Source organism: Conger conger, chromosome 12, assembly GCF_963514075.1.
Source record: "Conger conger chromosome 12, fConCon1.1, whole genome shotgun sequence".
Lineage (NCBI taxonomy): Eukaryota > Metazoa > Chordata > Actinopteri > Anguilliformes > Congridae > Conger > Conger conger.
In genome coordinates, this window is record NC_083771.1 from 33,117,190 (window position 1) to 33,189,278 (window position 72,089).

Sequence of the window (72,089 nt, forward strand, 5' to 3'; positions counted from 1 at the left end):
AGACAGGTAGCGTGAAGGTGAATTTTGAGCAGTGATGTGTTCTATAAGGTAGACTGGGTACTTCAAGTAGATACACTTATAACCCACGATAAACTGGTAGCAATTCCCACTTAGAGTGCATGCTTAATGGAACTGCTGTACAGTGTTTCACAATCAAACCAGTCCAGCCTGATAAACAATCAGTCTTGAGCATAGCTCACCAGGAGCAAACGGTTTCAATGGGATTTTCAGACATGAACTAATGCACATAATGTGAAACCACTTCACAGCGGTATATAGCCTACAGCAGTTGGATACACGTCAGAAGGTTGAAAATCCTGCGTTCTGCCGCATTAAAATGCTGGAAAGTTTACACCATGGGAGCCTCTGCATATATCCCTTGCAAGAAATCATCAAACCAAAAATCCCAGGCCCAAAAGATAACACAGTTGAAAATATTTCCTTGGTTCACCCTTGACGTAATAAATTATAATTATGCATAATATTTTTTTTCTAATATTGATGCTTCCAGAAATAGATACCTTCAAACCACTATAAATGACACAAAACAAAAACGGTTCAGATTCACTGTGGAAAACTAGCCACATAATCCACATGCATAGAATCACCGGCGGGGGGAAAAACCATGTCTATTCTGGCAGGTGTGTCAACATCTGTCTCTTTGTTTCAGCCTTCACAACTGGCTCAGCTCCACATCTGCTATTAATCAAGCCCAGGTGTTCACTAACTGTACAGCACAACTGCCTCACTCGGAACTGTTAGTTCTTTCGCATGTAACCGTGACTACTGATATTTCATAGATTAAGTTGCTTTCATTCAAAATGAATGATTAATGTCTGAGCATTTTATATTTTAAATACCTGTACAACACATTATGCTTCTGCTAAATTATATATAGATAGGGAATTTCTGCGTCTGGCATTACTCGAGAGACATATTTGAAAGCAATTTTGTGTTAAAATGTTACTAAAGTGTATTATTATTATTATTATTATTATTATTATTATTATTATTACTATTTAATGGACATTGACAGAATTATTGACACCCTTGATAAAATTTAAAAGAAAGGGCTGTACATGGATCTTTACAGTTGTCTGGTGACTTTTTAGTACAGTAAAAAACAGTTTAGTATAAATTTTCGTGTTTTGATTCTTCAGAATATTTTCTGAAACTTTCTAGAAAACATATTGGGCAAGCAGGCACACTGTTCAGACATGGACTGTGAGAATATCCCGCCCTGTTAGGGACATATACAGCGCTGTACACAAAGTGTTCCCCAAACAATGGTGAATAAACATTTAAAACTGATGTGTGCAGTTAATCACTTCTCTGCAAATTAGCATGCATAACATTTTATATCAACCCAATTACATGCCATGAGCTTCAATGCATGCTAAAGCTTTTTTTGTGTGTCTATTTTACAATATGAATTGCTTGCTTCCTAGCATCTGAACAGTAGCCAACCAGCTGTAAGTATAGTGTTATATTAAATACCGATAAAGACAGGGAAAGCAACCAACTGTATGAACAGAAAGTCTACTCTACCACAGACGGCACAAAATAGGAAATAACAAATAACAGCTAAAGCTAGGTTTTGAAACAGCCTTGGTAGCTGGTTGACCAGTTAGACCAGCTCCATACTCAACAAGCAGATGTGAACTAGTCCAGGACTGGGTAAGAATAGAGAAGCTAAGCCCACATAAGGGGTATGTGGTTGAGAAGGCACTGGGTAAATTCATAAGTTCTCTGCCTTTCCATTAGCTTTTCCAGTGGGATGTTTTTCCACTGGTATGCATGTGTTGACATTGTCTGCGCAGTGAACGGTGTGAAGCTCAGTGACACAGGGAAGGCAGAAACGTCTTGTGCCTGTCTTGCCTACCCTGACAGCAAATTCCCGCAAAACAGCCCAGAGGCTACCGCACACTACAGGCAGCTGCCTTTAGCTGAGAACGGTGGAAAATGAAAAATGTGATGCCTGGATGCATGTTTTTGTCCCCAGTAATAACACTTTATCTCAGCTCACCTGGCTTCTCATGTCTAACTGCTTTCTCACACTGTTGGTGTAAGGGAAACCAAGCACACAGAGTTAGTTGCAAATTACTTTGCTAACTGAGCAGATTGGATTGAAACCTTGGTGGTTGAACGTGCGCTTGCAGAACAGGAATGCTTCACAAATGTGTGTAAGTGTGTACTCCCCTTCAGCACAAGCAGGTTTGGAGCATGGAGGACCTTCACAAGACGGGGGCAGAAATGTGAGATCATTCTCAAACATATACGGGCGCTGCGGAACCCTGTGGTGTTTTGCTCTCTGTTAAAGCTGATAACGCCCGCTAACTCTCAATCAGACACTGACAGCTGTGAGGAAAGGAGTGAAGAGACAAGGACAGCTAAATAAAGCAGTCGGAGAGATAGGGGAGAGCCCAGCAGCAGACACAAACTGAACTGCGAGCAGGCACAGACCAGGTCAGATTACCAGTGCATTTCTACTGGTGATCATGGAACAGCTAGCATCCTCTCACTTGCTACTATCCCATTCCCTAACCCAGATGGTGGCTGTCAACTAGCAGACGGTATGAAGACAGCCTTTGTGTTATCAGTGATGCTGATGAAGTCTACCTCTTTCTGGCCTGCATTGGACTATGAATTCTGTCCGTTGAATCTGGATCAAAATCACATCAAAATCAACAGTTGTAATGAGTCCATTAAATGAACTTACTTACCCGGGTAGATTCTGTTGTATTCTGTAATTTTAACTTCTAGAACTGTAAAATATATCAAACCAAGAGGTTCCTAAAATATCTAGCAGGAAGTTATTTCTTGAAAAATGTATTTTGTCTGATGGTGGTCTCTCTTCGGGTGAATATCTGTCTATTCTCAGTGTCCATTCTCCTCCCTTGAGAAAGCCTGGGTTTATGTCTCCCTCTGGTGGCTATTCTCAATAAATCAATCTCATCCTTTGTTTTCATTTTGTGACTAATGTCCATATTGCTAGCAGCAGTAATCAGAATGATTTCATATTAAAGCATTTGTCTTGCATTAGTCAAAAGGAGGCATTTCAGGCATTAAGAATGAGGAGTATTTGATAAATCCTCATATGTGTGTATTGTCAGCTTCACAGACACTTGCATTGTTTATTTTCTCACCTCAGTGATGCACATTTATTTAGAGAACCGTAAGATCCAGCTATGACCAGCTTGAAATATCAGCTACCAGCTGTTTCAAAACATTGCTTAAAATGGTCAAACCATGTTGAGTATGGAGCTTGTCTAATTGGTCAACCAGCTACCAGCTGTTTCAAAACCTAGCTTTAGCTGTTATTTTAAGCAGGGAAGTCTTTTTTATTTCTTATTTTGCGCTGCCTTTGGTCGAGTAGATGTTATTCAACATAAAACTATACTTACTGCTAATTGGCTACTCTTCAGATGCTAGGCATCAAGCAATTCATATTGAAAAAAAGACCGAAAAAGCAGTAGCATACATTGAGGCTCATGGCATGTCATTGGCTTGATATCCACACTGCCATTTGTCTGCCGGATTGCTGTTCCTGGTGATTAACTGTCATGTAGGGGTTCGTTTCAACCCGAATTTGGCACGCCTAATTCTACTAATTAACAGCTCAATTAGATCTCTAGCTGTTGAATGACGTGTGCTTAAAGTTAGAGCAAAAACCTACTGGAAGGTAGACCACCAAGAAGAGGGCCATGTTGTGTTTAAACAGAAACGGTGTGGCACGTAGTACGGTTTGCTCCTCTGGCATCTGAGAAATCCTTATCTAGGCTTTATAACATATGTCTACGTCATTATTGTGTGGAATCTTATTTGAGTCAGTGTAACAAAGAGCCCCAAAACAAATAATTGCTTTTGATAAATGAGCACACAAGTCTTTGCATATAAACTATCCAAAAACACCATTGAAAAACCTTCATCCACCCCCAAAAGCCTGGAATCTTAAGTGAATGAGCAACGGACTTTATTTTGTTTGCTTGAGACACTGCTCCTTCTGCCAATTCTAACTTTCTCTAATGCTAATGCTTGTAGAGGTCACTGTCTATCTCCTCCTCAAAAACATCTCCCAAGTGAATTGGAAGTGGGCTCGCATCTGCTAAATTCTTAATGTGCATGTTAGTGCTTTCAGATAGTCATTCATGCCGAGGATGAATGGCATATACGTAAGCATGAATACCAGACTTTTTTCCTTCTCATTCTTCTGTTATTTTGGCTTTTTGGGTGATTAGCTTGTCTGTGTGTCTGTACACATTCTGTAATCTTCACTACTCATTTAAGTCCCCCCGGCTGTGTGAGGGGGAGAGTAAATATTCCCTTCTGAAAATTCCTACCTGGATTCTATCTCCCTGTCCATGGCTTCCCAGGTACAACATTCCTCTTCCCAGGCACAGCGGTAGGAAGTCCAGCATTCCCGTTCATGCCTTGCCCCACCCAGCAAATACTTCCTGTTCAGTATTCCCTCCCACATGGCCCTACCCAGCCATAAGCCCAGCTTCCCTGCCCCCACCCAACCCAAGTATAGTACACTTAGTGCATTATTAGGTACACGTCACAAAGAGGATTTCTGGAAAGAAATCCAGGCATGCTAAGCTTTCTATCAGTGGAATCCCCATGTATTGCTTTTGACTGCAGGGCCCAGATCAAGTGCTCTCCCCAGCAATGTGAACATCTCCTGATCATGGCCCAGGAGGACATTTTAATGTGGCTGCATTGGTGGACTACATTAGGAGAGATTCCTTTCACATTTATTCCGATGTGTCGATTGTCTATGGGTTACTACTCAAAGTACTGCCACATGTCTAGAGCTGAGCTACGGTAGTACCTTGCCAAACAAAATCACTCAATTCCCTACAGCATACTCAAATATTGCTGGGAAAATAAAAACTGAAATCTGACACGTTGGGCACATACTGTTCTGAAAATGGTACAAATACAGTTATATCATTATAATTCAGCTAAACTCACAGGATGCCAGCCACTCTCAGGGAGCCTGTTTCACTGGCATTGTCAAATCTTCATAAATATAGAGAACTTCATTTCTAAATGCATACTGAAAATAGTATTTTCAGATATACAAAATTCAGTGGGGACTCAGCTGTCAAAGAATGTAAAAAGCCTCCAAGCCTTTCTCATGAGGGATATTGGTAGGGAAGTTATGTCTAAATTGGTTATAAATGTCATTGCCTATATCACAACCATTTTGCAGACAGCTAAAAAATCCCATGTGTCTTTCTGTTAACTGGGTAAATCTTTTTTTGTTTGATTAACCAATGGCCATAGTTGTTTATTACAGTTTGTTAGTGCTAATAACATCAAGGTCAGAAATATGTGCATACTTTATTGAGTAGAAGGTGCCAGAAGTCCAATGGTTTATTTTGCCAACAGAAGAAAAAAGTGGTGGTAATCCAAGTTGACAAAATTCGGACAGCAACATCCTTCGCACCATTTAATTACAGCTAACACCTTTTCCACACAGAAACTCGGGCTAGCTGTGATTAAATGGTGCAAAAGGAGTTGCTGTCTGAGTGTTTATTTTTCACCTGCATACTTTGTCAAGTTTTGCACACTTTTTATTTAATTTATTTTGTCATTTTGTGAGCGCAAACATTTTTGCAGAGGACAGTGGACTTTGAAACTTAGCAGTGCCCCACCTGGGGACTGAGCCTACAATCTTGGAATCACCAGCCCAGTTCCCTTATTGGTTATACCACACTGCAGTTCACAAAGCGGGCAGGACTCCAAATGTTCAGTACTGTTTATTGAGTTTTGCACATGTAAGACCCTCAGTTGTGCCCTGAACGGGCTCACTTCTTAAACTGGGGGATGGGGTCAGGGATCTTGATATCCTGGCCTTTCTCCAGCTTCTTCTCACACTCAATCAGATGGTTGACTCCATCGATCAACAGCTGGACCAGCTCCACCTTAACAAAAGGAACACATGGCATGTGTGGAATTGTGGGAATGGTCACACTGTCTCCTCTATTTCTGCCAGGTGCCCCTTGGCTGTTGAATGCATATGACCATTAACCTGACCATCAATCAATATTAAGTAATGGGTGGTACAATATAAGTGGCAGTGCAATTGACTGTCTAGCAATGGCTTCCTTGTCCAATCTTATATTTATTTTTAAACTAAAGGCCCACGCCGTGCTGTGCATTGCAGGCTAAGGATGAGTCCACACAATGATTGCTTATCAGACTGTTATTCTCTCTATTGCTCTGTTTGAGACCCGTCTGAGATTTTTGGAAGGGCATATTTTCATTCCCCGTATTTGGAAGGTCTCCCTGACCCATGTGAGGAAACTTGTTCTGGGGTGTGACAGTACCTCGGATTTGCCCAGACGGTCGTTGTTTGAGATGTCGAAGGTGTCGCCTGTGGCTGCCGTGTCCACACCCCCGGTGCCTCTCTTCTGCAGGCGCAGGTTATCCAGGATCTTGGAGAAACGCGGGTCCTGTGAGCAAAAAGGTTCAGGATTCATAACCCTAAAATGCCCCACTCCATGGGGATGTCCGCGGGCTTAGTGCATGCTGCTCTGGGACAGGTGTTGGGGCCTACCTTGCTGAGTTTGGGCAGGCGCACATGAACCCCTGCCCGTAGGCCGGTGCCCAGGTTAGAGGGGCAGGTCAGGATGTAGCCCAGATTCTCATTCCACATGAACTCCCAGCCCCGCTCCTGTATCAGTCTCTCCACCTGCAGAGTGAGAGACAAACTGTGTTACTCTCCACACACTCATCAACTCTGACATCCAGGAAAAACCCACCCAGACAAATAAGACTTGAAGCAAATAAACAGTACAGTACATGACCAACAAATGGGGAAAAGATCTAACAAATTTTCAGGAAGCAGCAGCAAAGGCATTAAGAAGAAATTCATCCTCCATGGCCTCATGCCTTTTATTTGTGTCTAGTGAAATCAAATTGTCAAGTCTGAATTTGTTTTGAAGAGTTTTGTGACCATGGCAACGGTGGATACAGAATGCCTTGCAGTGGATATGCATTCAAATCTCAAAAAGTCTACAACATATTAGTCCAGGTCCCTGTCCTGCATACAAAATCTCTACTTACAATGCCTTCAGTTTGTGTTAATTAAATTCATATTCATCAGTGCTCACGTTACTGTTAGAACTTTGTTAGCATAAATGCTAAAACTAACCCCAGGGGTGTTAGATGTGGTGGACAGGGTGAGAATACGGTACCTCTTTGAGGCCCCGGCAGAACCTGTCAAACACCCTTTTCATATTGCCCCCTTTCTCCATGGAGATGACCCGAGTGTGATCCTCCTCATTGATCCATATCAAGAAAGTCTTCTCATTGTTGTGCCTGTAGATTGGGAATTACCGAAAGTTACCGAAGTAGAGACTCAAATTTCTGAAGGCACTCTGGCCCAGGTAATGGTTGTCAAATACATGCCGATGGTCTTTAGTTTGTATTATTGGTATTGAACCTATGGTACATTAGTTAAAATTGGTTAATCATTGTAGGCGCTGTGCACAGTATAACAATAGAGCTGTTCCAGTGTGTGTGGCTCAGGAGATATGAAAAATATAACCATTCAATGACAGCTTAAAAGCTCAGTGGTTACCAACAATAGCAAACACAGGCGTTTCTCTGGACCAGTGCTACAAAGGGTGACAGCAATCTATCATGCATTAATAAAATACATATATTTTTTCCTGATGAAACAAGCCTCATGCAGCATACCAGATTCCCCTGGCATCCGGCCAATCACGGCCCATCCCTGCGCATGTCAACAAGGGGGACACGGGCTTGTCAAACAGGAAATGGTCCTACAGTGGGTGGGGCCAACAGAGGATTTCAGAGAGGTGGTTGAAATGGAAGAGGGTCAAGGACAGGTCAGGAGGGTGAGCAGCTTAATGGTTTGCTGGTCTTGTATGGGGGAGCAGGTACAACCTGCTGCCATTTCCTGATCAACCTCAAGCTTCAACTAGCTAGCAGGAAACTGTGCACAAAATCCAAAGGTAAATAAATATGACATTATTTTCATGTTCCTATGTATTTCTATGGGGCAGGGCTCATAGTAAAAATAGCTCCAGGATATCTCATACAGAGTTAGTGCCAGTCCCTTATCTGATATCACATCGCTTGTGTTTACTTCCAGTGTTGGCAAATCATCATGTGTTACGTTTCACTGGTCCCCGCAATAAGGATAATGAGGTTCGATTTATTTTGTCTCTGAGAGGGAGCTTGAGCAGAATGGGCCACCTCCCATCTAACCTACAGTGTTAATCAGTAACTATGAACTAACACTGATTAGTTATGTTAGTTTTATTCATATAATATGATATAATATAATATAATATAAAATAATTTACTGATAACTGATCTGTATAGATATTAATCTATCCAGTATCACTGGAAGGGAAAGTGACAAAGCAGCTGGCCAAAATAGGGGGGTGGCGGACAGACACATCCCTCACTGACAACAAGACGGAGTGAAATCAGAGTTAGAGTTTTCATCTTGTCTGAACGTGGTGTAACAGCTGCAGGAGCAGGAAAGGGGACAGGAGAGATGGGAGGGACGGGTGCGACAGGGTGGGGTTGGGCTCTGTAGACCAGGGCTTCTACCAGGGCAACTAGGCACTTGGCTTACCAAATGCCCCGGGCATCAGGCCAGTCTCTGGCCATCCCTGCTGCAGTGAGCAGAGGAGAGACGGGCTTATCAAAGAGGAAGTGCTCCTGAGGATGGGCCAGTGTAAGAGGAACACAGAGTCAGACCGAGGCGAACCACTCCAACAGACAAACCACAGCACATGTGACAATGATCCTCCCCTATTATAATCATCATCTCATTCTGATAACTCCAGAACAATAGAAAGAACTGGCAGCTTTGCACTAAGAACGTTCTATTCTGTGAAATTTATGGCTCAAGAAACTAGGTGCTAATGAATTGCCTAATGAATTGCTGAGAAAATTGGTCCACCCTGGAGAGCAGGGTGAGTGAAATAGCCCCCTGTGCTATGTAACCTGAGTGCGGGGTGGGCGTCTGTGCTATGCAGCCTGAGTACGGGATGGCCTTCTGTGCTATGTAACCTGAGTGCGGGGTGGGCTTCTGTGCTATGCAGCCTGAGTACGGGGTGGGCTTCTGTGCTATGCAGCCTGAGTACGGGGTGGGCTTCTGTGTTATGCAGCCTGAGTACGGGGTGGGCTTCTGTGCTATGCAGCCTGAGTACGGGGTGGGCTTCTGTGCTATGTAACCTGAGTGCGGGGTGGGCTTCTGTGCTATGCAGCCTGAGTACGGGGTGGGCTTCTGTGCTATGCAGCCTGAGTACGGGGTGGGCTTCTGTGCTATGTAGCCTGAGTATGGGGTGGGCTTCTGTGTTATGCAGCCTGAGTACGGGGTGGGCTTCTGTGTTGTGCAGCCTGAGTACGGGGTGGGCTTCTGTGCTATGCAGCCTGAGTACGAGGTGGGCTCTGGAGTGTGGAATAGGTGGTGTTGGGGGGCTCACGTCGATGAGCAGCTGCTGCTCCTCCTCGGTCATCTCCCCCAGGCTGTAGTAGCGGCCGGCGAGGTCGTCCTTGAGGCCGGACAGGGCCTGCACGGCCACGCGCTCCACCTCGCGGCGCTCCGCGCGGCTGCAGGCCGGCGGCAGGCTCAGGCCTCGGATGCTGCGGCCCGTGCGCACGCGGGACGACAGCACGTAGTTCTCATCGAACATCCCTGAGGTTACCTGCAAGGGGGCGCGAATGGGGCCAGGGGGGTATTCCACAAGGCAGGATTACTGAGTTAGCTGGATAACTGCACTGAATAAAACCCGGAACCCTACCAAATCTGGAACTCGCACTCTGGAACAACTAAAAAGAGCTATTTACTCAGCACTGTTATCGAGTTAACATGCTTCCTGAAATCCTCCCTGGTCCATTTAACAACCCAAATCATTTGCCCTCAACATTTAGCCACTTTACATTTAGCTAATTACATGAATGTATGCAGTCACTTATACAGCGTACTTTCTTTTTAACACATACTATCACATAACACATACTATCAGTCTGTACAGCTGGATTTATTACTGAGGAGTGCCTTTGCTCAGGGGTGAAATGGTAGCCCCACGTGGAGAAGGGAAAGCAACAGGGGGAATAGTGGAGGGGAGACCACACCTTAGAGCTGTCCAGGTCAGTGGGGTGCTTCATGACCCGGGGGTCATAGCCGTTGTGTCTGTCTGCGATGACTGGGTTGAAGATGTCAGCAAACACCTGCAGGTTGCAGTGACAGGGTGTTCATTAACAGAACAAACTCTACATTTGAGTGATTTACTAAGTGCAAGCGTAATTTGTTTCTGTACATTACTAAGCATAATTTTACTAACATTACTAACCATAATATTATAAACATCTCATTGCACTTGATACTCTTACTGGATTGTTCGATTTTCTCCCAACAAATATTTGCTCTCATCTCTTACTTTCTCTATAGCATGCTCAATTTGCCATGGCAATCTGTGCAATTAAACTATCTTTGTGTTCTGTTACAGCGGATTTCACCAATCAGGAGATGTTTTTTATTTCATTGTGGTCATTTTTGGGGATTTGACAAAAAGCACAATTCCCCAAAGCATTGCTACCTCATAGCTCTCCTCATCTCCAGCGACCATGCCCACGGTCTTGATGAAGGGGTGCCCAGGGTTGTCCACCCCAGTCTGAATGCACTGGTCCAGGCTCCAGTTGTTGGGAGTGAGCTTGTCACGCAGTTTGGCATAAATTGCTGGGGTCAAAGCAGACGCCATGCAGTTGTTGTGCTTGCGCAGATCAGGGAAGTCAGAGCTGCCAGGGAATGGAGATAACACAAGTGTTATCAGAAAATAAGATTTCAGTCTCACGTTTTTTATTTAGATTTGGGAATATATTATGGGACCTCATGAAGGTCGTCCAGTTAGAACTCTAGTCCAGTCTAGTGTCCAGTATGGCCATGCAAGAGGTGAATGGAGTCTTGGTGAGGTATAACCTTGTCCAAGGAGGACCAGGGTTTAGATTGTCTTGAATGATTGCTTGACTCATGATTTTAGGGCTGATTTTAGGACTTTGAGGAGCCATGGATGGAGATACGCAATTGTTTTTGACAAATTAGTATCAATGGTCAATATTTCAGCATCCCTAAAATAAAATAGAAACTCAGTCCTTAACCTCCTTTTTGAATAAAATTTCATATACAGTTACTTATTTTAATCCGTATGAACATTGTCAAGAGCAGCTCATGGTCTTAGACAGCCTTGTTCCACAGTGGGACAGCAGTTTGTCTGTGCTGTTTGTATCAGAGGAATGAAAGTGCACTGGAGATGACTGGTGATCTTATGTTACCAGCTCCACCTCCTCACCTTTGACTCAATTTCTCTGAGGCTCAGCTTATCCACTGGCCTTTCCACACAAATAGTATCCATCTCAAATGAGTCAATATTTCCACTGCGCTGGTACAGGCCATATATAAGCACCGAGGTTTCACAGCCATGTGGCATACTGTACACATGTTGACGCATTTTAAGAAACCTGCTCTCAATTATATCATTTCACGATCAGTAATATGAATAAGAAGCAGAAAACTTCTTAGATAAAGGTCCATGCTCATGTAATTGGTCAGAAACAATGCTACGCAGATCAAATGGATGCAAATACAAGTATTGGAATGTGTAGGACTGTGTATCACTTATACTTCCTTACAGTCGAAGACAGAGAAACCACTTTTCACATGGAATAGAATGGTGTTGCCCAGAAAGGGGTTCAGGGTTAGTTTAGAAGTCAAATATATTTTGATTGTACTTATATTCAGTACAATTCTCAATACAAATATACTGTATATTACAAATAAAACTTTTTCACAGATAAGATTATATTACTGGAATTACTGGTGCACGTATCATCACAAGCTGTCTATTGTCCCAAAAACTCTGATCGACTGGATCTCCATATATGAGGGGTGACTGCATAAGGGTACAGGGGGGTAATGGAGTGAGCCTGACCTGGGGGTGATTGCCTAAGGGGACAGGGGGTGATGGTGTGAGCCTGACCTGGGGGTGACTGCATAAGGTCACAGGGGGTGATGGTGTGAGTCTGACCTGGGGGTGACTGCATAAGGGCACAGGGGGTGATGGTGTGAGTCTGACCTGGGGGGTGATGGTGTGAGCCTGACTTGGGGGGTGACTGCATAAGGGCACAGGGGGTGATGGTGTGAGTCTGACCTGGGGGGTAATGGAGTGAGCCTGACCTGGGGGTGACTGCATAAGGGGACAGGGGGTGATGGTGTGAGTCTGACCTGGGGGTGACTGCATAAGGGCACAGGGGGTGATGGTGTGAGCCTGACCTGGGGGGGTAGATCTTCCTCTTCTCATCAGCAGCTGCGCTGTCGGTCATGGCGTAGCCGGCGGCCAGGGTCCCGGCCCCCAGGCTGGCCAGCAGCACCGCCCTGCTGCGGCCCGACATGATTCGGCTGAAGGAGCTTGCCATCTTCCGCTGATCGCTGCTTCCTCAATCAGGCCAACTGTGGAGAGAGGCAGGCAGAATAGCTTGTAAATAGCTCTCAGCTTACACATTTAAGCTCAGCTCAGGAAATTACATTCAATCATGAACATTTCCCATGTTTTTTTGGGGGGTTTTTTTCTGTTGATTGATCTAAATTGTAATTGATCCATCCACTCCTCTATATGCACTGCCACAGTGGAGAAAGCATTCGTGGTAAAAGTATGACCATACATTTTCTGTCTTCTCAAACTCTCAGATGACTAAAATCTATCAGACTATGCAATTTTCTTTGAAACAAAAATCTTTATGTGCAGGGGCTTATACATACAAAGTTATGCAGTGCTGCGCTGATATGGTAACTAGAAATGAGCAGCAGGTCTTACAGTTTATGTTGAGCTTATAAGAATATATTTTTTTATACTACAGCTCCATGCTTGAACTATTGCGTTGGGAAAGATCACTACCTCTCTGATACAGTAATGCAGTATTAACTATTTCCATTCAGTTTATGAAAAAATATACATATGTATGGCATAGTCCCATGTATTTTTGGCTGGTGCTTCCTTCTAGATGAGCAGAGGTAGAACTTCCCTGGTCATGATACTGCTACACTTGATCCAGTCTTTATTGCATTACATTTTAAAAGTAACAGGCTTATGTAGCAGCCTTCCCAGATGGGAGCATAAGCTCTATGACCTTCCCTCTAGATCACCTCCTTGCCATATTAAAACAGCTACTGAAAAAGACAGTAGTAAAGACAGTGAAATAGCACCAGAGGAGCAGTCCTACAGTCCTAACCAATAGCTTATGACTCATTCAGCCCATGTCTGCTTTCCGTTTAACAATGGCCTAGAGAGCCTTTGCTGAGCCTGGCCTTGAAGAGTCTAACAATCTGCTGAGAATTCTGAGCTGTTCTATCACTCAATGGGTACATGGGTTTCAGATGTACCGTAAATTCACTACTTAATCTTGCACCCAATGAGTCAACTTAATAACAGTAGACTGAGATACAAGAGTGTGGGTGCAATCCGTGTTTCACCAGACCTCCTTCTCATTTCCTTGGCTTTGTCAGATGATCAGAATGACTAGTTCTTGGCCACTGACATGATTTCAATAAGGGTTGGGGTCAATTCTATTTCAGTTCAGGAAATGAATTATAGCTCAATGAATGAAATTTCCCCTACCCCTGTTTTCTGTGGTATAACCAGGACCATCACTTACCCTTCAGCATGACTGAGAGGGCAGTGTGGCATAGGGTAGGGGGAGGGGGAGGGGGAGGGAAGGGGAGTATGCTCTGAAAATTGAGCCCAATGTCAATGTGAGAGCTCCAGGGTGTCACAAATCCTGTTCCAAAAGCAGGAGGAACACACAAGGAGAGATTCACCTAGCAACTGTCGTAAACTGCCAAATCCTCACATTTCAACACTGTCTTCATGAAGCAAAGAAAGGCCACTTTACCATCACTGCCTGTTCCTTGGTCCAGAGCTGAGCTGAATCTGGGAGCTTTCACAGAGTTTTAACAATAGAAGTAGGACCAAATTAAGCATCCGCTCCAAGCCCCCTGGCATCGGACCTGTGACCCATGTGATCTGGCAGGACATTCAAGGCCGGTCACACCACGTACACTGAGGTCAATGCCAAGTCTGAGACCAATGGGAAGTTTATCACACTCTAAATATGCTCTCTGCTGCTAGCTCACGGGTACTGAGCACAGAACAGGTGGTCTGCTAATGCTTACAGCGATTTAAATTGTGCTGGATGGAAAAACCAAAGGCTAAGCAGTCTTGAGCATTTAGACGGTAGTCTAAAGTCAATGTTTCTGTTCTATTTTTACGTCGCAGTGTGTAGTTCAACGCATGCATAGTTGCTCTTGAAACAAAAGAGAAGTAAAACGAGCACATTTCTATTAGTTTAAGAAACCACCGTAACCCAAATTCCATGAGGTAACAGACATGTAGTACATAGATGAAAGGTACGTACAAGAGGCATTCTTGCAATTAACAAAGGATCCCATTCCAAACAAATCCTCTTGGCTTCACCTCTGACTGCTAACCTAATTCTTCCGGTGAGGAAATGAGAAAATGAATCCCACAATTTTTTTGCACATACCTAATGGCTCTGAAAGCACCAGCAAAGGCACGAGTAACCTGAAAGCCTGAAAGTTAGCAACCAGAACATCAAAGTCGGTAAGTAAATAAAACTAGAGCTCAGACTCACGAACGGACAGGAGGTTTGCAGCTGGTCCTGTTTGAGCTTGGCTCCTCAGGTGGCGGGGCAGACCAGGAGAGCAGGGACCGGGGTGCAGTCTTACCTGTAGAGGAGCTGGAGTGGATCCCTGGCCTGCAGACGCTCAGTGGACAGTAAGCCGCAGGATTAGAGGTCACCCCTCTGGCCAATCCTCTTTCCACTGGCAGCGCAGAGCCACGGTGTGAAGCACAGTGCAGCCCATGCACGCCGACCACTCTGCCCTTGAGTTCTCCCTCACCGCCCGCAGGGCATGGTCCTCCCTTCCCACCCCTCACCCCCCCCCCCCCCCCGCCACGCAGACACACACGCCTTGACCATGCCCCCACTACCCCTCATACTCGCCCGAATGTGGGCTTTTAACCAGGCAAGGGAGAGCACCACAGGGGCTTCTTTACCTGTGTTTCATCCAACAACAATTACGGTTTTATTTAATAAAGTTCCATTTGTTTTTATATTTTTTATATTTTATATTTTTTGTTCCATATTTTTATTTTTTAAGAAAATAGTTGATTATTGTGATTAGACACAGAATTCAGTGGAGAACTAGGGATGAGCTTCCTTGCATTACTAGGCCATAAGTATAAATGAGTTTAACAATTCTGAAATACAAGGATTTTCTTCAGGCCAACAAAAATAAATAAAATAAAAATGCAATAAGCAAACACTCAAGTAATAAATAAGCACATGGACACAGAAAATAGACTTGGGCAATATTTTATTTTACAGGCATTGGATTAAAGTGGCTGCGTATAATCTGAAAGAGTCCATGGGTGAGAAAAAAGAAATAGTATTTTACAATAATGTATAAAAGCAGATGCCCAGTCAGCAAGTCTCATTTGGGAACATGCATGCCCTGGCAATATATACATACCTGCATTAACATATCGCTGAATGGTTTTTTAAATAGGAAGGAATTAAAATGTTATGTAATATGCTACATTTTTCTTCTTTTTTACAAATGAAAATACAAAAACAAAAACAATAAGAAAGAATGGAATGGTTTTAAATAACTATTCAAAATATTAATAAACCTACTTTATGCAATACATTTCTTTTGACATGCCATATACAAAATAAGGGTCCTTTTAAAATGATCACATCTAGTCATGTAAAGTAAACTGCTAAACAATATAGAGCTGAAATGGCATCTTTCAGGTCTTTTCAATACCATATCCCATAGCAATGAGAAATAAGTCTGAGTTGGTTACCTTAACAACCATACACAAGTTTCCCCCCATCCAAGGGTCAATATGCATACAGTTTCAAAGGACATTTTCTTCTACTGAATAATGCAAACTTGTATAATGTAGAGTTGCTTAAAACTTTTATAAATAGAAATGTAACATTCTTAAATGAATAAACATGTTGTCTGTTAACAGCAAAATTTCTAATGAAGGTGCCTTTTGTTACATGCTAACATTCAATTAGCTTCTGAACATGCAATTTTTAAAAAACATATTCCACAAAAACAGAAATTCTCAATTGCCATTACACATGGAAGGACAGAGCAGTTTAGACTATCAAAATACCACAGGTGTTGCTTTCAGGATAGGGGTTAAGTGTTATTGTGTGTGAACGAACTAAAAGCAGCTACTCAGCCAGACGAACAATTAGTACATCGATTTTAACTGAAAATAATGCAGTGATGTGTACCTCTACAGTATAAAAACATAAAACAACAGTGCAATTGCAACCTGTAATGGCGGTTTCAGTATGTTTTAGACAGGTTTTTTCAATCATAGGACAATTGAGCTTCAGTCTTTTCATTTTCTCTCTCAAATATATGGAATGTAAATGGAGTGAGAACGTATACAGTGGTTATTGATGGGGTGTACAGCCATTCAAAGGAAATGGGTCAGAATTAGCGCCGTCACTCTTGTTTTTTATAAGAATTGAGTTCAACCGAATCTCATAAATAACAGACATTTTAAAAAATGTGTTCAATTCATCTATTTATCTAAAATTCAATAGAGCGTTGCCTAAATGTAATTATTATGTCCCAGTTTTAATTTCTCATTAGTCATGTCACTAAATGGCTTAAATGTGTTATGCTATAACTAATAAACACAGCAATATCTTGAAGTTTTATTCAACAAAATACAACCAGCGACGTTCATAACAATACCACTGATGCCGCTCACAGCAATCAAATGACTTGGTAGAACTGTTTTCAAAATTAAGAAAACATAATTCACGAGTCCATCATTAGCCTAATTCATAACAATGGCATGACTTAAACTAAACTGACCGATCTCTCTTTTGAAGGGGATAAGGCGTCAGCCCGCTTACACGAGTTCTAGACGACTTTCTCCTTCTCCATGTTCATGCTATCCCTACAGCGTACGAGGATAGCATGGCCAGTCAGTGAACTGTGTTTTCATGGTAGCTAACGGTATACCCATAAGACAAAACAATACGACTGTTTATTGTTTGCTTTATTTAATACCGAGCACTAATGAGCGCAACACAGATTGCGTAGAGCGCCACTTAGCTCCTTATTTCGCCTTGTAAACAGGTTTTACGCGAATTTTATTTTCATTTTCCTGAGGTTCGAACAAGTTCAATCACCAAACAAAAAAGTGACAACCCTAATCAGAATATGGACTGTAAACACGTTTCAGCTGCAAACAGATTTGAAACACATTTGACTATACCCTCGCCATCTTTTCAAGACACTTGCAGTCACAGCTAAACCCTGAATAGATGCAGGTTCATAGACCACTATGACACTGGGCATTCTACACTTGTTCACTCATGAACCAGAAAATGCACATAGCAGCAGTAGGCCATATCTGTATTCAGGGGGATCCAAATGGGACAGTGTGCATTGTTACGCAATAATAATTCAAAACACAATTACAAGGACAATACCTTTGACTTGTTTTTAGGGATTGAAAAGTGTAAACCCAAAAACATTATAGACGATCCTCTCATGAAATTGATTGAGAGTAGTATTGTGTGAGAGAGTATTCTACTTGCACATCAAACAAGCGGAACCATGACCAAGCCTTATTTTTATACCAGCAGAGGGCAATATTTAATCAATTTAAGATCGACTCCTTTGTCCACTCCACTTACACGCTGAATAACCGAGACCCGGGACGAACAAACAACACATGCATTGTAGAATTACCCATGTATTTCATCCTCCAATTCCAAAAACGTGCTTCATCTGGGAACAGAAACAAAGTCATCCCAACCACAAAATATGATAGCAAAACAACAAACAACCATCAATTGTCATGCTACATGTAACAGTGACCAAGGCATGTTTGCAATAGCCATCCACATCAGTCAAACATGCCAGTCATTCATATTGCACGGAGATGTCTGAGAATTTTAAGAGAGAATTTAATTTTAAAGCATTTCTGCTGAAGTCAGACATACTCAAAGTGAGAGAAGGACACCTCTGTTGACCTTGTTTATTACAAGGCAGCTCAGCTTGATTCATATTCCTGCTTTGTAGCCACAGCCCTGGTATCTTGTAAAGGTTACATCTGCCTGTTTAGTGTTTGCCCTGACCATCGGAAAGCCAGTGCAAGCCCCTTCATGACATCTTAGCATTTTGGAAAGGGCACAATGTCCTTAGCACCCTGCTTCGCTTACACACAGTGTGTACGTGCAAAAACATCTGCCCATAAATGGTATGTGCTCTAAAAAATTAAAGAAAAGTTGGTGTCATAATAAATATTGGTCCCACTGTTCCTAATATTGTTTAATATTGCCAAATATCACACATGCTACTTCAGTTTCCGAAATGATTTTGTTCCATATTTTCGTAAGACTTACAAATGAGACACATATTACATGGTTTTTACATAAACAAACAAATTGATAATTACACCATTGTAAAGCATCTATGGAACATACAAAACACTATTAAAAGGCACCTTCCAAGTGCTAATAAAGTGGATTTTTCACATTCAACCTGAGCTTTTAACCATCAAAATGGCAATGCTTATGAATTGATGGCAATTGCTTCTGTTCTTGGCATTGATGGGACACTTGAAAGTTTCAGTAACACTTCAATTATGCGCTGTGAATCCTGCATAACTGCCATCATCATATCACCTTTCAGTACTGGCCATGACAGCATATTACTGTATATGATGAGTATCATATCCCTGTATAGCGTATACAGTGCATTTAACAAACAGATTTAAAATTAACTGTCAAAAGTGATCACGGCATACACTGTCAGCATAGTGCCATCTATCACAAGCTGTAGTATGTTTTCATGACTGCTTATGGCAGGCGTTATAACACGCTTATGGCAATGTAATGTCTGCATTATGGTGTCAAGTTTGATGTAAACCCAGGGGAATATCCTGTGCAGCCGGACAGTGAGGCTGCAGAGGGGAGGTGTAGTCTGACCGGACACCCACAGAATCAGGCACAGGCTGGTCACTGGTCACGGTACAGATGGCCTCACTGAACTGAAACCTGGTCTGAAACCATGGCTCAAGCCCTCTTTGCCCTGGCCAGTATTGAGGCAAATACAAATACAAATGATATGTTGCATGCAGATGCTGCCCATATGCATCCCCTCATATGTAGCCATAAAATAGCAAAAGTATTCCTGTAAAATGCTACATCTCCTTGACCACCCACCGCTCCCTGCCCCTCTCTTACCCTCCCTTCACAACAAATCAGGTCTTACAGTTTAAAACAGGCCTCCTCTAGTTCTCCAGCACCTTCAATACTACATATGTAAACATCTCATACTCATGATTTCCTTTTGAATGTAAATGTCCTGATCATATCATTGTTGAACACCAAAATACTGTTTAAGGTTCTTCCAGTCAAACTCACAGCATAGGTGGGATTTTTTGTAATTGCGTCACTCAAGCTGGGAGCCTGGGCTCGATCTTTAGGGAAAGTTCATACAGCGTGTCTTCATCCATGATAAGGGTTTTGTCCAGCAGGTACTGCGTCACCTGGTAAACGGAGGGAGGGAACGTGAGAAGAGGACCAGAAGCTACGTGATGTGAGATCACCTTTAAAATGAATGCTTCCTGGAAGCTCAGAAGACTAGTGTAAACTTCTACCCTCGCCAGCCGTGTTAAGTGTGCAAGCTTAATGACAGGAACACCGTAGAAGGCTGCAAAAAGGCGACCAATTCAACCAAAATGCAAAGCTTACCAACTGAGCACCTTTTGTTGGAATTAACTCATGAAATGACCGATGTGATTGGGTCCTGCCTTACCTTTGGCTGGTGCTCTATTCTGTAGGGTGTCTGCTGGAACTGCCGGATCTCTCTGATTATGTGAGATATCTGCGGGGGAACAGGAGGGGAGCACTAATGGGTTAAAGCGTCTAAACGAGCAATCTCAAAACTAAGCCTATAACATATTTATTCAGCAACTTCTTTTTCAGTGATCCACTCTTAGCTTTAACACAGTTCATGATAACTGCTTGTATACTGTAACCAGTACAGTGCATAAATCTTGAGTATTTTAAAATATGTTTGGTACAGTACAATGACAGTGACATGTACAATGAATAATTCAAATACTTTAAGACACTTTTAATATGGTAAGCAAAGAGCAGTCATTGGTACCAAACAAACAGAAGCACTCTGCCTTTACCATTCTCATTTTGGAGAAGTTGACCAGGCCCTCCTCAGTAAAGTTGGGGGTTCCCTCCTCGATAAAGGCCAGGTCAGTCAGGTACATTCCCAGGTATGGGACACAGGGTGGGTTACAGCTGGGGCAACACAATTGACAGCACAATTAGGAACAACACCACATGTATTACATTACCACAATCAGTACGTCATTGCACTGGCTTTTATTTCCCCCATTTCATTTATTATTTTGTGTGTTTTTTGTAATGGTTTTTCCCAGTGCATTCTGAACCTTTTTATGGTCACACTGTATTAAGTCAAATGCTATATGTTGATTGATATGTTTGTTGTATGTTGATTGATTGTATGTTCAGACTTGCAAGAGGCAAAAAAGGTGATTAAAACATCCTCATGATTCACTCTGAATATGGGATATTCACTTTTTCAGGGTTTCCCTCAGGTTTTTAAATCTTCCCTCGGATGATACCGTCTTCTGCAACTTGTCCATTAACGCTTTTGTCTGTCAGGAGAATGAGGGGAGTCAGTATTCCACTTTGGATGCATGCAGATTTAAAATATATGCCTTAACACTTGGGTACTGGCATAATAGACTTGTCAATCAGATTGTAGAAACATCTTTCAATGTACAAGCAATTTAGAGAAAAATCATGCACAACCATTAAAGGTGGTGTGTAAGGTAATTGGTATCATAATCCAAAATAAATAATACGCACACAAGAAAACATACAAGTCACTTGTTAACAAAAAAGCAGCAGGAGTTGCCTCCGTCAGTTGCGAACAAGCAATGACATTGGTGATCGGGGTGGTGTAATGCACTGTGGGTTATATGCCCGGTGGTTCTTACCGGCTTGCAGACCTTGGCCCAGGTCTTCTTCAGTCTGTAGATGGCACTACGGTTGAGGGCGGAGGTGATCTCCAGCACGCCGTTGTAATTGTGCAGACATCGGCAGATGTCAGCGACCGCCACCCATTTCTCAATGGAGCTGGTCCTGGAGCCCACGTCTGTGTGGGTCATGATCTGGGATGCCACCAGGTTACTCATCTGGGTGGAACATTTCACGTTTCACATTTCACCAAAGTACAAAACCAGTTAGCACAGATCAGAGGTCAGATAACCAGCAGTAACGGTAGGGTACCTTAATTTATAAAAAAATGTGTTTAGACCATACTGCTCAGATGAGTGCCACTTACATCATTGAAGTGCTGGCTGGTCTTCATGATGTATGGGGTGCGTTCAGTCTTGTCCACCTTCATCCAGCCCTGGCCCAGAAACTCCCTAGTGCAGCAGAAACAGAGTGCTCGTTGGTGAGGTGGTGGTACTCATAGATAGTGCCGTAGTAGTGGACTTGTGTGCAGTGAACCCATACTTTTATTCCCGAGCATAGTAAAATATTTACTATCCTTGTTTATTTGTTGGAAGTTAGTATTTAATCTGGGTACTTCCAGCATACTATATCTTGATTACTAACCCATATTCAGAAATGTATACTAAATAGTAAGTAGTATCACAGTGACAGCCACAGGTAATGACATCAATATGACACTCACACGTAAGGGATGACATCAGAGATACACTTGTAAGTAATGACATCACAATGACACTCACATGTAAGGAATGACATCACACTGACACTCACTCGTACGGGATGCTCCTGAAGACGATGTGGTCCAGCAGGGTGATCTGCTCTGCGAGTTCCATTGCTGACAGCGACTCAAAGCATTCAGCTTTGGGATACTCAGCCTGGGAATGGACACACATGCTTATGCACTTTTTTGGTGATTAATTCATGATCCCTGGAAGAATTAAGTGTCCAGACTCCCAGACACTTACGTGGCATAACTCAAGTGGGGACTCCCAGGTCAATGAAAGCATTGCACACATGGCATCCCAACTATTCCTCCTTTCAGTATTTCAACCTCGTTTACCCATTCGTATAGTTAATGGTCACACCCCTTTGCTTGTTTGCATGTTATAACATATCATGTTCAACACAGATATGGCATATGGCATCATTCTCCTAAGGTATAGGGTACGTAGGTAGATACTGTAGGAGACTGGAAAGATCTATAGCAATAAACCACTGTAATTGGCTCTCTTCTAGGTCTAACATCTCTAAAAGAGGTTCTTACCAAGATGAAGTGGAGCAAGGGACAGCTTTTCTGTTCCATAGCCATATGACAAACAGAATGCAGGATATCTTTGTTAATGGCAGAAAAACTGCTTTATCCTAATCTGTATCTTATTCTTTTTTGTTTGTCTGTTTTTTTGTACTGCTGTTGGGGGGTGGGGGGTGGATCTTGGTGAATCCCGTATGTTTTAATCATTAATGTCAGAATACGTTTTCCTCCAACGTGGAAAAACTCAGACTGTTCAATGATTCACCGAAAGCATACAATCACCTTTTTCTCCATCAACACTAATCTCTCTGATCAATGCTGTCACTTAACTTGTGTGATACAATTATTATAATTTCCCATTTCAATCAAATGACACAGTTTCATATTTGCGCAGCCTGAGTAATTTAACACGACAGGACACAGTTGATTACTGGGGGAACCACACTCACCATCTGCAAAATGTCCTCGATCCTCAGCTGGGCATCATCCTGGTCATCCTGAGAGAGCGCACTGAAAGAGGGGAGCATTCTGTAATGCAGCTGTGATGCCTGTCTGCAATGCTGCAATGCCCACCACCCACAAACGGCACGGTTTGCCTGCGTATGTGTGTTTAATTGAATTTTTTGTAAATTCAACAAATTTCCTAGTAGTCACTGACACCCTTTGTGAACAAAAGATACACTTTAGAAAGGAGTATATCAGATTCTCAATCATCAAAGAGACAAAGCAACATTTTTATTTGCCCTGTATTCTAACATAAATTGTGTTTTAAAAAGATTGATGACAGGTACACGATACAATAAACTGAAGTATATTGCAGCGTATAACATCACTAAACCCAGATTAAACCCAGATGGTCATGACCTCCATCATACAGTGGAGCTTTACTGTCACTGCCATTTCTGTGCAGTGCAGCAGGGCTCATACAGTAGGATGCTGTGTGGAGGCCGAGCAGGTAGAGGGCGCTCTCCTGTACCTCAGTATGTTGGCTGTGGCTTTCCTCTCCTGGGGCAGCAGGTCAGGGTCACGGAGAACCTCCTCCAGCAGGCAGATCACGCCCATCTTCAGCTCCCCATTCATCTCAAAGTCCTGCAGGCACAGACCTGGGGTTGTGTGTCCATTCCTTGCTAAATTCCTTGGTGTGTGTGCGTGTGTGTGTCTGCGTGCATGCAGAAGTATGATAAACCTGACTGGACATTTCTCTTGAACCTGAGTTTTCAGAGGCATTTTTAAATCACGATTTAAAGAATTACATTTTTTAAATGTACACAGATTGGCAGCAGCTGAAAGACAGAATGTTAGCCTCAAAAGAAAGCTGAAGGTATTGTACAGACTGCAATTTTCTCTACAGCTGTGAAGTGCAACAATACTTCTGTTCCATGGTGGCATATTCAACAGGCTAACTTACTACCTCATAGCAAACACCCACCTTCCCCTGCATTGTTTTCTGTTCAGCTGAATAGCATGAATATTAAATAAGGCTTGGAGAATACAGATTGTAGTTACTGGGATAACTATAAAACAGAGCTCAGAGTAATCTTCCAATGATGATGTGCTAGTTTAAGACACACTGCTATGGTTTTACACGTTGAATTGGGTGCCTCATGATCATATGACCAAGTGGCAAATAACATGTAATCTTTACGGATGCCATTGGCCAATTATCTCCTCCTAGAAATGCATACTGACCCAAATCAATGATAGTCTGCCTACTTCGCAAGCAGTCAGGAAGTGTGTGTGTGTGTGTGTGTGTGTGTGTGAGAGTGTGTGTGTGTGTGAGAGGTGGGGTGGGGAGTTATAAAGGCTGCATAAACCTGGGAATGCTTGGAGACCCAGTGGCGTAGGACGTTAAGCACTCTGTTGGTGGCCGCCCTGCGTATGATGAACTCTTTGTCACACGTCCTCTCTGAATTAAAACCTGGAGTCAAGAAAGAATGCGGTCTTAAAAACAGTATTTTTGATAGCCTTACGCTATTTCCTTCTGCTTCTTTTGCTCCATGATCTTCATTTAAGTAACTGGGTCAAAAATGGCCATCAAACAATGTGTATCAACCCTGTATGTTTTTCTTTATATTAAACACTAGCCAATATTGACCCCATATTCTCATTAAATTCCAGCCCTGTTTAGCAGAGGATTAATAATACATTTTATTCGCACTGTACCTTTCAAGAAACCCAAGGACACAATACAACACATATTAAAACAGGATAAAATGCCAAAAAAGACAGAAAAAAATACAAGTAGGGGCAATTACCATTAAAAATAATTGCACGAGGGCTGCTGGGTAGCTCTTGCGATAAAAACGCACTTGTTGAGCACGAGTGAACACTGCGGTCTCAGCCCAATCGGAGCCATGCCTGTGCCGACTGTGGCCAGCAGCCCCGGTTTACAGCAGCGGTGTGAAATGAGAAGAAGAAGCACCTGGCTGGCAGGCATGTGTTTCGGAGATTTGCTTTCCACAAACCGCCTTCACTCCCCAAGTAAGCAGCGGCCATATATGAGCACGCTTGAACAGCTCACAAATGAAACTTGAGACTTGAGATGCCAGAGTTTCTTTAATTAAAAATAATAATTACATAGATAAATAGACAGACTGCAGGACTGGTGGGCTGGGATACAAAAAGTAGAGGTATGGGATGGGGGAACTGGGCTTGGTGTCTAGGCCTAGTCTAATTGGATGTGTTTTGAGTTCTTGTTTTGAAAGACTGTAGAGAGTCCAGGAATGTGAGCTGAGTGAGTGTTGCCAAGCCTGTGGGAGCAGGGGCTTTCACCCTTAAGTGGGAAGCATCAAGGAGACCAGGAGGAGATGATCAAAGTGAGCAGGATGAGATACAGGCCTAAAGGATTAAGGGCACTGTCCTGTCACTGGAGGTAGCAGGGACATGGGACACCCTGGTTGACAGACACGAGGGGGGGGGGCTCACCTGGGGGGCTGCTGTGCCCAGCTGCTGCCGTGGCGATGGCAAAGGCAGAGGCGGGAGACACGGCACACCGGGAGCCCTCTGCCGTCTGGACTGGAGGGAACGAAGAACAAGAATCATAACGAGACGAGGAAGAGGAGAAAGAGGAGAAAGAGGAGGAAGAGGAGGAAGAGGACTTGTTTCAAAGACATATTGTATGTCACCTACTTAACACCACAGTGCTCCGCAGCACAAGCCAGTCATTGCCGCAAAGGTAAACTGAAGCGGATAAAAATAATAAAGTGTATGTAGAGTAAAGCTTACCCCCAGGCTGCCGGTAGCGCAGGTGTCGGGGAGTGGAGGGGGACCGGCAGGGCGACACGTCACCCGATTCGCTGGCTGAGGGGGTCTCCGGAATGAACTTGTCCAGAGACACGGACTCCAGAACAGCTGTGGGGAGCACACAGTCTCTTAACAACATGGCCTCCCACCAAAGGAAGTCTCTCCATTATTCACGCAGTGTGATTTGTGTCCTTTAATGCTGGCACCGTCAGTCCTCAATGTACACCTCTTTGTAACGGTATGTATTTGTGTGGCATTGGCACGTATCCTTATGTGCACGACAAATTCCCCATTTAATGGCACTAAAGTTTTTCTATTAAAGTCTGTCCTGAAAAATCAATGCAGTCATAACAGCTGTGCAGTAAATAAAAATGTGAGGGTCTGATTAAATGTGTATGAACTTGTACTCATAGCCAATCACGGCCTCCCCATTTTATGGCTGTAAGCTTAAATGGAGGTCATTAACAAATATTCATTATTAAAAAAACTGACCTTTTGACAACTTGGTGCCTTCATTGATCAAAAACAAATAGAACCATAGCTGGAACCTTAGCACAGACTTAATCTGTATGCCAGACACTGACAGCAGAGATTGGTTTTACAGACCTGTCAGTGACTTTTTATTGATCGCATTGTACTCTCAAACTAAAATCAATGTTTTTTCAAGTTGGTGATTGACATATTATGGGAGCTCTACCTATAAGGGAATTCATGAAACTTTAGCTTCTCGCCCAGGGGTATCAGTGTCCTGTGGGAGTGTAACTTCAATTTGGTGAGTTTGGTTTCATGGCCAATTAAGGAAAATGACAGCAGTAAACAGGTTAATAGAACAGCACTGTCAAAGCAATTATAATGCTGAACACAGTGTTTCTATGTAAAAGTAATCCATTAGCTTTCAAGTTAACAATTACCATTCAGTGGAAAAATTGTGTGCATGTGTTTTGACTCTGGCCCCAACAGACACAGCCCATAATGACTTGCACTGAGAAGTGAAGTGCAACCCTGTTTGAGCTATACGGGGAAAACCAAGCACACCTCTCAAAACTGGCATATCATGTGATTTTCAATTTTAGGTGATATCATCCTGCTAGTCTGAGACAGAGGGTGAGAATCCAATAGCGAGAGAGAGAGAGAGCAGAAGTCAACAGAAGGCAGGCAGAAAGAGAGAGACAGTGAGAAAGAAAAATTGATGGAAGAGTGAGAGGAAGGGAGAACTGGAAAGGAGAGAGCACGAGAGAAAGAGGTGAGTAGCAGGGTGTAGAGAAAAAGAGAGAGGGAGACGTGCTGCCTACCCCTGCGGATGCTGCGGCGCAGTTTCCCACAGAAGGCGTCGATGCGGGGTAGCTCCGCTCCCTCCTCCAGGAGCCCGGGGCTGTGCTCGGGGGAGGAGGGGGCCCGGCTCAGGTCCAGGGGGGCCTTGGTGCTGCCGGGCGGGGGCGACATGGTGGGGTTGCAGGTGGAGGTGGGGCTGCTTGCGCCTGAAGGGGAGGTGGTGGTGGTCAGGTCCAGGGCGCCCACCTTGGCGCTGACGGGCGAGCTGAGGGAGAGCTTGCGCGTGTGAACGGGGGAGGAGGTGCGGGAGGGGATGGAGAGGGGCGGAGGAGAGGAGAACTTGCGGCACAGCCGGGGGGACTTGTCGTTCACGTGCTCCGTGCTTCCTCTGCTCTGGTTCGTGGCAAAGAAGAGCTCCAGGGATCTGAAGCAAGGGGGACACAGGGACAAATAACACATCACCCAACTCACACAGGCATACTCACTAAGATACTAACATAATTCTAGCATAAATACAAACATACAAACATACCAACAAACATACATACATACAGTAGTAACATACATACTAATATACGTACATGCATACATACATATTAACATACCAACATACATACTAACATATTTACATACTAACATACTATCATATATACTAATATACATACTGACATAAATAACATACTAGCATACTACACTTGTGATACATACTGCGTAGACACACATATATACTGTACATGCATACACACATACCCATTGTACTATTGTACATACAGGTACGGCCATTCTGACATTTGAACTTACACAAACATACACATGCTGAAAGGTGTAGGATTAAGAATATGTTCTTTCCAGTTTATACACTGGCAGGGGGGCATTCCCATATATTAGTGGAGCGCTATACCCCTTCAGATAATCTTGAGAGGAACAGAGGCTTCTGTCAGACACTACCATAGATGGAAGATGCACTGCAAGATTTCCAATAAGATTGGAAGAAGGTTTGTCCCATTACATAGGACATGATATGTTACTATAGGTTTCACATCTCAAAGTAACCCTACAGTAGTTCAGCTTGTCCCACAAAGACACTGAAAGGAGCTCAAGTGACATTCACAGAGAAGAAGAATGGCGTGATTAAGTATTAACACACAGGATGTAATGGGAAGTAACCATTGTTCAGTGGAAGAGCTAAACATCAGAGATCACTAATACTGACTTTGTAAAAGTGGGCTTAGGTGGCAAGCTGCAACACACCAGTTGCAGTGGTGTGAAGGGGTGAGGTTGGAGGTCATGCAAAGATGAGTAGGGATGGGCAGGCCAATCTGACTCTCAGAAATGTTTCTACAGCAATATGCAGGGCAGAGGAGTGGGGGGGGGGGTTACTTTGACTGGTCCAGGGCTAGCCTTGTGATCTTCAGGCTGTAGTCAGGACAGATGGAGGTGATGGACAAACGGTCACATGAATGATACTGGACCCTGTGAGTGACAGTGAGGGGGAGGGGACTGTGAGCCACAGCTGTTGATGATGTCACAGTCACATGCACTCCACAAGAGTCAAGGTCAGCTTCCTCGCTTACAGCACAAAGAGCAGACATACACACACACACACACACACACACAAACACACATAAACACACACATGCATGCACACACACATAGGCACAAGATATAGCAACATGCAGACTGAATGGAATGAGATTACAGTAACACCTTGCATAAATGTCCTAATTATTTATTTTGACCTATAATCAATCTATTTTTAAACATGTACAACATGTACACTATTTTTAAAGATCAAATATTACATTTTCGTATTTTTTTAATATTATCAATTATCAAATGCGTCTGCCATGTCCAACAAACAACATTTGCAAAATACACACCCAAGAAAATGTAATTAAAATGTTAATTAGATACATGAAATACATACACTATGCTGGGCTCATTTTCATCAACATTAACTTATTCTGTTGAATTATTATTAAACTATTATGTTAATTACAGTATGTCTTTAACAGCAAGAGTGAGTTTTCAGAAGTTCCTGCCTTGTCCTCCATCCCGTGGTTCCACTGCTTTACAAGTGTGGAAGAAATAAGCAGAGAGGGAGGGCAGAGGCACTGTAATTAACACAGCTAATTCAGCAGAAAAGGTCTACCTTTGCATTAAAAAGGTCATGATGTCTGGGAACATCAGAAAATTAAATAAATACACAAACAAAGCATGTATACAAGATGACACCGTATCTGTTCACCAAGAAGAACCCTGGAGCACCAGGTGATCAGATGCAGGTGATCAGACACTTCTGCTAACCTGGGAACGAGAAGTCAGATGCTCATGAGTGAGCTGAAGACAATAAAGGATGTTGGGGTGCAGTGCAAAACTATTGAATGCACATGACCGGTGTTGTGAAGGGTGGGTGGGACTTTTTGAAGTAGGACCAGTACTCAGGGTAGGCCAGCAGAGGTATGGAGAGTGGAGTGGGAAGAGAGAACAGTGAGGCCATATTGATCAGAAGAGGGGGGGGGGGGGGGGCTGATAGCAGTGACAGGCCCTGTTTCATGGAGCATAGTGGAGCAGATCTGAGGACTACAGTGGACTGCCTGGTGAATACAGAGAGCTGAACGCTAGCATGTACCAGTGCATTAGCAGGGTTGACCAGATCTGAGGACTGTAGTGGACTGCCTGGTGAATAGAGAGAGCTGAAGGCTAACATGCTCCTGTGCATTACCATAGTGGAGCTGCTTTCAGGGCAGAGCTGCGACATTATTCATGAGCTAATCCAACTTGCATAGCTTACCCTTTATACGACATATTGCGTTTTCCCAAAACAGGTCCGGGAGCACACTGTCTGGACTCGTTTTAATTAGAGTTTGAGCAAACTGCAAACACTGCTGTTTTTGTGAGATGGTTCTTATGCTAATGCTAATGGGTTCTTATGTTTTTGCATTAACGCAATTCAAGAAAATGCACAAACTTTACATGATCACAAAATCAGCTATAGTGCCAGTGAACATATTGATAATTCCACTTAGAGATGTCAAATGATTGTCAGTGGTCACTTAAAAGCTTAATCACACATAATAAACTAAGAGCTACAAGAAAGAAAATAGTGGAGAATTACTTGAGGATTAGGGCTGGGAAACAACATCACAGTGCATTATCCCATACAGAGCAGTCACAATGGCAGAGCTCACCTGGCACTCAAATTCACAACCCTCTGGTCGACAGATCGAGGCCTCTACTCGCCCTGCTGCGCACGTACCTGACGGGGATAGATGTGAAGGGCTTCTTGTAGATGTCGGCCAGCTTGTCCATGACGACGGCGGCCGTGGTGAAGATGCGGTAGGTGTGCAGGAAGGTGTTGAGGAAGTCGATGGAGAGGAACCGCAGGTCGGTCAGCCTCTCCAGAAGCCGCTCCACGCTGGCGTAGCGGATCTGGGGAACCTTGCACGAGTTGAGCGTCTTGCTGAAGCAAATGTCAACATCATCTTTATGGAGACGCGCATCGGATCTAATGAGAAGCACAACCAAGCCGCTTGTGACCCGGGGGCTCTTGGTCATCTGGCTAGCACTGGGGTTTGGAGGGAGGGGGGTGTTTGGACGCCAACACAGATATATTAACTACACAAGGTGGGGTGGGTTGATGGCACAAGACTGAGGTTTCGCTATGCCTACGAACACTTTAGTAAATGACTGAAGCAGCGGAAGGACTGGAATGACCCTGCCTGCCTGGTCTTGTGCCCTTGGCATCACAATCGTGATACGTCAACGTAAAAACCGGAAGAGCCTGCATGCAGGTCACATTGTCCAGTCTCAAAGGCTGACTAACAACATAGTCAGATGAGAGAGAAGGAGCTCCTCTCATTCAGGATATCAAACTCTACTTTGAGGAAAAACTAGACTTCGAATGTTGGCTTTGAAACCTATTTGTCATTTCTGAAGTTGAATAATATTGACATTTATTAACATGGACCTGCATGTCAATGTTGTAATGATACTAAAACAGTCTAACTGCCTACATCCCTTTACTGACAAAAGAGCAGCCAGGGCCAAAGTTCAATATCCTCAGAAGACATTGTCAGCTCAGATTGTGCTACTTTGTAAATGCATGTCACACATCAAAAAGGACAAGGGAAAACAGAAGACAACATGTGGCAAGAGAACACGGTTCACACAACAATACAGGGGTTAAAAACATCTTCAACAATTCAACAATAGCAGCTCAGCAGAATAAACAGTTTGCCAGACAGCAACATCAAAAACACATGCAAAACACATGACAAAGGCCATGGAAACTAGACAAAACGTCCCTCACAATGAGGAACCTGCGGATTAGGCTAGTTCCGTGCGATAGTCTGAGTGCTATATCCCATACCCATAGTGACACTGGCCTGGAATGAACCAACACGTGTCTTTAACTTGCTACTTCCATGTATTTGCAAATCAAAATCACAGATCAGTGTTCACTGAATCTTGGCCACAAGCTGACTTGCTAAAGTATGTATATGAATTTAAAAAAGAAACACGTTTGCATCTAACGTCAGGTAATGTTTTGATTGTCCAGGCCTTTGTTTGGTTCCACATACATATATGAATAGAATGTACGGAGAAGTTGCACGGAACAATCCTCAGGCCCTTACTTAATCATGTGAGGCACGGTGACTTTGGAGTTCTCCTCAAACACGCTGGTCATCAGGCCGTTGCAGCGGATGTTGTCGATGCACTGCGCAGAGGGGACAGAGTTATTTCCCAAAAATGTCATACTGAATGTCATATTGATTTTATGTGACCCTGAGGTTGACAAATCGCAAAGCAATAGTTCAATTCACCTCAATTACCAGGGGAATATGTTTTTTTTCTGTGTGAGAGGAGAAGTCTGAAAGTTTTTAGTGAAACAAATTGCTGGAAGAACATCTTCAGCTGGCCTGTGGTGGCTCACCAAAGTTATGAAGACTCCCTGGCTCACTACAAACTTTTAAGGAGCAGAGCATCATGGGTTACGAAAAGGGAAGTGTTCGCTATTACAGTATGGTGTGTGTGTGTGTGTGTGTGTGGTAGCAACAAATCCCTTTTAGGTCTATGACAGCGGAACCTGTCATTTCTAAATGGGAAACTGCAAGTAATCAAGGAAAACAGCGTTAAAAAGACAAAGCAGATGTCTAAAACTGGCTTAGTCACACTGCTCCCACACATACCCATCTGTTTTCAACTGTCTCACTGTAAAAAAGGCCTAAAAGTAATACAGTGAGGGTCAAATAAAATAGACTGAATCCAAGTTGAATCTGTTGGTTACATTGCAGACTATAGTATAATGCAGACTCCTAATGAGTCTGAGCTGAAGCTATATGGGCAGGGTAGAGCTAAACAACATCTGTGGAGGCCAATAAAAACCACTCGACAAAAAGCCATTTTCAATTCAGTTAAATAGCACCTCTGGTGTCTCTGGAGTTATTCTAGACTCATTTGAAAGTTTATTTTGCTTGCTCCACAGATGCAATGTGATACAAATAATTTAATTAGGAGGTAATATGAGAAATATAGTAGTACATTTTTTCAGTGTTTGCAAGCGAGCGGATTGGTTGATACACGCTGACAGTTGCAGTCAGCGAATGCGGGACTCTCGGCAGTAGCAGGGGTAGGCTCACCTGACTGATGTCACTGGTCCACGCCGCCTTCTCCTGCCGAGAGGGCGCCAGAAGCACCACGGTGAAGGAGGGCCCATCTGACGGTTCGACCACGATCTTGAACTCCAGGTGGCTGAACACCTGCCCACCCGCACTGGCTGCAGAGACAGAGGGGATGATCGTATTCATCCAGCCACTGGCTGGTCACCGCTGTCACCAAACCGCAAGCTCCCTAACCTTACCCATTAGGGCAGAGGCATCTAATCTTATCTGAGAAGGGCCTGCCAATGTGGATGCATGTCCAGCACTGCACATCTGATTCAGTTCATTAACAAATCACAGGCTTCAGTTAAGGCCTTGATTATGTGAATCAGGTGTTTCAATGTTCAGCTGGAGCAAAACCTGCACTCGTACATGTATCTCTGGGATAAGACTGGACACTGCTGTATTAGCCTCGGAGGAGTTTGTAAACAGGAACACAAGAGACCTCCGGAGCTTTTCTAGTGAAATGCGGGACCCCAACCCCGGTCTCCCCATTCCACAATCCTGCAACTTCACCTCATCGCCAAAAAAACTTACTGAGGCAGAATGTCCTTTCACAGAGCTCTTTCACATGTGTCGGCTACAGATGTGTGTGAAATGACGGTGGTTGCGCTTCCTACTCACACTCTTCTTCGCTGGCGTCCAGCTCCTCGATGAGCGTGCACTCGATCAGAGAGAGGGCCCCGCCCTGCTGCATATGGGAAGGTGCAGGTGTGTCAGGGATCACGCTTCAAACTCACGCTAAGCACTGCCAACACTGACCCTCTTCGCTGGTGCTCTGACTCACTGCATAACAACGCCTACCGGGAACCCGCTATCACCCAGCTATACCCCCACCTTTGTGAATAAGTTAAACCTTTGGCATCTAATTAATATTAAAAAATACAAACTTACCACCATAATTAATACTATGCAAATCAAGTTGTCATGAACAGTATACAGTACATGCTGCAATTAATTTATATTAATGTATGCACTGTAGCATATGCTGTATTAATATATTAAAATCTCTAATCTATGCTTAACCATGCAAGAATGACGACACCACATATGGTACTGTATATAATATGAAAAATGTTTAAAGGCTTATGCCTTGTTTTCATTTCAAATTGATGTATTATTTATTTACTTGTGAACTGCAATCGTAAATAACCATGTGCTCTCTAACTACTTTAAAACGCATTGCTGAAATCTGCTGCAGCAATACCACACAGACATCACAATGCCACCCTGTTTTAGGACTTGTATCTAAGGGTTTGGATATGTACTTTTCTTTAAGGATCTGCAAGCGGGAGGAAGAAGAGGGGGACAAAGGGATTGGGATGGGTGGTCAGATGGAATAAAGGCCCCTTCAAAAGAAAATGTCTGGGTGGAGAGAGGGAATAACACAGCTTTGCTCTAAAGGGCCCTGCTGTTGGAGTTCCTCACAGCAGGGGCCTGGTATTCCTGGCCCCAGGCCAGCGGAGACACATCCACTTCTGTTCAATATGTCAATTTATGAGCAGCAGTGGTTCTTCAAGATCAATGAGGGGAAAAAGGTGAAGCTCTTTCTGACAGTGGTTTCACTACAGAACCGGGAACTGCGCACTAAGAAGTGGTGTTAGATGTTCCAGAGGGAGAAGTCATTAGTCACAGACATCAACACGCACATTTCATGGTGGACAGCTCAGGCCCAGACAGCATCGGCACATCAGAGAATCCCTATGTGCATGAAATGATTGCGTTCAATCCTACAAATTGAAATTGAATGACCCAGTGGTTGGATCACTAAGCGTTTTCCTCAGTCGTAAAGCACGACGGCAAACAAAAAAATAAGAAATGAGCAACACGGAGTGCATTAACAAGAGAAGGCAGATGGAGAACAGGAGGCGGTTTCATTTCAGACAGCGAGGGGCAGAAAGGGAACGCTAAAAGATAATAAAGCAGGAGTATCTATTTCCCTGTCTATCTGTATATCTGTCTCCTGATCTGTCTATCCAGCCATCAGAGAGACAGTGCAGACGAGAACATTCATCGAAGCAATGCACTGCATTGGTTGTACTGTGTACCTGATAGGAGATGAGCCGTGTCTCAGAGATTCGAGCTGAGCGTAGGGAGAATGTGTAAGAGCATGCGGGGGCAGGTTAGACAGAGTGCGGGGCTAGGTTAGACAGAGTGCGGGGCCAGGTTAGACAGAGTGCGGGGCAGGTTAGACAGAGTACGGGGCCAGGTTAGACAGAGTGTGGTGCCAGGTTAGACAGAGTACGGGGGCAGGTTAGACAGAGTGTGGTGCCAGGTTAGACAGAGTACGGGGCCAGGTTAGACAGAGTGCGGGGCCAGGTTAGACAGAGTGTGGGGCCAGGTTAGACAGAGTGCGGGGCCAGGTTAGACAGAGTACGGGGCCAGGTTAGACAGAGTGCGGGGCCAGGTTAGACAGAGTACGGGGCCAGGTTAGACAGAGTACGGGGCCAGGTTAGACAGAGTGCGGGGCCAGGTTAGACAGAGTGCGGTGCCAGGTTAGACAGAGTACGGGGCCAGGTTAGACAGAGTGCGGGGCCAGGTTAGACAGAGTGCGGGGCCAGGTTAGACAGAGTGCGGGGCCAGGTTAGACAGAGTGCGGTGCCAGGTTAGACAGAGTACGGGGCCAGGTTAGACAGAGTGCGGTGCCAGGTTAGACAGAGTGCGGGGCCAGGTCAGACAGAGTACGGGGCCAGGTTAGACAGAGTGCGGGGCCAGGTTAGACAGAGTGCGGTGCCAGGTTAGACAGAGTACAGGGGCAGGTTAGACAGAGTACGGGGCCAGGTTAGACAGAGTGCGGGGCCAGGTTAGACAGAGTGCGGTGCCAGGTTAGACAGAGTGTGGGGCCAGGTTAGACAGAGTGCGGGGCCAGGTTAGACAGAGGGGGTGGTAGCAACAGGGCCACGTCGGGGGGCTCACTCACTTTGAGGAGGTGCAGCTTGCCCCCGGAGCTGCGGGTGCAGATGAGGAAGTGCTTGGTGAAGAGGAAGCACTGTCGCTCGCCCTCCTTCTTCAGGGAGAGGTATCCCAGGCGCACCTTGCTGAGCTTCCCCCGCTCCACTGAGGGCAGCTGGATCAGAGAGCCTGGGAGAGGGGCGAGAGAGAGAGCAGGAGCGTTACAAACCTTCCAAGTGTCTGCCAGTTTTCTCAGGACATTGTTTTGTGACGTTAAGCGTGGTTTATTTTGGTTAGGGAGTGCTGTCTCCACCCTCCAGCTGGTGGAGCATTCTAAGGTGAACTCTGAAAGGACAGAGTGTCGGCATTTCCCCTCGGCTCCCAAGCGCATGGCCGTTTCTGGTGCTGCTTGTGGTGTTCGGATCAACTGTGTGTGTGGATGAACACCTAGTCACGCTTCCGAATTAAATTCAGAAATGAAACTATCTTAGTTGTAAAGTTTCATTGTGCCAGAGTTATGGGTGTTTGTCCCTCCTCCTCTAGATTTATGACTGAGTTGTTTGGCTGGGCTAGTGCCGTTTGTTGAGGGGTGTTTTGCTGACTTTGCGATTGTGTCGGCCCGTTGTTATGTATGTACCTAATTATTCACATGGTATACTAAGTGCACAACTAGTTCACGCGCTCTGTTAGTTTAATAGTTTTATTTAAAATGGCCTGCTGTGGGCTCACACTTTTAGTAATGCTGAGGCAGTGGTTTGCAGCAGCTTGCTTGTTCTTCTTCTGAAGCTCTCTGAGCCCAGCATGGTGCTGCAGAACATGCAGTGGTACTATAGCATTGTGGTGTAATTGTTTCTTTGGCTGTTATCTTGATGGATGCATGGATATATTGCTCTGCTGAATTATGGTATTGCCTCTACTAGTTATATATTATGCATGTTGGTAATCTCATTGTTAATATTATTCTTCAAATATTTATGTATCATTGTACTGTATTGATACTTGATACAATCATGCTCTGTATTGTTTTGACACTTACATTTCCATATTTGTTTACAGAACCACACACATACTACACCCACACGCATTTATCTCATTCCTTTACCTCACTGTCAAACTTCAATGAATTGCTTTAACCCTACTTCACGCACCTGCCTCTTGTATTTTTGCCCCAGAGGTGAAGAGAAGCCCCTCAGCTTACCAACCAATATTAAGCACATTCCTTCACCAACAGAGACAGATGGTGAGAGAGAGATGGGGGAAGCCATGTAACAAGATGTAACTTTACAGACAAACAAACAAGCAGACAGAACAGAAGGGGCTTCCAGCGTTCGGGCTTACTCCTGTATGCTTATTGTGTAGCTATCACCATGTTATGTGACCCCCTTAGACCTCCTCCATAAAAATAACACAATATTTAATAACACAATATTTTTCTTATCTCAAAGATCAGAGGGCCAAGAGAACAGGGCTGAATCAGTGTGCCACATACGACCCTCAGGGCAGCAGCTGATGCCGAAAAATGCACCACAGAACGGACGCGGTCGTGGTGCTTTCCCAGAACCCCCCCTGTCTGCGGCTCAGGGCGGGAGCCCCGGCGCCGTGGGCTCACCCTGTCGCACGAACGTCTGGCTGGTGTCCAGGAGGATGTCACAGCCCTCCACGATCATGCGCTCGATGGCCAGGTTCTTCCGGATGTTCTCCGTGTCGCTGACCTCGTCGTGCATCACCCTGCGGAGACGGAGACGTGTCACTCCCCAGGCCCCTCTCACTACACATTACACCCCTCCACTCTGACACGTGTGACACATTCTATATCAGGGGCTGCCAGTCCTCAGGGACTTTCTGACCCCTTTCTGTGGAGACTGCATTCAGTCCGCATGTTAGTTTAGCTGAAAAACACCCAATAAAGACTATAATATGTCCTTCACTGGAAGACCTGTATGTCATTTGTCTGCTAATAACCCTAATCCTAAGCCTTTTTAGATGTTGCCCTTTCAGTTAATTTCAGAGTCCCCTTTAATCCACCTGTTAATTTATTCTGGACGTGTCACTGATGAAAGCCTGGGAATGTCTCAATAATTCATACACATGTTGACTCAGACAGTTAGGCACCACACGCAGACGACAGGCAGGCAGGTGATTTGAAGGTGCAATTTGAAGTGAAGGATTTGATTGTTTCTTTTCCTCCCTTTTTTGAATCCTAAGCCCGTGGAGAACGTTTTGATTACCATGCCGTTTTAACATCGGTTAGCGTTGTGTTTCGGGGCCTGCAATAATCACACCCCTCCTCCAAAGCTGTTACTGAGCAGCTGACATTTTCAGCTTGCCATTAAATGCCCCCTGTGTTCCCAAAAATCATTATCCCAGATGTCCCCCTCTGAGAAACTAGTCACTCACTGCCACCACTACTACTTCACAACTGCATTAAATGGAATGACTTTCAACAAAAATGAAACTAAATAACGAAATAGTGTGAAAAAAAAGTGAAGGATATTTATGGTAACAGAAAAATACAGAGGAAAAAATACAGTCATTTTTAACAACTGTACAATACATACTTCCATAGACAAGGGTTTTTTTTTGTTAATTAAGCATTTCACTGCTCTTTGTAACAAAAAAAGCCAAAAAGCTGAAAGTATAGTGTATGAAACAGACAACTGAAATCACAAGTCTTACAGTTCAGTTACAGATCATTCACTGGATGCCTGAATATCATCACTGAGATCAGCATGTTTGAGGTTATTTGCAGTTGCCGGGGTCTCCCAGTAATGCCTGTTCAGGCCTGTGGGGAGGTGCTGGTCTATATGTAGGGAGTGTAGCAGTTTAGCTATGTGGCCTGATTCTGAGTTTCTGCCCTGACCCCTCTGCCAGCCTCTCTCACCGGGACAGCTCCTCCAGTTTGGACTTGGCGAACTCCAGACTCTTTCGCTCCACGTGCTCGTGAGGGGTGTGGGCCAGCAGCTCATGGAGCGTGATGATGTAGCGAGGGATCTAGCAGAGAGAGAGAGAGAGAGAATGAGAGAAAGAGATACTGACAATGACAGAGAGCAGAGAGGGATAGTGATGCAAGGGCTTTTCCACAGTGTCTGAAATACAGGAGTGTGATATGCACGTTAGGGGTGAGGCAGAACCCAGTGCATGGCAGACACTTGGGCCTCACAGGTAATAGGTCAGGGGTCAGGGGTCAGGGGTGGGGGGTCAGGGCAGTACCTGGAACATGGGGTAGGTGAGGAAGGTCTCCAGCATCCTGCCCTCACAGGCAGCGTTGGCCTCGTACTGCTTCAGCAGCTTGTCAAAATCCCGGTTCTGCTTGCAGTTGGCCAGCACCTGCAGGCTGTACTGGTGGTTCCGCACAAACTCCTGGTAGATGTTGAGCATTGGCAGGAGGATGTCGAAGAGGTCAGCTGTGAGCACAAGGTGAGATACAGAGAGGCTTGAGTTTTAAAAGTTAAAAGTTAAGTTTTTAAATGAGTGCTGCACGCCCAGTTTCCTGACCACTTTCCACATTGCTGACAGTGTGGTATCTCCACCATCTATCCTCACCATGATGTGCCCTCCTGATCTAATGGAGGAGCTTGCAGTGATGGAAGTGGCTGACTATTGCAGCTAGGCATCCAAATGTAGGCAAATAACCGAACATGGACTGGATCCTAATTGGAGTGCCTTGGGGTACATTGTGCTGGAGAGTGTGGTAGCCTGTACATGGCGCAGCATCAGTAAGTTTACCCTGTTAGTCCAGCCACTTTTACTCTCTGTCTCTGTCCAGCCAATGAATTAATACTCTCAAACTGCAGGGTGTGTAGTCAGCACCGGTCTGTCACTCACCTAACACTAATGTGGGCCAGTTGGCTATCCTGGCCTTCAAGCCTTGGTGGAATATCTCATGTAGAAACATGATGGTCTCACTGAGGAAGAAAACACAAGCAAAAAGACAGCTTTGCCTTTACAATGTAGATTTTCTGACCCCCCTCCCCACCAAAACACACACACATACAAGAACATCAGTGGGCGCACACACACCCACAAAACATATGAGTATGCACATACACACAACATATGAACACACATCTGCACAGAGACAGAGACAGATACACTGGCGTTAAAGCACCTGTTGAGGAAGATGGTGCTGACATCATCATGGCTGATTGGCGGTTTCTTTGAGCTGGCGGCCATGCGCAGCGGCCGCAGGAAGCAGTTGACCAGGATGGAGAGCTGGTGGACGTACTCCGTCTCGGCCTCCACCATGTTGAACACAATCTGATTCCTCTTCCTCATGCTCTCTGCGTGGGGAGAGCAGATATAGTCCTGAACAATGATCTTCCACTTCCGCCTGCACAGCCAGCCCCGCATGAAGCTCTGCACCTGCAGGGAGACAGCACAGAGACAGCCCGCTGCTGCAGTTACACACACTCAACACCGCAGCTACACACACTCAACACTGCAGTTACACACACTCAACACTGCAGTTACACACACACTCAACACTGACACACTCAACACTGCAGTTACACACACAGAATACTGACACACTCAACACTGCAGTTACACACACTCAACACTGACACACTCAACACTGCAGTTACACACACAGAACACTGACACTCAATACTGCCATTACACACACTCAATACTGACACACTCAATACTGCAGTTACACACACTCAATACTGCAGTTACACACACTCAACACTGCAGTTATACACACTCAACACTGACACACTCAACACTGCAGTTACACACACTCAACACCGCAGCTACACACACACAACACTGCAGTTACACACACACTCAACACTGACACACTCAACACTGCAGCTACACACACTCAACACTGACACACTCAATACTGCAGCTACACACACTCAACACTGACACACTCAACACTGCAGTTACACACACAGAACACTGACACTCAATACTGCCATTACACACACTCAATACTGACACACTCAATACTGCAGTTACACACACTCAATACTGCAGTTACACACACTCAACACTGCAGTTACACACACTCAACACTGACACACTCAACACTGCAGTTACACACACTCAACACTGCAGCTACACACACTCAACACTGACACACTCAATACTGCAGCTACACACACTCAACACTGACACACTCAACACTGCAGTTGCATACACTCAACACTACAGTTACATTAACTTAATTCTGCAGTTACACACTCAAAAATTGCAGTTACACCTGCTCAGAACTGTATTTCTGAGCATAAAATTCTGTAGTTAAACACTCAATACTGCAGTTACATGCACTCTTTTTTGGACTTAAGCAGTGCCATGCATTCATATGGTGCAAATACACAAACTCAAAACTGGACTGCAATATTCAGGCGACCCTGTGCATATGCAGATCCTGAGAACAGGAGTACGTACTGCAGTTGAGTGTAAACTGATACTCCTGGTACTGATGCAGTGCTCTGTGAATTCTGGAACCTAGAGCCAACCAACAAGAACACAGCCTTGTCTTCAGAGACACACAAAGGCTTTGGCTTACCTTTTTAATCTTCTTAATATCAGGGTCCTCCTCATCCTGGATTACCTGGTATGGCCTCATCCTTTCCTTGGTTTTATTCAGAACAACAATCTAAGGGAAAATAAATAAAAACCATGACCATTATCTGCAACCAGGTACACACATTTATACCATTTTCACACACTCACAATTATAGTTACCAAAGTACATTGTACAGCAGCTGGTGAGGAAGGCATTACTGTCCAGGTCATTAGTCTGGTTGTATTTTTTATATGGAGGGTATTCTTTTCTTTTTTTTTGTGTGAATAATTCTGCAGGTCCTGGAGCATCTGGACACCAGTATGGATCAAGATATTTAAATAACGAAAGAATGCACCCCCCACTCCCCCAATGAGCTTACAAGCTTTCCATTTTCATTGAAAAATGAAACTTTTGAATGCAATTCACTTATGATTATCTGCATATTTAAATACACATATCTTATCATGAAATATTAAGTGCTTATAGACACATTTATACAGTTTAAAGCATTTTTAATGATGCAAAAACTGGTTTAAGCAGGTGGTTTTACTGTTGTGGCTGATCGGTGTAAATGACAATAAAAACACATTACACATTATACAGCACAATAAAGGGAATTATGCAACAAACCAAATATTTTATTTATTGTGGGAGTCATTTGTTCATTTACAGCGTAAACCACACATGCCTGCCGCAAAATTACCAGGCATTGTGCAAGTTCCTCCAAAGACAAGCTTCCAAAGGAAACAATAAAGTCATCCCAATAAATACAATTACTGTATATGTCTCTCATGAGAGTGGCCTTCACACTTCCTCCAGCTACAATAGGAAATTGTGAATGTGTCATTGCATGATTAAATATAATATATTCATTATTGGTTCAGTAATGATGGATGAGTTGGGACTACCCTTGTTGCATTAGCCTTGCTTAAAAGCATGCTTTGTATGGCTTTACAAATCTTATCATTAATCCATATGTGCAGTGCAGGTATTAAATATGAATGCAACGCATATTGTTCAACTGCATACGCAATGCAATTTTCCAACACAACTGCTGATGTTCCAGAATGAATTTTCTGTAGCAATGCAATTTTAGGTTTCTAAAAAAGGTTTCTAAGCACCACTGATAAAAACAAAAATCACTCTTGCCCCTTGACACAGTGCATTATTGATGGCCAGTAATTTTGTTATGTAATTTAACATCCATAACTGTGGTAGAGGCATCTAAGAACCACATCTATTCACACAGCTGCCTGTTCAAAATCACCTGTGAGACCTGTGCAGTTGTCCCAAAAACTATAATCAAGCAAATGAATCCAAAGCAACTCAGCAACACGCTCCCACATGAATGCAAATCACTCTCATGTCGTCTTTTTCATCCTATTTCACTGGCGCGCCGTGTAGCTGAGACAGGAAAAGATGAACTACATTCATAAGAATACTTTTTGTCTTGAATCAATATATTGGCAGGCAATATCCAGAATGTGATGTCAATAACAGGTCAAATCCAAACAAAGCAAAAGCAACAACTGGTATAACTGAAAACCTACCTCTGAACACTGAGAATCCAATTTAGCTAAATTCAGCCGACCTTTATTTTTCCCTCATCGATAAGGCTGCATGTTTGTAACAGGAGTCACAGTTGTCACGGACTCTGTGCTCTTTGCTATTTTTACATTTGCGTGACTTTCTCCATTTCTGTGATTTCCTCAGTTTTTACTGCTTTTATTTTTTGGCAGTATTAGATGGGAACTTAACTTTACAGTGTTATTTGTACAGGCAAACACATTTTAACAACATTGCCAAATGCTGGGAGAAACAAAGTGCAGCAATGTAAACAGATTCTGGATTCTTGAATCAAGATTCCCGCCCAAATCAAACATTAATCGCCTGTTAACAATGTTCATGCCCAGCACTGCTTCCTTTTCTCCCTGACGGTAACAGTCAGTCACAAAAGGCACTCAACCAAAAAGTATTGTACTACATGTTGTACCAAAACAAACTTTAAGGAAATAAAAACACACAGAAAGCATGTCTTATTTTAGTAATGCAATTTAAGCATGCTCTAATTCTAATGACATTTTGTTAAAGGCAAATGGCATGCTCTTTCTTTTTATGATGGAGTTAAGCAATTAAATGTATCAGCCTATCAATGTATTTTTCTATTTGTTCCTAGCAGTCAGTTACTGCCCATTGATTTTTTGAAACTTCAAACACTTGCTACTCTAGCATATGAAGATATTTCGATCACTTCCCACTACCTTTTCTTCCGCTTTTTTCAGTTTTCCATGATTTTCAACAACTGCTCTGCAACTTCAGCCAATATTTCCTCTGACAAACACCCAGCCTTCCTTACTCACGGACAATTAAGCTGGACAAAACGTCATGATAGGTGCAGACATGGGAAACATACAATAACACGCAATCAAACACGTGCCAAGAACATGTATTTCCAGCTGAACGTTGAAGGTCTACAAAAGAAAATCCACCTGGAAAACCCACCTCGGCCTTGAGCCTCTCAATCTCTGTGTCCTGATCCTCCAGCTGGCTGCGGAGCTGATTGGCCGCCACCTTCTCTGTCTCCACGATCTGCACCAGGTGGATGTACTTCTGCATGAGCACCTCACGCTCGATGATGAGGTCAGAGTAGCTGAGAGAGAGTGGGTTAGTTTCACACTGTATTAAAGTGAAACCACAACATCTTAATCCCATGCTTGATGATGTCATAGTCACTGGGAAACTGAGAGGGTATTTTGACATGGGGATCTTAACACATCTTTAATAGCAGGGAAACAAGTTTGTTTAACTGATTAATTTGCCTGTACAGGTAAGGGTATGTGTGTGATTGCATTGGGGCAGCTTTTCCACCTAAAAGCTCTCCAATTTGCCTGAGTGAAATTATATTTGTACACAGTATTTGTACATAGAGACAGTGCTTTTTCCAGTAGGAGTCAGGCATTCCGAGAGGTACTACCTGAACCACTTAGGCAGCAAATGTGCAGCAGCAAAGCTTTGCCGACATCATCAAATCGGCGCTTTGAATAAGCCGTGAACAAGCAGTCTATTCAGGCATGTGATGGGACTGCTTAAAGTCTTGGAGCGATTGTGGTTTATGAACAGTTGATATAGGACTACAGTATTTGGACGATGGTTTTATAATTTCTACCATGGTTTGACTTTAAATTTCAAGCTGGTGAGATGGCTACAAAGTTCAGACAATGTTTAGTCAGGTGCCTGCCCATACCTGGCCTGCTGGATAGCCTCCACCCACTCCTCGCAGTCAGCCTCCTCCTCCGTGCGCAACTCCAGGGGCTTCTGTCCATCGTGGCCAAAGACCACCAGGAAGTAATGCTGCCAGAGAGCAGGGAGAGAGAGCCCAGCGTCAGCAATCAGTGCACCAGATTTCAAATTTGGGCATCATGCAGAGCTGAAAGCATATATTCGTGGACAGAGCTGTGAGCTGTCGGGGGGGGGGGGGTTCCCCTGAGAATCCACAATCCACAGCAGACCGGGGGGACCCTGCCTTAGATGGCATTACCGTTTATTGACAAAACTCCTCGAACAGTCCAATAGGTGTGTACAGTACATCAGTGATCTCAGGTACGACCTGGTCATTAATGAATAACATACTCCCAAAAAGAATGAAAAGGCAGGATATGTAAACGAGCCGTTGGCCCTTTAACCCACAAAAAAAAGAGTAATGAAAATAGTTCTACCCTAACACACAAAAGTAGTTAGTTATGTTAATTTTCCTGTGTCTCTGAGCGCATCCCTTTATGGTTGAGTACTCATGCAGGCAGACTCATTACAGGGGCACTCAAAACAACATTAAAAAGAGTAATTTTCTCCTGTGCTGGGTGTCTCTACTTAGCCTTGCTTGCTAACCTGCAGCGCTATCATGAAGCAGCATCGAAGAACAACTCCGAAAACACTAGGCATTAGCTGGCTTGCAGCCCATCACATGGAGAGCAGGAAGGATATTCGGTGAGCCCCTGGTGATAGACCCCATGCCCCGCTGATAATAAGCAATTTGGCTCCGAAGTGTGAGCATAATACTTAAGAACACTGAATAACAACTGAGTGAGACTGACATTGTGCTCCAACTGAGCAAAACCACCCAGAAAACACAGCAAATACCTTTAGTATTGGCCCAGGATTCTCAAATGACTATCGCCTCAACTTAAGTTTTCACACCGCCTACAGTAACTATCTGTGCTGCCTCATCATGCGAGGTAGCCAGCTACCAGCCAGCCAGCTTGTCACCTCTACTCATGGACCATAGTAGTTTTGCCATCTCACCCAACCACAGCATCTGGCTTCAGTTGGTTTGAGGTCCTAAGAACAAATCGTCCACACTCAAAGACCCCCCTCTGCAGACCAGTCACCACCCAGCAGCCAGCCAGCAGCACAGTGGTTGTGGTTTTGTCTGGGGCAGTTTGTGAAAATGAATCAGTTCCCCGACTCAGTTCTTCGTCTAGTAGTAATAGGAATAGTCTGAGCAGCCGAGACAAATAACCTAGTGACACCACAACCTATCTTTTTCCAAGATGGTTCCACTCTAGTGCTGGTAGCTGCAAAGAAAGAGAATCATTTATTTATTTTATTTACTTTTATAGCAAATACAGATCAATTTTACATTTGAATACAGGGCAGTATTTTATCTAAGGTAAAAAGAATATGAACCAGAGTAATATTACACATATTCACATCCCAAGTGAAGCCACCATTCAGCTCTTTGTTCCAGCAGAGGGAATAGTCATAATAAGCCACCATATATGACTAACTGAGGGAGTTCACAGGTCAGGGCTGTAAAGCTTGGTCACGTATGAAGTTTTATGGAATTTTTACATGCATTTTAAATGTGAACCTGTCTGGTTCACAGCGGAGGGCTCTACATCTAAAGTCTACGAGGTGCACAGGCCAGCTGGGCGGGTGAGGATGAAGGACAGAGCTTTGGGGCTGGCGCATGCTCTCCCATAGCACAGCTGGCCTGCTGGAGTCTGGAGTGGGTTTACATAACCCTCAATTGGGCCTGCTTTCAGTCTATACAGCCGCTTCGCTGGTCTGGAGTGCTCATTCCCACCACCTAGTCACATCACCCACCCCAGTACTGAATACATTTTATTTTCATGTAAGCATCTCCCATGTTCTACTTCAGTCATCCAGGGTACATGATTTTAAAAAACAATATCCATCATAACAAACGAATGGCCTGTAATGGCATGTGGTATATGAGTAGCTGTTTCATGGTATTTTGTTTACAAACAGGAAGTGTATATAGTTCCCTGTGCCACCACTTTCTGAGAAGCATCATAGGCAGAAAACGCTGTGGTTAAATCAGGAACAACCGTCATGGGCTAAATGAGTTCCACAAATACTGAGCGGAGTCCCTGTATAAACTGTGAAAACACGAAGCCCCACAAAGCTGAAAGACATTCAAAATGATCACAAAGCCTGAAATTGAAAGCCTGCAAACTTTCCCCAAATTGGACTCCTCTTTCAATCTTCCTTATTCCCTCTCTTCTCTTTCACCTCTCGACTCCCCTGCCTTCCTAACCCACTTATTCCGTCCACACAAATCCACAGCAAAAAAAAAAAAAAAAAAAAAGGATGTGCGGTTTGTTTTGAGACAGCAGTGTCCGGGGGCAGTGTGTTAGGAGAGGAAGGGGCTATTCTTAGCCACGTGGCCCCGTACGGACCCACAGTCGTGTGCGGCCGTGGTGCTGCTGCGCTCTCACATGCTGAATGAGGGTTTAGTGAACCGTGACACAGTCTTCTGAATGCACCAGGAGACCTGATTACCCCTAAGGCCAGGCAACCGTCAGACAAGCACGCAGCCGAACAAAGGCAGAGACACAACCCCCATCAAAGCCCTCTCCAGCTGAATATATCCATCTGTGTATCCATCTATTTATATCAATAGTTCATTATGTTTAAGAATATGGCGCGTGTGCCTAAAACAACTCACATTCCCAGTCTTAAGAACTACTTGTCTTGTTGCCAAATCCACCAATGCTGAAGGACAGGGAATGGACAGCTTGTGTAACATTTCCTAACAAGAGCCGCGTACATTATAAAACCATGTCACTACAACCACAACATCCCATTCCCATGGAAACATATTCCGCAACATATTCTGCAACATGACTGGTAAATGCAAACCAACATACAGTTGGTTTGCATTTACCTCCTCTTATTCGGCTATGAGATGAAAGTGGATTGTCTGTACAGTTACATAAAGATGGGCCAAACGCATTCTGCTAATGTCTAGAGTCTAAAGGGTAAAGTCCTCCAGCATTGCCAGCTATAATGATAACCATGCTTACAGACAGCAGTGTACACAGAAAATGGATGAAACTGTTCTGTAGTGAAAATTAACAGCTATGAATCTTTTTTTCTTAGTGGAGTCAGAAAGTTATTAGTACTGTGTATATCATTTATGGAATATGAATAATGTAATATTTTGTACTTAAAAATGCGGATATTATGTGTGTCCATGTCAGCATATTTGCACTTGTGTGAGTGTGGGTGCATGCATTTGTGTGTATGTGTATGTGTGTGTATGTGTTGGTGTGTGCGTATGTGTGTGTGTTGGTGTGTGCGGTCTGAATTTCTGTTTTTGATTTGGCTGAATACACTAAAGCACCAGCCCAGGTGTGTTTCCTGAAGGGTCCATTCATATTGAAATTATGTGAAGCACTTGATGCCTCGGTGACAACTATTTTATTTATTATAATTTATTTGAAATATTTTGCCTTTTTTTAAAAAACCCAGGATGAGGAAGAGGAGGATTGTTTTGACACACAAATCCAAAGATGCAGGACGAACAGACTCACAGCATGCTTTCACACATGTTCCCTCCACACCGTGTTTACCAGGACTCCCTTCAGTGGCCATATTGATAAACTGGCTATGGATTGTCTCCTGCTTATTCTAATCAACTGTACGTCGCTCTGGATAAGAGCGTCTGCCAAATCCCAATAATGTAATAATGTAATGGACACGCACGGTCAGCGCAAGTCACCATGTTACAGTAGGCTCTGGCAGGGAGGCTGTGCCAGCATAGGACACACAAGGCTTAACTGTGGCCTGGGCAGATTCTGATATTCACTGATGATTAAAATGGTGGAATGATGTCTTTACTCAGAACTGATCTACAGCTCCCAATGTTTTGTATTAGTGGGCTGTAATGTGACCTGCAAGAATCCCAGACACCTAGATACAGAGCCTGGCCCCGATGCAGACAGAGTAGGGCTGGGTACTGTTAGGTGCATCGCAATTTGACGTGAATCCCGATTTGGTAATTCGATAAATGTATCTCAATACTCATGGGGATGCAAACTTTGAAATTAGATCCGACATTATCAAAGAACGTCAATGTGTACAACAGTTATTTACTGTGAACAGTGAAAATCAATATCTTCAGCATAGCTCTATTACTATAGTGTGCACAAAACATGATCTTGCTTGGGTTCCTTTGAGGCTTTGTGGTTTTAGTCGGTCCTGTTATTCAGGAAAATATTCAAGTTGACTCACTGAGATGACGTGCTGCATCATACTCGAATGATGTCGGATGTGTGTCCCAGATTTACTTGTTGGGAGCTGCAGTTCAGCATGGGGTGCACATGCTCAAGGATTCTCATCAGTTATTTTCACACCAAAATCTACAGTTTATGCAAGAAATACAGCCTTGGGGAAATTACAGGACATATTGGAACCACAGACGAGTGATCCCTAAGCAGTAGGTAAGGGAATGACAAAATCACAGTGCCTGCATAAAGTGATACTCTGTAGGGTAGCAGGGCAATATATTGCTTCTGCAAAACACATCTCTGTCCATAGTCTGACAGCTAAAACAGCCCCTTGATCTCACACATTTCGAAAACCCTAATCTTGTGTCACAAGCAAACCTGAAGCCATCATCCACTGCCTTTCAGTATATACTGTAAAAGAAATTAAGAGGAACACTGCCCCAATCCCATTCAGTGTTCACAAGGAGAAGCCTGATTAATGTATTGTTATTTATTTTTGCAAAATGAATGTGCATCCCAAACAGAAGCCACTCAAGCCAGGTGATAATGAAGGCGGAAAGGATCTGGAGCTTTCTCGGATAATGAGGGAGGGCAGAGAAAACACATCACTGGGCTCTGCGACTGAATAAATCGCAACTACAAAGAAGCAGCGAGAGAGCCGTGGGCAGAGAAAGACACAATGGCAGCCAGACCGAAGCATCATATACATAAACTGGGCAAATGGAAGAGGAAGACTGCTAACTTGTTGAGCTACAGGGTAAACATGAACATTGCACTGCAAACAACAAAATATAGGCATGGTACAGCAAGCCATTCAGTCCAGAAGTTATCTGGTATAATCTAATAATCTTACCACCCACATAGTAATCTTGATATAAGAAACCATGCCACAATTTCCTTGAGTGTCTTTCCTAAACAAAGATGAAATCTTGTATTGAATATTAATCGGGTCACGTACAGCCTCCGATAATAACGCTGCAATTAATAGAGAAATAAAACCTTTCTGATATTCACATAAGTTCCTTAGGGTGTCAGCCATTTTTAGTACATCCTGTACACAACACACAGCCATCAGCAGGTCACGCCTCCTCACCAGTTGGGACTAGCTTTTCCTATTGTCCTGTAGTATTATTCCTATAGTCCTGAGGTCCAGTAGTATTATTCATGTAGTCCTGTAGTATTATTCCTGTAGTCCTGAAGTCCTGTAGTATTATTCAGGTAGTCCTGCAGTCATGTAGTCTTATTCCTATAGTCCTGAAGTCCTGAAGTATTATACATGTAGTCCTATAGTATTATTCCTGTAGTCTTGCAGTCCTGTAGTATTATTGCTGTAGTCCTGAAGTCCTGTAGTATTATTCATGAAGTCCTGCAGTCCTGCAGTCATGTGGTATTATTCCTATAGTCCTGAAGTCCTGTAGTATTATTCATGTAGTCCTGTAGTATTATTCCTGTAGTCCTGAAGTCCTGTAGTATTATTCATGTAGTCCTGCAGTCATGTAGTCTTATTCCTATAGTCCTGAAGTCCTGTAGTATTATTCATGAAGTCCTGCAGTCCTGCAGTCATGTAGTATTATTCCTATAGTCCTGAAGTCCTGTAGTATTATTCATGTAGTCCTGCAGTATTATTCCTATAGTCCTGCAGTCCTGTTGCATCATGCACATGCTTCTCTTGCAGCACTCATTGCACAGGGATGGAAGAAGCTCAACTGGCAACTCCAAATAGGGGAATAAAATCTAAATGAAAATGAAGAGATGATGAAGGCCATATTGTAACTCATCAGGCTAAATTATTCTTGTGACTTCAACCATTTGTATCCAGGTTGGGTAACGTTTGCCTGCATCATTCCAATGTGTAGAGTGGCAGCTGAAAGTGGATTAAGTCGAATAAAAATGTTCTGGATATATCTCTGTTGAAAAGATAAAAAGGCACAATGGATAAGACTGGCCAGTAAGAGATATCAAAATGTGAATTGGAGCACACAGCTGGATCCTTCCTTTAGGAGAAGTTGACTGTCACAGAACGGATGCTTGTTACAGAGGAGAGAAAAAGTCACATCTTTAATTTAAGTAAAAATCACCTCATCACACATAACTCTGTGACTCATTTTTAAGTTCTGAATTTTAATGACACATTCACCGCTCCACAGTATCTCTAATTCATAGTACAAAATTTCTTTTCACTTTTCAGCTACAACAATTCAGCACATGGTGATGAGCCTCAACTTGAGGAATAAAAGGGAAGAGATGGGTACAAAAGGGTAGAGATGGTCACACAAATCCGGCAGGTGAATCATTTTCCACATTGCCTTCTAGAGACTATGGTACACCAAAAGCCATGATCAAGACTGATAAATAGAAAGGGATACAGGCACACATCCAAATCAAAACTAGACAGAAATATTCCAAATTGGATTAACACAGTGCCAGGAATTGCAGCAATTATCAATATTTTAAGCCATGGGACATTTAATAATTTCAACTGTACCTAAACTGTCATGATTGGGGCCAGGAGTCTGCTCCACAATCTTGTCCAGGAACTGCTAGCTTCACACCCGCACCCTCATGTGTTTCCCCCCATCAAAACCCACCACAGCATTTCACTTGGCTACACCATATTAACCCAGCCTGGAACACCCGACTGTGAGACAGAATCCGGCAGCAAAACGAATCATTGCAGTTTCATTCAGAATGGCAAGCCAACCTTCACAGGGACTACTCTAACACAGCTCAGCAGTCAGGGCAGAGGTCTGTCAGGTAAGTAGACTGGCACTGAGGAGGACAGAGAGGAGGCCTGCCAGGTAAGTAGACTGGCACTCAAGAGGCCAGGGAGAATGCCTGCCAGGTAACTAGACTGGCACTCAAGAGGCCAGGGAGAATGTCTGCCAGGTAAGTAGACTGGCACTCAGGAGGCCAGGGAGAATGCCTGCCAGGTAAGTAGACTGACACTCAGGAGGCCAGGGAGAATGCCTGCCAGGTAAGTAGACTGGCACTCAGGAGGCCAGGGAGAATGCCTGCCAGGTAAGTAGACTGGCACTCAGGTGGCCAGGGAGAATGCCTGCCCGGTAAGTAGACTGGCACTCAGGAGGCCAGGGAGAATGCCTGCCAGGTAAGTAGACTGGCACTCAGGAGGCCAGAGAAAAGGCCTGCCTGTCAGATATCTGTGAGCAAGACAAAATTCTTGTTTACAAACCCACTCCTAGTGCGGTCAAAGGTTTGTCCAGATCATCGAACACAGAAATCCTTACACGACTGCTTACACTTTTCTGGAATCATATAGAAAAAAAAGGCAGTGTACAAAACACTCCAAGTCTGATGAGCGGGGAGTGCACTGAGGTCATTTCAATGGAGGATGGGAGGAAGTTCCATGAATCCCGTAGACAACATGCACAGCAGCTGTAGACCTGTCACAAAACATCCAGAGACGGCCAATCCAGATTCAGTTTCCAAAGTGGAACTTAAAAAAACAAGAACAGATCACTAGGCGCTAAAATAAAAGACTGAAGAGCTGTGGGGAAAATGGCAGCCACAGCGTAGTGAAAGTAGAACTTCAATTAGGTTCAATTCACTCTCATGGAGGAAGGAGTTAAGTTGCTGTAAAATACCTTTATTGAGCAGAAGGGTATATCACGAAGCAAGATTACTGAGTTAGATGGGTAACTTCACAGAGTAAAACCTGGAACCCTTCCAAAGCAGGAACATTGACTGAGATAAAAACAGCGGTTCCAGCTTTTAGTCTGCGAATTTATCTTGCCAACTCAGTAATCCTGCTTCATGGTATACCCCCCTGGTATATCCATAAGGACTACATTAAAACCATCAGATGCCAAAGCGTTACGCCCACAAAAACCTTCTAACTTAATCCTTATGGATATACTAAGTCAGTAAAGGTATTTTAACTTAACTCCCTCCCCCACAAGGGTGCCTTGAACCTCATTGAAGTAAGCCCAGTTCTACTTTGGGTGTTGTTTCTCTATATTACTTTAGATTACTTCATCTAGAATACTTCTCCAAAAGAGATGAGTAATTTCAACACAGACAAAACACCAGGACCCAGTTCAGTTGACAGTTCAACAGCTGCAATGTACTGGCTATGTTTAGATGAAGTGTGCAAGTTTCTTATTTATGTCATGGCTCTGCTCAGCCAGCCAACTTCAAAAACTAAGAATCACACCAGTACCACTCGAGCAGCATCTACTTAACCAAGGTGCCTTGATGTCAGATAGGTTACGCCATCCTCACACTGTTGAGAAAAAACGTATTTCTAATCCATTTTACTATATAGTCCTGGCTTTCATAGTAGCTTGGCTTTAATGATAAAAACACATGAGGCAGCCCCTAGGCTCCTAATATCACAAACAAATTATTTTTGTAATGCTGTGGTCATCTTGTTACAAATCAGAATATTTTACTATTATTATTATTATTATTATTATTATTATTATTACATTCGTTTTGACAGAATACATTACCATTTCTTCTGAAATGACAGTGGGACAGTAAATTGTCTTTCAATGACAAAGAAATGTAATTGTAAAACTAGAGAAATTCCAGAGCCACTACCATTTACAATTGTTCATAAAACAATGTGTGTCAGTGCTGCCATGACAACATTATTTCAAGAGGTTTGTTGCTTAATGATAATTTACATTCACTGATAGCTTCTCCCAGCAATACAGTTCATGCAGAGTGGCGCGTGGAAGCAGAATCAGTACTCAGAATATATCAACAGTTTTAATTAAGTTTTAAATGTAAACATTTGAATAATCTCAATATCCAGTCAATTAATATTTTATGCGAAATTAATCAACGTGGATTTGATGCACAATACAGTCAAGGTCCATTCAAACCTAAACAATACTAACACGGTATAAAACAAAGAATAATTGCCAAATTAGGGCAGCATACTTGAACACATATAATTCATTGATACATATTTTTTGCAATCAGCGATAGTATTTTGAACCAGAATCAATAACCCCAAACCGTAAAGTGCAATAGATGTGTAATAGAACTTAATGTAAATGGCGTTGGCCATATCAAAGAATTTAGTTAAATAGAAAGACTTGTGGTAATTTTGTATTCTGTAATAGAAAAATATTTCTGTGTAAAAGTTATGAAACCATTACAGTAGTCTTTTCTAACCATTGTAAATCCCCTGCCTTTATGTGCCGCATGTCAAAACGGCACACATTTGAAACTGAGTCAAAACTGAGTAACCGTGCAAGATGGGTTTTGGTCAGGAAGGTGACTAAGAACCCAATGGTCACTCTAACAGAACTCTGGATGTCCATCCAGATGGGAGAACCTTCCAGAAGGATGACCATCTCAGCAGAACTCCATCAATCAGGCCTTTATGGTAGAGTGGCTAGACGGAAGCCACTCTTTAGTAAAAGGCATATGACAGCCCACTTGGAGTTTGCCAAACAGCATTTAAAGGAATCTGAGAGCTCGAAAAATCACTATGTCTGGCGAACATGTTTTTACTTTGTCATTATGGGTTATTGAGTGTAGATTGATGGACAAAAATGGCAATTTTATCAATTTAAAATTAAATCTACAACACAATAAAGTGTGCAAAAAGTGAAGGAGCCTGAATACTTTCCGAAGCCACTGTATATCAATAACATTCCATGCTGAACTAAAGTCATTCCGAACCCATTTTACAGCTGAGATTGTTCGACACACCTCAGACTGCGAACTTTCAAAAATGTTTAAAACGAAAGTAATGAGGATGAGGTGTGGAGCCTACTTCACTACTATAACTGGATGCTGTCTGTCACATGATCCGTATGCCATTTATCAGCACAAATGTCAATAAAATCATTTTCATTTTCCCTTGATGTTCATTTGGTTAAGTTTTACAGCCAAGCTTACACACCACGGAAACAGTGCTGAGTTGAAAGTTTAAAAAATCAATACCTGAAGTTGCCAAGATTTTAAACTTTTCAATCACCTTAGAAATTACTCACTTAAAATAAAAAAATGCATCATTAGAGTAGCCTATTTCAGGTGCTAAAGTGATCATTTGCAATGCTGCCCCAGAAGCTGACTGACGTGGTGGTTCCAGCATCTTGAAACAGCTGCCCTTCAAAGAGTTTCATGCACTACAGTCTTTAGAGTTTACAGAGAACGGTGCGATTAACTAAAAACACGCAGTGAGTGGCAGTTCTGTGGGCGAAAACACCTTGTAAGTGAGAGAATGGACAGAGTCATGCAAGTGAACAGAAAAGGCACAAATGCTGAAATAATTTGTTTAAGCCAGTGGTATGCAGAAGGGTATTCAACCTTGAAGCAAATGGGCTGCAGCAGCAGACCATGCACAGTTACACTCTCTTCAGCTAAGAACAGGAAGTTGTGGCTACAGTGGGCACGTAATTACCAAAACTCAACAACTGAAGATGGGGGAAGAAGTCACCTGGTTTAACAAATCTAAGTCTCTGCTGCAACACGCAGATGGTAGGGTCAGATGTTTTAACGGTACCTAGAGTTAACGGTGCAGGCTGGTGATGGTGGTGTAATGGCGTGGTGTGATTTCCTGACACACTTTAGGCCCCTAAATACCAATTGAGAATCATGTGCAAATGAAAGTCAAGGAAGCCAATTATGATTCTAAAAATAATAATAAAAGTATACTGTACCCTCCATTCTGTACCCTCCATTCTGTTAATTTATTTATTTGCCTCTGTACTCCACAATATGAGATTTGTAATGAAAAAAAAATCACATGTGCTTAAAATGAATATTGTCAGGAGCTGAAGATACCAGAGAAGATACCCTGGTGATGTCAATGGGTCACAGACTTCAAGCAGTTGCAACAAAGAATATTCAACAAAGTTCTAAACATGACTACTTTCATTTACATGGTGAGACCAAAGTGAATACAAATACCCTGTAATAAAACTTGAGAAACACATGTGAATTGTATGATTACAAATGTAAAATTGTGGAGCTAAATATCAAAATATGACTTTAATACAAAACACATGGAGCTCACTGTATATATGCAGCAGGGACGGATGAACAGAGGGACAGATGAGCAAAAAGAGCTGAGGGTTCTGAGATTCTGTACAGCACAGAGCGTTTCTCTTATTTCCACGTACGTAAAATACCTCTAAGCAAGATCACGGACCAGTAAGCGGTATCTTTGTCTCTGGAAAGGATCTATTGTGTACTAAATTTGAGCATATTTCTTGTATTCCAAATATTCACCAAATGACAAAGAAAGTCAAAGTGAATGCATCCCAAGAAGAGTAGCATTCACAATACTCAAACAGTAACGTACTCCTGAGATAGTAAACAATTCATTTTATAACATTCAGTTATAGAAGCCATTGAAACCACACGGAACCTTACTTAATGTATATTAAAATTCAAAATTAATAAGCGCGCCTAAATTATTCAGACCCACACGAAAGTTTGATTGCATAATACAATCAGAGCAACATCCATAATGCAGGACCGAATATCAATTCATTAGTGCCATGCAAGGCCTATAACAGAAAAATAAGCAATTTTATCACACGAAGAGGCGTGAGAATGACATGGCAAACTGGGAGGATGCGTCAAAATATATATATGTACCCATTTCGTTATTCATTCGAATAGCAGTGTAATACGGAAATTATACGACTTTTGTGCGTGCACTCCTACAATAATTTGTGGTGTAGCACGTATTATGTAATTCAGTTTTCAAAATCACTTTAATCCCCACAGATCCAGGGATTTATGAGTCGCAGTCGCGTTCGTGGATTTAACAGTTAGGACAGTCCCTTCTCGTGCTGGACGTTGTCCAGGTAAGTTAAGAAGTTTGGTGGACCAATTGTGGCATCAGGTAATCTTCTTTGCATGGTCATGGAATTAAAAACTTATAAAATAAATACAAAAAAATGCAGAAACTCACCAGCTTGTCCAGAGTCTCCTTGCCCGCCGTGGAAACCTTTGGTGCTGGGACCCGTTCGCATGTGCATCCTTCTAACAAATAAATCCCAGAAGGGCGAGTGCTTTGGTCGTTCTCGAAATAAAACAGGACATTTTGATACAAAGCGAAATATTTCTCATGCCAACGACTGTTTTCCGTCGTCTTTTTATTGAGATAGCCGCGTTTGGTGCCCTCTTTGCGCGCGACCATGGATAGATACAGAGCGTGCCCCTCATTGTACCGCACACTTTTCTGCATTTTCCGACTCAAATCACTTTATACGATATTTGCCCAACACCATATCCTTGAATTTGCACCCTTTTAGAGAAAGCGATAGATAAAGTTGATAGTCTTTACAATAATAAAATACAAAGCCACCGACGGGTACGGGAAAGTTGGTTTGCTGGAGCTGCGTTCTGCAATGTTGCTGCCCATATCCGAAAGAATCCCCGAAATGATAACAAATAACTCATTCAATCCATGTCTGAGCACATGCAACTTTTAAAGTGGAAATATATATTTTAAACAAAACAACTAACATATTACATATGCAGTTGTTTTGGATTCAATTGAACGCTTATCGTGCACGCAGCAGAGTAAAACAAAAATAGATCCAGTGAACAGACGGTAAAAACAGAATCACGATTGAGATCAGCCGTAATCGGCTTTGACACCAATTTAAAGGGACAGGTCTCTCATCCTTACTTACGCACTATTATGTACAGTATGAGCGACAGAGTTGTAGGGAGCGGGCGTTGCTGTTCAGCCAAGCACATTTCCTTAGCAGAACAAGCGGAGCAGAGCTGCGCGCTGCGTTTTTATAGCAAGAGCTGGAGTGCAATACTTGCTTAGGTTGACGCAGCGCAGAACAATATCTTAGCAGCATGTTTATTTTAATGGGGTTCAAAATCGATTATTTTTCCTACATGACAATGCTTTATTTGTTTGAGACCTGTTAGTGTTAGATTTGGCTATGATTAATAAAGGATTAATATTAACTTGCCACGATACGTTAGGTATACTTGCGAGGCTACCATGATCAGTGGTAAAGAAGATTCTAATCTAGTTAAATCTATTTAGATCTAAGAACATATTCTTTTGAGGCATATTGTGTTCCTCAATAAGACATTTACAGTTAGACTGGAAATGTGATATTGTCGTGTCTAGGAAAACGACAGAGTCCAATCTCCAATTTGTCGAAAAACATCTTCACGAGGGAAAAGACCATGGCAGCAAACTCTTCAGGAAAATCAGTTTTTGCAGAAACATGGACATCGAATGTCATTTTTACACCCATTTTATACACAGTTAAAACATCATTGGGGCCAATCACCCACACTGTTCTTATCTTAACTCTAAACTCCTAAAACATTAGCTGACTTGGCAGCGCTACCTTCTCGCGAATCGCCCTATTGATTTCCTAAAAAATAAAGGATCTTATTACATACATCTTGCTTTGTAAGCTGTTTTTTTTAACAAAATGGAATCATTAACATAGGAATCATGTAAAGCACAGTGCTATTCATATATGATATGGTGCTTTCCGGAACTTTCTACGACCTATAGATCATTTTTGGTACTTTCCACTTTGCTCTCATTTCAACAGTTTTCACTGTGGTTTCTTGCGTTTTCATAAGCTCAGCTGTAATTAATGTTCTAGGTTCATTTGATTTGATAACAAGCAGCGTACATGTGATATATATTGACTATAAACCACTTACATATAGATACACTTTTAGCATAAATCATCGAGAGTTTTTGGAGAAACCAGCTCTACAGGCATATCAGACATCTCGCTCTGCCCACTGTCCTTGACTGTCTACACCACAGGTGTCAAACTCCAGTCCTGGAGGGCAGTAGTGTCTGCTGGTTTTTGGGGTGTTCTGGGTTAATTCAAGTCACTGATTGGTTAAAGTATCCACACACCTTGTTCTTAAGGCCTTAATTGGCCTTAATTGGCAGCTGATTGAAAGGAAACCGCAAAAACCTGCAGACACTGCGGCCCCCTGGGGATTCAGTTTGACACCCCTGGTCTACACAGTTCAAATCCCCCCCCCCCCCCCCCCAACAGCTGGCTGTTTTATTCAACTCCGGTTACATATGGGTTCACTATGTATTTCTAGCACAATTTAGCAGTTAATGAGTTTTTAACTCTACAGGGTACATATCATACTTTAATATGGATATATTGATCATTTTAACTCTAAATTGGCAAATCCGACTACTTGATTTAAAACTGTTTATTCTATTTTGAGCATCATCATGTTGTTTCAATGGTGATTTGTTTTATGACGGTGAAAAAGAGTACATTCACACTCACAATTTATCTGTCCAGTTCAGCAACATGAATCTATAACAAGTGAGCACGGTTGTTTGTTTATGAAGACCTGTAGCGCCCGGTACTGCAGCCAAGGGGTCGCCAGAGTGATTACGCATTGTGCTTAAACTGTGGGCCCATGCATACAGTACGTACTGTATCTTATATATAAAAAATATATATAAAAACAACAGTCCAAAAGGGCACTGGAGAGAGAGGGTAAACGGGCAGGGGCTGTTTTTTTAACAAAATGGAATCATTAACATAGGAATCATGGAAAACACGGTGCTATTCACTATATGGTGCTTTCCGGAACTTTCTACAACCTATAGATCATTTTTGGTACTTTCCACTTTGCTCTCATTTCAACAGTTTTCACTGTGGTTTCTTGCGTTTTCATAAGCTCAGCTGTAATTAATGTTCTAGGTTCATTTGATTTGATAACAAGCAGCGTACATGTGATATATATTGATTATAAACCACTTACATATAGATACACTTTTAGCATAAATCATCGAGAGTTTTTGGAGAAACCAGCTGTACAGGCATATCAGACATCTCGCTCTGACCCCCCGCCAGCTGGCTTCTTTATTCAACTCCGGTTACATATGGGTTCACTATGTAATTCTAGCACAATTTAGCAGTTCATGAGTTTGAAACTATACAGGGTACATATCATACTTTAATATGGATATATTGATACACCTTTAGCATAAATCATCGAGAGTTTTGTAGGAACCAGCTTGCCCATCAAGGTTGAGTCTGATTTTGACTTGTGATTGTTTATCATGCTTTTAGGAGGGATGTCTTTTGTTCTGTGAATTTTCCCCTACAATATTTTCATTGTTTATACAATTTCCACATCAAGAACTAACAACATACAAACAAAGGTGTTGAAATGTATTATTTCATTTTTAAAAAATGAAAGCTGTGCCATTTATTGTTTATAAATTATATACTAACAAGCAAGTCACTGAACGGTTTGCCTTCTTTAAATTTATAATAAGATATAATTCCAAAAACAGCGCAACTTCATTTTGATGCAGTTTGATGGTCAGTTTAACTATTGTGTGATCTTCAGTCAAGGCCCAGACTGAGACATGGCCCATTCCATTCCCCTTACAATCCCTCTAAGGAGGACTGAACCAAACATGGACATACACCAACATAAACTTTCAGTTACATTTTCTGAATGGAGTCAATAGAGCATGCCAGATTTATTTGAAAGCATCTGTTGAGCTCTAAACAACTTTAAATGAACATTCCTATTACTTCCACAACTCAATGAATTCCTTGCCTTCTGCTTAACTTCTGTTGAATGGTAGAATATACTTTTACATCTGTTTTTGTTGTTTTTTCACAGGGTATTGGTTACCCACACTGGCTTCTGAGAGGTGATTCTCAGTGCAGACTTACAGACTTACTTGTCTTGCTTGTCTTAGCTAGACTAGCTTGCTTGTGGGCTTGTATAGAATAATGTACCCTACATGTATATAATTCGAAAATAATTCATGACTGAAAATAAAAATAACCCTAAAAATAATTTTAACTCTAAATTGGCAAATCCGACTACTTGATTTAAAACTGTTTATTCTATTTTGAGCATCATCATGTTGTTTCAAAGGTGATTTGTTTTATGACGGTGAAAAAGAGTACATTCACACTCACAATTTACCTGTCCAGTTCAGCAACATGAATCTATAACAAGTGAGCACGGTTGTTTGTTTATGAAGACCTGTAGCGCCCGGTACTGCAGCCAAGGGGTCGCCAGAGTGATTACGCATTGTGCTTAAACTGTGGGCCCATGCATACAGTACGTACTGTATCTTATATATAAAAAATATATATAAACGCAACAGTCCAAAAGGGCACTGGAGAGAGAGGGTAAACGGGCAGGGGCTCAAGCCTCCCTTAGTGTCTCTCTGCATGAGCCTGAACAGCGGCATATTGTCAAGGACCTACCTGATTCCAGGGATGATAAAGGCTGACCCCTTCCACCCTGGTCACCACTCATTCCAAAAACCCCATTCCAGTAAATTTAGTCAATCCAAACTAAAATTACCCACTGCCTCAATTGTTTCTTCCCCCATTGGCCCTTCGCCAATCAAACAACTGGGCCACAGTAATCACCCCTTCTTTCTCACCATGCCCTACACTCTCAGAAACAAAATGGTTCAAAGGGGACCTCGTGATTCCATAGAAAAGCCCTTTCTAGTTCAAGGGTTCTTCATCTGGGAGCTTTCAGACTTCACACCAATGATAGCAAAAAATGGCTCCTTTATGGAGACAAGCCAAAGAACCTTTTTTTTTCATCACTTCTTAACCATGCCCTACCAATATCAAATGTATTTTTACACTTTGCATTATATTTAGCAATTATAAGTATTCTGCCAGTATTCTGTCTCATTGCAGAGAATAAGCATTCCAATATCATCCAGGTCTGATATATTATATCTACCCACACAGTCCCAATGCATCTTGTCATTTTAAAACATCACATGTTATTTAGCTGACAGTTTTATCCAAAGCTACTTACAGCTGTTTAGAATAAGCAGCCTGGAGCAATGTAGGGTTAAGGGCCTTGCTCAAGGGTTACACTGGGAATTGAACCACCAAACTTTCAGGTCTCAATCAGTACCTTAGCCACTACGCTACAGGCTGCCCCCTTCTTGTACAAGAACTGTGCATGATCAAAAATATCTTAACATAGTAGAGTATAACCATTATTTACAAATAAACATTGGATGTGTTATATACCTGAAGTCAATGACCAAAAAAAGAACAAAATTAATTTGAAATTAACATTGCTAATGTACCCCCCACGGGAACTGTGACCTGAGCTAATGTATTTGCAATTCTCCCTGGAATTTGTTCTGAGGTATGGAGGACAAAATATGTCAGGCCACAGATGGCACATCCAACTTCTCTTCCAAGGTTATAATTTAGCATATTTTTGCATATTTGTGAGATTTATTTTATGAGTATCTAAACTTCATTATTGTCAGAAAATTGCAGAGAATTACACTAAATGGACAGCATACTGTATTTTAAAACAATTAGAAAAAACTTTCTGTCCTTATGAGGTAAACGGTTTAATTGCTGGAAGACTGATCCAAGCATCTCTGGAAGCTGGCATTCAGTATATGCTCCCGCATTTTAAATTTCACACCTGCCTGCCTGTACCTCTCAGGATGACCATGACAGTGTTACTCGTCTCAGTGTTACTCGTCTCAGTGTTACTCGTCTCAGTGTTACTCGTCTCAGTGTTACTTGTTTCAGCATTACTTGTTTGAGTGTTACTCGTCTCAGTGTTACTTGTCTCAGTGTTACTCGTCCCAGTGTTACTCGTCTCAGTGTTACTCGTCTCAGTGTTACTTGTTTCAGCATTACTTGTCTCAGTGTTACTTGTCTCAGTGTTACTCGTCCCAGTGTTACTCGTCTCAGTGTTACTCGTCTCAGTGTTACTTGTCTCAGTGTTACTTGTCTCAGTGTTACTCGTCCCAGTGTTACTTGTCTCAGTGTTACTCGTCTCAGTGTTACTTGTCTCAGTGTTACTCGTCTCAGTGTTACTCGTCCCAGTGTTACTTGTCTCAGTGTTACTTGTCTCAGTGTTACTCGTCTCAGTGTTACTTGTCTCAGTGTTACTCGTCTCAGTGTTACTTGTTTCAGCGTTACTTGTTTGAGTGTTACTCGTCTCATTGTTACTCATCCCAGTGTTACTTGTCTCAGTGTTACTCGTCCCAGTGTTACTTGTCTCAGTGTTACTCGTCCCAGTATTACTTGTCTCAGTGTTACTTGTTTGAGTGTTACTCATCTCATTGTTACTCATCCCAGTGTTACTTGTCTCAGTGTTACTCGTCTCAGTGTTACTTGTTTCAGCGTTACTTGTTTGAGTGTTACTCGTCTCATTGTTACTCATCCCAGTGTTACTTGTCTCAGTGTTACTCGTCCCAGTGTTACTTGTCTCAGTGTTACTCGTCCCAGTATTACTTGTCTCAGTGTTACTTGTTTGAGTGTTACTCATCTCATTGTTACTCATCCCAGTGTTACTTGTCTCAGTGTTACTCGTCCCAGTGTTACTTGTCCCAGTGTTACTTGTCTCAGTGTTACTCGTCCCAGTGTTACTTGTCTCAGTGTTACTCGTCCCAGTGTTACTTGTCTCAGTGTTACTCGTCCCAGTGTTACTTGTCTCAGTGTTACTTGTCTCAGTGTTACTTGTTTGAGTGTTACTCGTCCCAGTGTTACTTGTCTCAGTGTTACTTGTCTCAGTGTTACTCGTCCCAGTGTTACTTGTCTCAGTGTTACTCGTCCCAGTGTTACTTGTCTCAGTGTTACTCGTCCCAGTGTTACTTGTCTCAGTGTTACTCGTCTCAGTGTTACTTGTTTGAGTGTTACTCGTCCCAGTGTTACTTGTCTCAGTGTTACTTGTCTCAGTGTTACTCGTCCCAGTGTTACTTGTCTCAGTGTTACTTGTTTGAGTGTTACTCGTCCCAGTTTTACTTGTCTCAGTGTTACTTGTCTCAGTGTTACTTGTCTCAGTGTTACTCGTCCCAGTGTTACTTGTCTCAGTGTTACTTGTCTCAGTGTTACTTGTTTGAGTGTTACTCGTCTGAGTGTTACTCGTCTCAGCGGTACTAATCACATTGCCTCATTTTTTTCTTTCTTTTGCGAGCCCTTGTGTCTGGTGCCATGTGACAGGAAACAGGTGTCAGGAAACAGGTGTCAGGAAACAGGTGTAAAGATGTTATTATGTTATTAATGAGACAGAAGAGGGGCTCTGCAAGCTTCCATGTGACATTATGACAGCAGTGGACAGGAGGGGCTGGTGTCTTCTCACATCTGTCATTCTGGGTAATGATTTGGGTATAATGGGTAACTCCTATGACACGGCCAAGGACCACTCAAGGGCTTACCTTTCCCTCTATGTAATTGCCAATCCAGCTGCTTTTAATTCTTCTGAAAGGCAATGTGAGGAGATATTGGGAGAGATTGGGAAAAAAAGACGATTGAGTGGGGGTAGAATAAAGGCTGAAAATGTTGATAACAATTTATTTTTAATTCAGGAGCCTTGCATATATTTCTAGCCAAGCCAAAAAAGTATACAGAAAAGGCTCTCTCGATGACTGTTGTAAGATAACCTTTACCTTAATTTGGCTTAGCCATATGTACCTCAATAACATGAAGTCTGTTTGATTGGTTGGTTGGTACTTACTGTGTAAGTAAAGGTGGTGGTGTAGTATAATTGTAGGTGAGACAATGTGCTTGCATTTGTGTGTATGAGATAGTAAATGTACTCATGCTGTTAGAAGCCAAGCCAGTCCTACTTGGCTAAATACATGAATGTTTTATTGTTTTCATTAGCATGTATCTCTATTCAGTGGAAACATGAAGGACAACACATTACTCCTGGGATAGAAACAGGAAACAGAATGACAGGCAAGCGAGAAATATGACTTAAGAGTTTAAATGCCAACCGCAAATACAACTAGGTTCCAAATCTTTGAAAATATGAAAAAGCTCTCTTTCAATTTTCTTTCTGTCTCACTACACAATGGCTATGTTACTTTCTCTCAGCACCATGTTTTTTTCTTTCTTAAAAATGTACACGTAAAAGCTCTCTTGACACAGATAATGAATTTTGCATCACTTTGTTTCTAGCCTACACTGCAGTGGCAACATTCGACAATAGAGTTGTAATTACAAGGCTTTTTTTTACCTGTTTTATTAAATCTCTTCCTGTCCTTTCATATTTTTGTTTTTTATCTTGGCTCCAGTCAGATTAGCCCACAGGGGGGAAAGGCCTGTAGGTACATACGTATGACTGTACTATAACAAAGCCAGGATTTGATCCCAGATTATATCAAAATATTATTATATTTCAGATTTTAGAGCCCCACAGAAAAGCAATGAGCAATTCAGTCTGGTAGTTTTCATTTAGTTCAATTTCATATAGTATAATCAAAATGCGACAATCCACAATTGAGAATTTTCATAATTCATAATTCAAGAGACTTCAGGTTTTCTGTGTGTTTGTTTGTTTGTTTGTTTGTTTTGCATTTGCTTATTTTTTAGTTGGTGAAATATTCAAGGCTGCAAGAATTGGAGAACACCACATAGCAGACTTAGCCACAGTGATATTTCTGACAGCTGGAGAGAGCCAAGCACTCCAAAAGAACATAGCTTTTCACCAGCGCACCAGTGACCTGTGTGTTTCTGCACCAGTTAAAGCGCTTTGCTATAGCAACCAGTGCTTCACTCTTAACCCACTGAATAAAAAGAACCCACATCAAGGCTGTATGCAGCGCACCTACAGGAATTACACAGTGGCCATCTTGGCATTATTCAACAAAGCACAGGCTACATTCAACAATCTCAGGATGGCTCATCTCTATGCTGACATTTGATTTCTTCAAGAATTATTTCTCTTAAAGGAAAAGGTAAATAAATTGCGAAAATTCATTGATTCCAATCACACCATACTTATATTCACATAGGGATTCACCACTTTGTGGTTACAGTTATTGTTCTCAAAATGTCAGTAATTAATTAGTCCCAATCATTGGGGCCCTGTGCATTAGGCCTGGATGCAGAGCATTGCTACAGGGCCCTACATGACAGAGACTTCCACCACAGGGCCCTCCACCACAGAGCATTCCACCACAGACCCCTCCATCACAGAGCCCTCCACCACAGAGCATTCCACCACAGAGCCCTCCATGACAGAGCATTCCACCACAGAGCCCTCCACCACAGAGCATTCTACCACAGAGCATTCCACCACAGAGCCCTCCACCACAGAGCATTCTACCACAGAGCATTCCACCACAGAGCCCTCCACCACAGAGCATTCCACCACAGAGCCCTCCACCACAGAGCATTCTACCACAGAGCATTCCACCACAGAGCCCTCCACCACAGAGCATTCCACCACAGAGCCCTCCACCACAGAGCATTCTACCACAGAGCATTCCACCACAGAGCCCTCCACCACAGAGCATTCCACCACAGAGCCCTCCACCACAGAGCATTCTACCACAGAGCATTCCACCACAGAGCACAGTTGCAGTGCGGCATGCCTCATCACAGCCTAGACATCCAAACAGCCTTCTTGTCTTCAACTCTGTCTTCCTGAACCCTGTCTGAACTGCTGTGGACAAAGGACACCGCTCAGTGCTGCAAGCAAAAGCTATAGAATAAACCAGCTAGAAGATTAACAGGCAACTCCACCACACAGGATTCTCTTCTAGAATGTGATTGCGCATTGTGTGTGGTATATTATGGGCTAATGTTGAAGGGTTAAGTGAAGTAACCTGTCACACTGATGAGGCTGCATGAACCAAGGCTACCAATCAGGTGCAGCACATCTTCAGCACACATCTAAAGTTTACCTTGGAGCCATCCTCCACACTGCTGGCTCCCTGGGATTTCATGTACTTAGCAGCTGCAGGGCACTCTGGGCCATTATACCAGGTGCACTGAGAGGTTACTGGCGTAAGGACTTGCAATGGAGACTAAGTACTGTGGTTGTTTATCACATGCACACACATGGACGCATGCACACGCAAGAACATTTACATGCACAAGCGTACACCACATACATATACTGCGCACTACCCTAAATCACGCAAATAAACATGCACAGATATGCGCACATTCACCAATACACACACATAAACATCATACATTATGGATGCACACACACTCTACACAATTACCTATTTGACCACATTGATATGTGCAGGATCCATCTCCTGTATCTGTGGCTGAGAGGATGACTAAGGAGACGTAATCATAAATTACATAAGAGGGCAGGTTTCAAGTGCTAGATGCTGCTAAAGCATTAGTTTTCAGTACAGCAGACTGGCATGAAATCCTGCCCATTTGACTGCGGCTGACTGCCTCATTGGACGGTGCTGGGTGACAGTATAATGGATAGGGAATAGGAAAGTATGCAACTGTATAAATGTATCCTATGTAAAATTGCACAATTAGCAAATTAAAGTTGATGTGGATAAGAGTGCGCTAAATTACTGTAATGCAATGTAATTGCTCATAACATTGCATCAGACAGTTGGATTCTCCTCATCACATAATTGTGACTTCTCTGGTCAATTTGGCTACAGTAGTCTGCTTGCGCTAAGTATTCCTCTCCATCCTAAATGGCTGTACAGCTCAGCTACAGTGTAAGAGATGTGCTTGTCTTGAAAAGCAAATTGGGTATACTGTACCAAAATTATGAGAAGTTTGTGCACATGCGTGCGTGTGTAGAGGGACCTTTGATTAGCCCTGTATACTGACCACCGGAATGTCAGCAGCTGTTATAGAACTAATCCTGCATGGCATTAAAGGACAGTAATTAAGATTTTCACTTTACTGAAGATGGGCAGGTAGAAAAAACACCAAACATCCTCAAAACATGAGCCCATGAGGTTACAATTAAATGCAATGAAACAGCCCTGAAAGTCTATATAAGTGTTATTATCCTGTGCTGCTGTCCCACTTTGTCCCTCACATCAATTATTGTACTGTGTAATAATCAGATTATTTGAGATGCTATTATTAAGCAAGATAGTCCATAAAGTATTAATGCAGGAAAGATGTGGATAGCAGTGAGATATGAGACCTTCACAGCAAAAAAAACCATATGTATTTGCTTGGACCAGCTTGTTTAATACCTGAGATTGTAACCTGCCCAATCCATTTGATGATTTGCTCTGATTGAATGATTGCTAACTGAAATGATCTATAGAGTATTTACTAACAGAGTTCCTCCCAATATTTCTTTCCATTGTGGAGTTTCTTTTCATTTTCTTGCTTTTTGGGGGTTCAGGCCTGGCCAAATTTGGGCAAATTTCCTGGAAAGCCTCTTTGTGAGAAGGTCTCTTTAAAAACAACTATATAAATTAACTTAATTTAATAGAATGGAACAGCTAATGGCCTCTAATTGATGCATCACATTTGAGAGCCTGCAACCCTCACTCAACTCAAGCATACTGTGTCACTCAGGTTTTCCAAAAATATGACCTTCAGTGGGGAGAGGAGTTTGGAGTATTAAACCTGGAAGGGAACACAGAAGAGGTGCTTGCTGACTTTTGACGCACCTCTTCCTGTCTCTGGTAATGCAGGGAACGTTCTCCATCAACATGTTGAACAGGCAAATAGAAATAGCATAAAAAAGACCTAACTCCCACTCCTACCCAGCTCCACACCTATTGTGATCGATGCAGCAAACCTCTTAAACTAAACTCCCTTTGTTTCTGGGCCATTTGTTGAAGGAATGTAACCTACAGTAGCATAGGATTCTGTCTTTTCATCTTTCTTGAAGGTGTCTATAAACAGTAACTACTTCTACAATATGGAAAACATCCCCTCTAGCACCAAGCCAAAGAAAGTATCAACCCTCTTTTAAACAGTCGGGGTTATTATACTGCAGCAGAGATAGAACAGTCACTTTCAGTTCTCACGGAATACCAACCTCTTCAACTCTATCATGTTCCAGACATCCAGTGTCACCCCCTCAGTAGCCAACATGATCTTGCACCGATTCTGCAATTGCAAGGAGAAATATAACATATATAAAATAGATGTAAATACACATAATCCATGGGCAAACACCATAAATATTTTAGCAACAAAGGTTATGGCGAGGGTATAGGATTTACAGCTGCCTGTCAAATATGCACCTCAAAGTCCCTTGAAACTGCACCCCATACTCAATCAGTTTTTGCCAAGGTTTTTCTTTCAAAATGTATTCTAAGAACAACTTGAATCATGGAGGAACATAGTATGTTTGTTTGTTTGTGTGTCATCTTCTAATCGTTGGGTCAAGTTTTGAGTGAACCGAAAATATATTATATACAGTACATTTTTTTAAGACATTCAGTTCAAAAACAGGCAATTTATTTCATAAATTGTTCACAAAAATATGAACCATATCTAATAATATCATATCTAAGTAATATGTATCTATGCAAATATGCTAATGAGTAATATTGTCTAAACTATAAATAACTAAATAACTGTTGCTTATTGTATTAGGATAGAACTATTTATCCCCTATTTATATCCAATTTTTCTGATTATCTATAGTGACTAATAACATCTAATTTGTTAGGATCTTCTGGAATTTATTTTTGAACAACTTAATTAAAAGATTAATTAAATATGTAATATATTGTATTGCATATGTTAAAATGACTCATGCACATTTAATTAATTAAGTTATTTTTGAACACCTAATATAGGCAAAAGAAAAGCTAATGCAATAGTAATCATTATTAATAGGACTTAATTAATTTTGTTTCTACTCTCATCAACATAATTCTTGATTTAAAAAATAATAAAAACAAAACCAAAAAGTCAATCTCAACAAGTATTGTAGTCTCATATTTAGACTTCAGTGCATGATTAGTTACAGGATTAGTTTTGCATGATGACTGTTTATTTGTGCATTTGTGTCTGCATGTGTGTGTGCGTGTGTGTGCATATGAGCCTGTGTGGATGTATTTGTCAGGAGAAAGGGGTAGAATTTATTAATCAAAATGAGAAAATGATAACCTCTTTCCATTAAAAAATATATGATAAATAATGCTTTCATTAGGCCTTCCATATTTTCTCAAGGCAACAGGTCCAAAGAATTTACAATGAGGATTAGACAATCCTACCAGAACCACATTTTGCTCCCAATCCAGCCCTGAACCCAAGTGATCAACTCACCTCAGCTGAAATACTGACCACTACTCAATGAACAGAATAAAGCAATTAATTATTACATTTAGACTACTAGTTTTGGCCAATGAGTAAACAAGAATAACCAAAAAAATCACTTGCTTCCATAAAATATGTTCTATTCAGTTGAGGTTGTAAGCTGTATTTCTTTACTTTCTTTACTTATTTCTTTACTAGAAGGTCTGGGTAAGTCGCAAAAAATTTATATTTCACCAAAATGCTGGTGTATTTACACAAATGCACTCATTCACATTTTGCTCCAAATTCAATACTATTTCCAAAATAAGCCATCCAAGTTCAGTTTCCAGTTCTTATGTTGCTGGCATCCACTTAAAAGCTGCCCACACAGTTTGGGGTTAAGGCAGCTTTCCTGGAATCTGTCACGGTCTACACATTCAAGCATCTGCCACCTACTCTGACTCCACCATTGACAGAGTGCATAGGATCACCCGGGAGGCCCGCCCAGATGTCATCTTCCCCATGCTGTTAGGTAATGGAGCCTGGCACGGTACAGCACGGCAGGGGATGAGGGGATGGATGGGGGAAGAGTGAGGGTCCCCCATCTCTTACCCTCGCAACAAATCCCAGCCAGTGCGTCGAACGATCCTCAACTTTCAGCGATAAGCAGTATGATCCTTGCAGGGTCAGTACCATGGCGCCCTTGCTTCGAGAGTGGCCTGCCTATCTCTGTCTATCACATCCACCACATCCTGTTTCTTCAATTATATCAGCTGTTTCCAGTAATTATACAAACGCAACATGAGTCAGGGACTAAGATTCACTTCAACCCGTGCTGCAGACTCCATGATGTCACTCCACTAGGCTGCTTGGAACAGTGGCCGGAAGGGTCAGGGGATAGAGCAAAATAAGGGGCGTCTGGACCATGAAGGGAAAAAAGCCCCCTTCCAGGCTTATCGGTGTGGAATTACGACATGGCACATTAGCTTCACCACAGCTCCTCGTCGTGTTGCCCTCCTGGTCCCTCCTTCACCTTGTCTGATGGTAAATTTGTGTCCTTATTTTGTGGCCTTCTTTCTCAGACTCATAATGCCATCAGCAGGGGCACAAAGGCAGTGGAAGGGCCCCTCTATCTGTAGCCAGGACCTATGGCAGAGACTGGCCCTCAAATCCAAATCCAGCACTGGTTCTCTTTTCTCCCAGGGAATCAGTCCTGCCAATTAGCCAGACTGTCTTCACACCTGACCCAGGTAACAGGAGGGTGGAAAAACAGCAGTTCTCAGCCCTCAAGAAGCGCAAGTTACTGATCCCTTACTCCAGTCCTCTGGGAGCAGAAGCAGTAGCAGAAGAGACATCAGAGTGGGGGGAGGGCACGTCTGTACTCACTCACAGACTGGGAGAAGGAGGATCTAATATTTCACATGCGGCCTGTCGTGTAGTGGTTAAGGTACATGACTGGGACCCACAAGGTCAGTGGTTCAATCCCTGGTGGAGCCACAATAAGATCCGCACTGCTGTTGGGCCCTTGAGCAAGGCCCTTAACCCTGCATTGCTCCAGGGGAGGATTATCTCCTGCTTAGTCTAATCAACTGTTTGTCACTCTGGATAAGAGCGTCTGCCAAATACCATTAATGTAATGTCATGTGAAATATCATAGTCATATTCCATAATGGTGTCCCCTTCACCGCTGGTGATTTCCCCTTATCCTTCATTGCAGAGCTTGGTGATTTTTCAGACATGTCGCGTTCCGATTTCTGTCCTACCAGGGAGGGCATTTACCAGTAGTTTTGTCGACTGCACACATAAACCCAACCCCTATAACCACATGCACTAAGCGATTTTGGTGTGGATTTGCACATTCACTAGATCTGAAATGACACCCTAAGGAGCAGCACAGAGAGTTAATAAGTCCAGCTAAAGTAATTATACAGGCACATTTCAATGGATTTAAAAACTTTTTTCAAAACCATTTAACTGACATACATTAATTTTTTTAATTACTTTGCACGTTCCCTAAAGCATTCAGAATTTCATGAAAACTTTGCCGCATCTCACTTTTCCCCTTTGTATCACCATCTGTGAAAGTTTTGATATTATCTAACTCCAAATGCACATGGCAATGAAGCAAAATATGTTAGCGAGTGGGGAGAAGGAGCTCAAGAGTATTCAATTTCAGACCACATTCACAGAAGCCCTTATTAGGCTAAATGGTCCCTCATTAGGCTCTGATTCCAGTCACCATTTGACGGATGCACTTCTTTACTTTCCACTTTGCTGATAAAAGAGTTCCTTCAGCCATTTTTAAAACATGAGGAGACATGAAAAAAGGTTTTGCGCCATTAGTCAAAATAAAAATATTTTTCAGAGAGTTAGACTCAGAGATCACTTTATTGGGTAGACCTGTACTCCAGCTTGTCAATGAAAATATTTATTCAGCCAATCATGTGGCAGCAACTAAATGCATAAAAGTATGCAGACATGGTCAAGAGGTTTGGCTGTTTTTCAGACCAAATGTCAGAATGGGGAAGAAATGTGGTGGGGAAGAGTGACTTTGACTATGGAATAATTTTGGGTGCCTGAGATGGTGGTTTGAGTATCTCAGAAACTGCTGATCTC

At 42.7% G+C, this 72,089-nt stretch overlaps 2 protein-coding genes across 4 annotated transcripts; both read right to left on the reverse strand.

Moving 5' to 3' along the window:
• Nucleotides 1-5,759: 5,759 nt before the first annotated feature.
• LOC133141745 (creatine kinase S-type, mitochondrial-like) lies at nucleotides 5,760-14,927 on the reverse strand. Of its 3 annotated transcripts, none has more exons than XM_061262429.1 (10): nucleotides 14,792-14,927; nucleotides 12,323-12,499; nucleotides 10,593-10,791; nucleotides 10,129-10,224; nucleotides 9,477-9,698; nucleotides 7,711-7,796; nucleotides 7,206-7,329; nucleotides 6,566-6,700; nucleotides 6,336-6,461; nucleotides 5,760-5,930 (listed from the first exon to the last, which is right to left on the reverse strand). In XM_061262429.1, the coding sequence occupies exons 2-10, from the start codon at nucleotides 12,463-12,465 to the stop codon at nucleotides 5,814-5,816; spliced, it is 1,248 nt and encodes a 415-aa protein (XP_061118413.1). In that variant the 5' UTR covers nucleotides 12,466-12,499; nucleotides 14,792-14,927; the 3' UTR covers nucleotides 5,760-5,813. The 3 variants fall into 3 exon arrangements, with proteins under 3 accessions (XP_061118413.1, XP_061118415.1, XP_061118414.1); XM_061262431.1 differs by lacking the exon at nucleotides 7,711-7,796 and adding an exon at nucleotides 8,621-8,706; XM_061262430.1 differs by having other exon boundaries at nucleotides 14,698-14,810.
• A 498-nt stretch (nucleotides 14,928-15,425) lies between these two features.
• LOC133141744 (ras-specific guanine nucleotide-releasing factor 2-like) lies at nucleotides 15,426-56,728 on the reverse strand. The gene is made up of 29 exons (XM_061262428.1): nucleotides 56,453-56,728; nucleotides 44,265-44,371; nucleotides 43,523-43,670; nucleotides 41,021-41,110; nucleotides 39,611-39,864; nucleotides 39,328-39,407; nucleotides 38,713-38,906; nucleotides 38,384-38,493; nucleotides 37,112-37,230; nucleotides 35,531-35,691; nucleotides 33,235-33,301; nucleotides 32,590-32,726; nucleotides 31,585-31,667; nucleotides 30,207-30,455; nucleotides 28,328-28,420; nucleotides 26,968-27,371; nucleotides 25,658-25,783; nucleotides 25,358-25,447; nucleotides 24,247-24,350; nucleotides 23,409-23,521; nucleotides 22,882-22,942; nucleotides 21,952-22,055; nucleotides 21,506-21,590; nucleotides 21,159-21,356; nucleotides 20,734-20,813; nucleotides 20,316-20,433; nucleotides 19,934-20,002; nucleotides 19,540-19,664; nucleotides 15,426-17,899 (listed from the first exon to the last, which is right to left on the reverse strand). Exons 1-28 carry the CDS (start codon nucleotides 56,726-56,728, stop codon nucleotides 19,572-19,574), a joined length of 3,813 nt encoding a protein of 1,270 aa, XP_061118412.1. The 3' UTR covers nucleotides 15,426-17,899; nucleotides 19,540-19,571.
• Nucleotides 56,729-72,089: the final 15,361 nt, after the last annotated feature.

Coding starts and splice junctions, on each gene's coding strand:
- LOC133141744 (XM_061262428.1), bottom strand. CDS start 56,728: ATGCAGAAAAGTGTGCGGTACAATGAGGGGCACGCTCTGTATCTATCC. Junction 43,671..44,264: donor GAGGCTATCCAGCAGGCCAG/GTATGGGCAGGC, acceptor ACTCTCTCTCAG/CTACTCTGACCTCATCATCG. Junction 21,591..21,951: donor TTCAGGAGCATCCCGTACGA/GTGAGTGTCAGT, acceptor CTGCTGCACTAG/GGAGTTTCTGGGCCAGGGCT.
- LOC133141745 (XM_061262429.1), bottom strand. CDS start 12,465: ATGGCAAGCTCCTTCAGCCGAATCATGTCGGGCCGCAGCAGGGCGGTG. Junction 9,699..10,128: donor CTGACCTGGACAGCTCTAAG/GTGTGGTCTCCC, acceptor GCCCCCTTGCAG/GTAACCTCAGGGATGTTCGA. Junction 7,797..9,476: donor AGCAGCAGCTGCTCATCGAC/GTGAGCCCCCCA, acceptor CACCCACTGTAG/GACCATTTCCTGTTTGACAA.